General features: G+C 49.9%; 2 protein-coding genes across 2 annotated transcripts; one reads left to right on the plus strand and one right to left on the minus strand.

Moving 5' to 3' along the window:
• The first annotated feature begins 2370 nt into the window (after positions 1 to 2370).
• On the plus strand, positions 2371 to 30597 carry MYBL2 (MYB proto-oncogene like 2). Its single transcript, XM_022592353.3, has 14 exons — positions 2371 to 2627; positions 6309 to 6402; positions 10752 to 10823; positions 11711 to 11803; positions 11990 to 12210; positions 14211 to 14373; positions 17559 to 17846; positions 20556 to 20972; positions 23072 to 23211; positions 24683 to 24782; positions 26554 to 26667; positions 27929 to 28033; positions 29333 to 29479; positions 30060 to 30597. The coding sequence occupies exons 1-14, from the start codon at positions 2608 to 2610 to the stop codon at positions 30186 to 30188; spliced, it is 2103 nt and encodes a 700-aa protein (XP_022448061.1). The 5' UTR covers positions 2371 to 2607; the 3' UTR covers positions 30189 to 30597.
• Positions 30598 to 37494: 6897 nt separating this feature from the next.
• GTSF1L (gametocyte specific factor 1 like) lies at positions 37495 to 38595 on the minus strand. The gene has a single exon (XM_022592940.2). The coding sequence runs from the start codon at positions 38578 to 38580 to the stop codon at positions 38071 to 38073; it is 510 nt and encodes a 169-aa protein (XP_022448648.2). The 5' UTR covers positions 38581 to 38595; the 3' UTR covers positions 37495 to 38070.
• Between the last annotated feature and the right edge of the window lie 31568 nt (positions 38596 to 70163).

Raw genomic sequence — 70163 nt, forward strand, 5'->3', positions numbered from 1 at the left:
CAGATAACCAGATTCCATCTGGTACCAGGGTGACCTCCCTGCTCTCTGACTCGCAGCACTGACTCCAGGCTTCTTAGACTCTGATATGGACAAAGAATATCACCTGCCACTTCAGTAAACAAAGGATGTTGTGGCCATCAAGCCAGCAGCCACTGCAGCCACCCCTGATGGTGCGCCCTGAGGGGATTCAGGATGGAGAAAAATAGGATACTGGCCCTAGATGGTTAAGGTGCGTATCAAACAAGTAATTTCAATAAGCTCAGACTCCTGCATCTTCCCACACATAGAAGAGTGCTAAATTCATTAACTTAAGATGTCTGGTTTTCTTTAATTAGCAGTAAACTTTTGATGTTCTGACTACTTGGGGTTTTTTTGTTTCTGTTATTGCAAAAACTACTATATATCCTGGCTCCTCTCTTACCTCTTCGGAACAGTCGCTCAGCTATCTGAGATGCTATATCCCAGGCTTAAGTCCTCAGTAATACTGCTGAATAAAACATAATTCTCAACTTATAGGTTGTGCATTCTTTTTCAGTCGATAAGTGTATTGGTCAACTGGCTAGCAACTGGAGACAGCCGCTCCCTGTCTCTTGCCTTGGGCAAATACCTTGCCTGAGCTGGCAGGTCCTGTCTCTCTCCTGAAATGGGACTAATAATCCATGTGATAGTGTGTGCTGTGTGCAAAGCAGCTTCCTAGACCTCAAAGGGCAAGCATGAGAGCAGCTGAAGAGTTATAATAACAACAAAAAGTAATATAGTGCTTATTATGTACCAGAGATTATTCTCAGTGATTTACATATATAAGTTTATTTAATCCTAAAACCATCCCACAAAGTAGGTACCAGTGTAGTGATTAATAGCATATACTCTGGAACTAGACAGCCCAGACTTAAATCCCTTCTTTGCCATTTACTAGCAGTGTGACCTGGGGGGAGGCCTGTGTCTCAGTGTCCCCATCTGCCAAAAGAAGAGAATACTAATACTACCTCATAGGGTTGCTATGAGGATTAAATGAATTAAAATGTATAAAGCATACAGAACAGTGGCTGGCACATAGTAAAAGCAATCTAAGTCTTTGATAACTCTCATTTTTATAGATGAGAAAACTGAGGCACAGAGAAGTTATTTGCCTATGATCACATAACTAGTAAATGATGGAGCTGGGAATCAAACCCTAGGAAGTCCGGCTTCAGAGCCTACACTCTTAAATATTATGCCCTAGCAATGAAGAGGGGATGTCCACATGAATTACTTTACGAGGGAAGTGGGTGGGGTAAGCCCTGAATTAATTGATGTGGAAGCTTCTAGCAAGTATAATAAGATGTTAGTGTTCCTTCTGTTGTGGTAAGTGAAGTTTGCAGCAGTGGGCTGGACTGTCCCCAGGTGGCCAGAAGTTTCTGGAGGAGGGGTCTGAGGCATAAGCAGGGGCTAAGAGGCTGAGGTTTAAGCCCATCTCCCCAGGCTCCTGTCTCATAATTCATTTACCCCCCCTTTCAGCACCTGTCTTGGATGTGGGGTGACACTCAGGAGGTACTTGGTAAATGGCAACTTAAAATGGAAAATCCTTGCTAAGCCTCTAGGAGTTTAAGCATGTGGTAAACTGAATTCAGTGCAACAGTTGAATTCTGGGCCCTGGGGATACTGCTGTGAATTGAGGGGCCACTTGGACCTTAGCAATCCCATAGTTCAAATGGGGAGACGCACAAGTCAACAAGCAGGTTGTGGGCCATGGACTCTAAGGATAAACAGGAACTATTCGGGTGGGAGGGGTGGGAAGTGTACTGGGCCCGAGTAAAGGCCAGGAGGCTGCGAGTTTTCTTTGGCTGGGGGTGGTGGGTTGCGGGGTGGGGCGGTGATCTGGCAGAATCCTATAAATACCTGATTACAGAGTATTTTACCCTGAGGGAGAGGACCTAGATTTTAAGTTCTGGAGAGTCAGGATCAGGTTTGCATTCTAGGAGGCTCACTTTTGGCTGCCAGCAGTCAAGCTGAGGAGCTGGAGCCATTGAATTCGAGGCTGGAAAGGAAGCAGGGAGATGGTTTCAAGGCACAGACCCGGTCTAGGTGGGGATGAGGGGGCCGCTTTGAGGTGGGGCTGTTGGGACGCAGGAGCAGCTTGGACTAGAGCTAGCCCTTTTGCACAGGTGGTTTCCCCGGCCTGACTCCCATCCTTGCGGCTCACTCCCTTTCTTCAGTCTTTCCAGGCCAGGCCTCAGTCACCTGGCTGCCTGTTCGGAGCCACACCCACGCCCTCTCCCTGCCCTGGGGCTTCAGGGCTCTGCGCAGGTGCGGTGTTCTTCGGCTCTCCGGCCCCGCCCCCCGAGCACGCCCCGCCCGTTGGCCCCGCCCCGCGCACGCCAGCCCGCCCGCGCGCCAGGCCCGGGCGGCGCCGACGCGCTTGGCGGGAGATAGAAAAGTGCTTCTGTGCGCGCCGGCGGCTACCGCAGCCCCTGCGAGCAGCGGCGGGACCTGCGGCCACGCTGACGCTTCGCAGCGCGGCCCCGGGGCCCGGAGCGGCCGGAGAAGCCCGCACCCTGACCCCGGCCCGGCTCCCGCTCCGGGCTCAGCCGGCGGGCGGGCGAGCGCGGCGCGGCCCGGGCCGGGGGGATGTCTCGGCGGACACGCGGGTGAGAGGAGCCGGGAGGCTAAGGGCCCCTCCCCCCTCCCCGACCTCCCCCCCAACCCCGACCTCTGCCCCCACCCTCGCTGTGCCCTTCTGAGCCGGGCGGGGGTGGGGTCCTCAGGAAACGCAGTGTCCTGTGTCGCCCGACGCGGGGAAACGCGGGGGGTGCGCGCGAAGCCGGGGTCTCACGGGGGCCCCTCGCTCGGCTCCCTGGGCCTCGGAGCTGGGGCGGGCGGGTCTCCTGGGACCCGGGCCAAGCCCTGCATGATGTCATTTTGTCTCCCGCCTAATTGCGGGGTGGGGGTGGGACGGCGGTGTCAGCTGGAAGGGGCTTTACCGGTGAGGGAGGCGACCCCTGGAGAAGGAAAGTGATTTTCCAAGTCACGGCGAGCGGGCGGCCAACGCCTGGGAGACTCTTGTCGTTCAAGCCTTTTGGGGTTCAGATTTGCCGGTGGCCATTTCTTAACATTCGGGGAAACACAGAACCCCAAGCTCCCTCCCCCGCCCGAGGAAGGATGCAGGGGCGGCGGTGTTGACTTTTTGGTCCCCCACCACCTGGGTTGCGGACCCCAGCTCGTTTTCGTTTCGGAGACCTGTCTTCCTGTTCCACATGAGGGGTTTGGGGCAGCTGAGGTTGAAGGCGAGGGGAAGAGAGACTGATGTGTATCGAGAGCGCTCTGTGCCAGCAGCCCCTGGGGTGGAGGCAGGAACTGCGGTCTCCATCTTACTTAACTCGCCAGAGAATGAGTAGCAGAGTCAAGCCAAGAACCAGGTCTGTGGGCTCCAGGTCCGTGTCTTAGACCTGTGCACCCGGTGCCTGAGCTCTGGGCTTTTCAACCAGTCTGGGAGTCACAGAGGACAATGGGATTCTGCCCTGTTCCCTCCCTGGATTCATGCAGCCCAGATAACTTCAAACCCCACTTCAGATGGTGTTTGCCTTCTCGGGCCCAGCATATAGACCTGAGAAGCAATCGTTGCTGGCTTTCCCTAGAATTCCTTTCAGCAAGGAAGCATCTGATCCCTGGGCAGTGTTCAGGCTCAGGGTGTGTCTTCCTCAGGCCACAATTTCTCAGGGCAGCTCCAATTCCCAAGGGTTGTTCTGGGCAGGCACTAGTCAGGCCCTGAATTTCTGGTTCAGGAAGTGTTAACTCCAGGCAACAACCAAGGCCCCAGACAACCCCCAGGTCCTCTGCTACTTCTCCCCTGGGGCTCAGTGGAGGACCTCCCCCCCCACCCACCAGGTGAGGGATGAGTTCTGTACCCTGGAACAGCATTCAGTTTGATTCTCGGCGACCCGCTGTAACTCTCCTCTGCACCAGTGCCCTACTTCCTGCTCAGCTTCTGACTCACCCTATCTGGCGCAGAGCCCAGCGCATGAAAGGGCATAGAAAGGGTGTGTTGGACCTCCATGTGGTTGCCACTTCTGACTTAGCCTCTGCTTTTCCAGCTGGGATTACGAGATGAGGACTGGAAGGTGCCGGTTGGAGCCTGGCTTAGTGGAATTGGCAGGTGGCATAACCCTGTGAGCCTCAATGTTCACATCTATTAAATGGGGATAATGAGAATGCATGTGAAGTAGACAGTCATCATCGTGTTGGTGCTAGAAGTATATTACCTCACAGAATTCTCCCAGCCGTCTGAGCTGCTCTCCCCATTAAATAGAGTATTTTGGAGCACCAGAGAGTGTTACACAGAAACAGTCTCTTCCTCGAAGGAACATTTGCTGAGCTTCTGTCAGAAGCTGGGTGCTGGAGAACCAAAGGTAGTTTCTGTCAAAACGGAGTCTGGGGGACAGTTGATGTTAAAGCCAACTTCCTTCTGTTATTAGCATCTTGTAGAGTTTTTTTGCCTCCTACTTGGCGATAGTGGAGGACCCCATGAATTGGGTTGGGAATTACAAGACAAGGCTGAATTCCAGCTCCTCCTATGACTGGTGTATTGCTGGGTTTAGAAATCCGTCTGTCCCTTTCCTAATTCTAAAAAGTTTACTTGTATTAGCATTTCTTACCGACTAAGAGGCAGCAGTTTTGCACGTTTATTCATTCCTATGTCCAGCCATTCCCAGAGCAAACATTTCTTAAGGCATTTTGACGCTACCCCCCAAAGGCCCTACAGATATGAGGTGGAGCTGACCTCTGTCCAGGTTGTCAAGGAGACAGGCAGTTGCAGCCTAAGGGCTTATGTTATGAGACGGGAGGATTTCCAATGTGCTCTGGGGAGTGTGGGTGTGATTAGGAAGATGCTGAGAAGGGGAAAGGAGCGTCGCCACAGAAGGAAGTCCTCTTCCTCTTTTGGAGAGGCCTGTGCTTGCCTTGCTTGTTTGGAGACGTGTAGGCTTTTTCCCCACTTAAAAATGCCTGACTTCAGAATGTCCCTGACAGAGGTGACCTAATGGAGTTGGGAGGGTGCCTTTGTGAGCCCCAGACATGCCTGGGGGTGGATAGCATGATCTCCATTTTTGTAACTATTAAACCTGATAAATAGGAAGATTTTGGAGTAACTTGGAAAATTACCTGTTAGAAGATAAAAGCATCCAGAATTCAAAGCTGCTTGTACTCTGATTTTCAGCTCCATAAACTAGACCTATGTGTAGGCAAGGATTGAGAAGGGGTATGCAAAAATGGACATAGTCACTGAGATAATGTATTTTAAATGGTTTTCTCGAACAATATTTCTTAAAATCCTGGTGCTTGATGATTACATACATCATCAGCTTTTTTTTTTTTTGGCTGTGTTGGGTCTTTGTTGCTGCATATGGCTTTCTCTAATTGCAGCGAGCGGGAGCTACTCTTGGTTGTGTTGCGCGGGCTTCTCATTGTGGTGGCTTCTCTTGTTGCGGAGCACGGGCTCTAGGCACGCTGGCTTCAGTAGTTGTAGCACGTGGGTTCAGTAGTTGTGGCTCGCGGGCTCTAGAGCACAGGCTCAGTAGTTGTGGCGCAGCGGCTTAGTTGCTCTGCGGCATGTGGGATCTTCCCGGACCAGGGCTCGAACCCGTGTCCTCTCCATTGGCAGGTGGATCCTCAGCCACTGTGCCACCAGGGAAGCCCACATACGTCATCAGCTTTAATCCTTAAAATACCCGTGCAAGTTGAAAAACTTTTGTTATTTAAAAGAAAATTTGAAATAGGTGTCTGGTGTTGAATATAATATTCTTGGTGAAATCTTTTCTCTTTAATAAATTTATTTATTTATTTTTGGCTGTGATGGGTCTTCATTGCTGCACACGGGCTTTCTCTACTTGCGGCAAGTGGCGGATACTCTTTGTTGCTGTGTGCGGGCTTCTCCTTGCGGTGGCTTCTCTTGTTGTGGAGCTCTGGCTCTAGGTGCACAGCCTTAAGCATTTGTGGCGTGCGGGTTCAGTAGTTGTGGCTTGTCTGCTCTAGAGCGCAGGCTCTAGTAGTTGTGGAGCACGGGCTTAGTTGCTCCGCGGCATGTGGGATCCTCCTGGACCAGGGCTCGAACCCGTGTCCCCTGCGTTGGCAGGTGGATTCTTATCTACTGCGCCACCAGGGAAGTCCTTGGTGAAATCTTAACTTTTTTTTTCTTGTAGCTTTTGAAATCATTAGAGTGTTAACTGAAAATGAAAGAGTAAAGAGGTCATGGCCACAGTCCACACTGTCCGTCCATCATGTAGCAGCAGGTGGAGAGACACATGTCCTTGACCTTTGGCTTGCTTTCCCTGCAGTGAGGAGCTAGATGAGCTGCACTACCAGGACACAGATTCAGATGTGCCGGAGCAGCGAGACAGCAAGTGCAAGGTCAAATGGACCCACGAGGAGGTGAGTGACACCGAGGGGCAACTGCAGGGGTGGAGGTGATGGCAGCTGGGAGGCTGGACCAGGAACAGAGCCTGGGTTGTGTCTGCCTGATGCCCCGACCAGTATGATGAAGAGGAGGAGCTGATGAAAGAAGCAGATGGGGGAATTCCCCAGCGGTCCAGCTTTAGGACTCGGTGCTTCCAGTGCTGGGGGCCCGGGTTCAATCACTGGTCGGGGGAACTAGGATCCCACAGGCTGCATGGTGCAGCCAAAAAACAAACAAAAAAAGAAGCAGATAGGCACTCTGGTTCTCCCTGGTGATTCTTCTCAGAGCATTCCTGGGCACTCTCAGTATTGAGGACTCTTAGGGGGATGCATCTCTCAGTATTGAGGACTCTTAGGGGGAGGACTCTTAGGCGGATGCATCTCGCAGACCTTGGGGCCAGCAGTTGCTGTTGTGTCTCTTGAAAGCTGGTGTGTTCTGCATCGTGGACTTTAATTGTGCTTCTTGTCCTTTAACTGCTGGGAGGTTTAGCCAACTCTGCAAACCCCCTCTTTATTATCATTTTTAAAAAATCATTGTATTTTGTCTGCGATAGCAAGCTCTGAATTGATTTTATTCTTTAATCAAGTTTATGAAGTATAATTTATATACAGTCAAATGCACCTTTTTAAAGTGAACGGTTCCAACAGTTTTGATAAGTGTATATTACTCACATAAGTACCACCTTGATTGTCCCCGGAAGTTCCCTTTGTGGTCCATCGTTCCTGGCTCCAGGCAGTCGCCCATCCAGTGTCTCTCTGTTTGATCGTTTTGCCTGTTCTCGAATGTCCTACAAATGAAATCATTCTGCTCTTTTCTATCTGGCTTCTTTTGTTCAGCATAATGTTGCATGATTCAGTAATTTGTTCATTTTTTCTTCCTGAATAGTATTCCACTGTATGGATAGACCATAGTATGTTTCCCTTGTTGATGGGCATTTGGGCTATTTCTAGTTTTTGGCTATTGTGGATAGAGCAGCTGTGAAAATTCTTGCCTAAGTGTTTTTGAGGATTATGTTTTCATTCATCTAGAGAGGATACTTAGGTACGCTCATGGTGTATGTATATGCTTAGTTTAGAAACTGTCAGGTTGTTTTCTGACTTGGTTGTACCAATTTAGACTCCTACTGGCCTTCTCTTTTTATTCTACCTCTGTTTTCCTGTATGTGTTTAGTTTTAAGTCTTTTTTTTTTTTCCCCTTACTGTTTGAGTTGTGAAACACTCTTAAATCATAAAAGATGTTTCTTCAGAGGAGTGCTAAGCCAGCCTTTTCTGTTCATCCCACTGTGGACCAGGGACTATATTCCACTCTTGCAGGCTTAGAAGAACAAGCAAGATGGGGTCCCTACCCCAGAGCATCTCTCTGCCTGGACCATGCCCAGGCCCGTGGACATGCTGTGGTCATAATGGTGCTGGCAAGACCGGCGTCTTTTTTTTTTTTTAAATTTACTTTTGGCTGCGTTGGGTCTTCATTGCTGCACACGGGCTTTCTCTAGTTGGCTGTGAGCAGGGCCTACTCTTCGTTGTGGTGTGCAGGCTTCTCATTGCAGTGGCTTCTTTTGTTGTGGAGCACAGGCTCTAGGCTCATGGGCTTCAGTAGTTGTGGCATGTGGGCTCAGCCGTTGTGGCTCGTGGACTCTAGAGCACAACAGGCTCAGTAGTTGTGGCGCACGGGCTTAGTTGCTCCGCGGCATGTGGGATCCTCCCGGACCAGGGCTCAAACCCATGTCCCCTGCATTGGCAGGTGGACTCCAAACCACTGTCCACCAGGGAAGTCCCAAGACTGGTGTCTTTTGTGCTCACTGTGGTGTCTCTCCTGTCTTATACTAAGCCTCCTAGACGTAGGAGGCACCTGTAATTGTCGAAATACCTTTTTTTTTTTGCCTTCTCTTTCTCTCTCTCTCTCTTTTTTTTTTTTTGGCCTAGAGGCTTGTGGGATCTTAGTTCCGCGACCAGGGATTATAACTCGCACCCTCAGCAGTGCAAGCGCAGAGTCCTAACCGCTGGACCACCTGGGAATTCTCCAAAATGCTTATAGAAGTTGAGTTTACTGTTGTCTGAGAAGTTAAGAACAGTCTCATGGAGTAAGGATTTGGAAATTCAGCAGTCAGGTGTGCAAAATGGTGGGTAAGTCAATAGGAAACGGGTTACAGGTGGAGAAAAGCAAGAGGACCCCCCCGTTTGGCTGGAGCGAAGGGTCCTTAAAGAGGAAGCGTGGTTGATTAAGATGGAAAGATCGAATGGGGTCCAATCCCGGAAGGCCTTGGACTTCGGACTCAGAGATGTAGGCTTGTTCAGCTGGCAAGGTGAAGCCATTGAAGGTTTTTGAAGCAGATGCGGGACATGACCACAGCTGGGCTCCAGGGAGCTAGTCTGCTGTGTGTAGGGTGGGTAAGGGATTTGGGGGCAGCCTGAAGCTGAGGGAGTTGGAGAGGTTGCTGTGCTGGGCAGGTGGGAGAAGATGGCTGTGGAGGGACAAGGACAGTGCAGGCGGGAGTGGACAGGTGGAGGGGGCCCATGGGGTCTGGCAGGAGCTGGAGACGAAAGTGTCCCCCCGCCAGTTGTCGGGGAGGATGGTGGTGCTGGAGATGGACACAGGGGACATGGGCGGAAGGCAGGGGTTGGCCTGGCCAGGTCGGGCAGGGGGCAGGGGAGGCAGGGTGTCCGGTGCTGGCTGTGTGGCCGTGGGCTGGCTCAGCTACAGGATTTATGGGGACTTTGTGCAGCCGATGCTGGGCTGTGGCCAAGCTGCAGTTGAGGGTCTGGATTTCTCTGGTGGCCTTTTTTTCTGTCCAGGAGAGAGAGAGAAAAAGAGAGAGGGGGGGAGAGAGAGAGAGTGTGTGTGTGTGTGTGTAAAAACACCTAACGTTAAATGTACCATCGTAACTATTTTTAAGTGTACAGTTCAGTACGTGAAGTATATTCTCACCGTGCAGCAGGTCTCTAGAACTTTGTCATCGTGCAAAGCTGAATCATTAAACACTTAATTCCCCCCTCTCCTCCTCCTAGCCCTTGGCAACCACCTTTGTCTACTTTCTGTTTCTATGATTTGACTGCTTCAGATTCTTCACAGGCGTGGACTCACACGCTGTCCTTTTGTGTCTGGCTTATTTCGCTTAGCATAGTGTCTTCAAGGGTCATCCATGTTGTATCTTGCAACAGAATTTCCTTCTGTTTTAAGGCTGAATAATATTCTACTGTATGGATATACTACATTTTCTTCTTTTTCTTTTTTTTTTGATTGAACCCAGGCCCTTGGCAGTGAAAGCGCGGAATTCTAACCCCCGGACCGCCAGGGAATTTCCTACATTTCCTTTATATGTATAAGATGTTAAAAAATTGATTCGATGGAAGAATACTTTACATACAATCAACTACAACCATTAAAGTACAATTCAGTGAGTTTCCATGGACGTGCTACCATGAAACTCCCAGCACCATCATCGTAGAGCGCTTCCATCACCCCAGGCATTTCTTGCTCCCTTTGCTGTCCATCTCTCCCTACCACCACCCCTCACCTCAGACACCACTGACTACCTTTTTGTCCCTATAGCTTAGTTTACATTTTCTAGAAGTTCTTAAGTGCAGAATCATGCAGTGTATACTCTTTATGTCTGGCTTCTTTCCCTCATCATAATGATACTGTGATTTCGTGTTGTTGCGTAAATCAGTACTTTATATTCAGGAGAACGTTTTAACAGGTCCTGTTTTTCTTCCCTTCTGAGTGCGCTTGATTCTGCCCATGTCCCCCATCTCCATTGCTGGGTCACTGTCGTCTCTGGCCCAGGTGCCTGTAATGGCCTCCTCTTGTTCATTCTGCCCATCTGTAACCCCTTTTCCTGCAGCTGCCAAAATGAAGTTCATAACAAGCACATTGAACCGTGACCACCCACCGCTTCAGTGCATCAGTGGCTTTGCATGACGCAGAGGCCTGAATCAACCCTGCTTGTGGTCTGGCCCCTGCTGTCCCCTCTAGAATCCTCTTGCATCCCTCCTGCTTGCTTCCTGCATTCTAACCTCACTGGACTTTCTTGGAGCCTGTCCCTTGGATCCCCCCAAATAGGCCTCACCATCGACCTCTCCGTACCCCTCAGCACCTTTCCTTTTGTTTGCAGGAGCCTTTGATTAACATCTGCTTCCCTCTAGACATTAAGTCCCATAAGGTTGGGCAGCTCCGATGCTGCCCGCTGCCATGCCTGGCGTGTAGTAGGTGATCATTTCATGACTGAGTGGATGAGTGACGCTGTTTCCTTTGGGGAGGGCTCCGTCAAGAGCAGCTGTTTTCTGCACACGTGTAGCTGAGCCCTCTGTCTTTCCGGTTTTGGCAGGATGAGCAGCTGAGGGCCCTGGTGAGGCAGTTTGGACAGCAAGACTGGAAGTTCCTGGCCAGCCACTTTCCCGTGAGTGCAGCCCCTCTGCGGCCCCCTCCCCCAGGACAGTGGGCCCAGGACAGACTTTGTGTCAAGGAGAAGAAAGGGGGGTTCCTTACCAAGTCCCCCCCAGCTCTCCCAACAAAACAACCTTCCAGGCTTCCTAGGCCCTTTCTTCCCAAACCGGAATCCAAGGCACCCTGGTGTAAGCGTCTCCACGCAGCAGCCTCCGTGTGCCTGGGGGTCTTGGGCTCCGTGATCGTGAAATCAGATCAGTGACATATTTGCATTTCTTCCTGCAAGTCAGGAGCGAGTTGGTGCTCGGTTTCGGTTTCTCAACCGTGAGACTGAAACTGAGGGGAAACAATACTTGAGCAGGCTCCATGGTGAGGCCCCTGCGGAGCTGGCTGGTGCCACCATGTCCAGCATCTAGAGGCTCCTGGTGATGCGGGTCCCCCTCAGGTCCCCCACGCCCAGCACTGCAGGCGTCTGGCAGGGAGGGGATGTGGCAGGAGCTGCTGTCGGCTTATTTCCTGGCTCATCGGGCAGTTCAGGGACCAAGTCACCAGACCCTCGTCACCTCCCCCTCCTCCATGTGATCTGAAACCTTCAGGGAGATACTACCCTCCCAGAAGCAAGCAAGGATCCCTGATGTAGCCTGCGGGCTGGGACGGGGCAGCCCCCTTGTGTTAGGGCAGCTGGCGGTGGCTTCCCACATGGTTCTGAGTTTGCCTGGTTCCATCCGGGCCCTCTGGTAGCACAGGGAAACCATGCGTGTTCCGGCCCGTGGGCAGGCAGTGTGTGGTGGTGCAGGGAACAAGACAGAACCCCGCTGAGGTGTCCCCTGAGCCCAGTGTGTGTCCAGGGTCCAGGGCCACCATCCCAGGAGTTCTCACGGGTGCCTGTCCTCTTCCCAGAACCGCACTGACCAGCAGTGCCAGTACCGGTGGCTGAGGGTCTTGAATCCAGACCTCGTCAAGGGGCCATGGACCAAAGAGGAGGACCAGAAGGTAATGCCCAGGACAGTGCCTGCCACATGGCAGGCCTTCACCCACCCCCGGGAGTCAAGGGACTGAAGCTGCCCTGGGTGTTGGCTGGGCAGTCCAGCTGGACCTTGGGTGTGGGACATCCCGCTGGTCGGTGCTGGGGTGGGGAAAGGGCCGGTCCCGCTGGCCTCACAGCAGCTTTCCCCCAAGGTCATCGAGCTGGTCAAGAAGTACGGCACGAAGCAGTGGACGCTGATCGCCAAGCACCTGAAGGGCCGGCTGGGGAAGCAGTGCCGCGAGCGCTGGCACAATCACCTCAACCCCGAAGTGAAGAAGTCCTGCTGGACGGAGGAAGAGGACCGCATCATCTGTGAGGCCCACAAGGTGCTGGGCAACCGCTGGGCCGAGATCGCCAAGATGCTGCCGGGCAGGTGAGCCGCCTGCCGGGCCTTTGCGGGGATGTTCCAAGGCCCAGTCCGATTTCCCTGGAGTCGTTCACTTTTCCCAGAAGCGAACGAGTCCTTCAGATTCTAGCCGTGGTGGGAGGGGATAAGGGAGGGGGGCGGGGGGGACCCAGCTGCAGGGAGTCTGGAACAGGGAAGGGGGGCGGGCCTGGGGGCCTCCCGTTCACCGTGCACACTCTCACCTGGCCCCGCTTTCGGCTCTGTGCCATCCCTGCCCTCTGCTGTGGCCGGGGTGGCCTGGTTATTTTTTAGAGAATAAACCTCTTTCCTCCTGCCTGTGAGGTCAGGGCCAGGATCTGGACGTCCGAACCACTGCCTGTTTCCACCCTACTCTTCACGCTGGGCCTGGCCCCTCCAAGCCCTGGGCCTCTTGGTGTTCTGCAGGGAGCATTAGGACGACTGGGCTCCATTCTTGCTAGAATCCTGCTCCAGGGTCAATTCCCAGTCTCCTAAGTTGCTCACTGCTCCCCTAACTGCTTTCTATCTTCTGGAAACTTGTAAAAAATCACTTACTCACCACTGTCTTCTACCCTGCTCTTTTCGTCTGTGCGCATTTTTACCTTATTTTGTTTCCTTTCTTTGCCATGGCATTGCAGTCCTGGGAAGGAGAGGAAATAAGATGCCAGATGGTCTCTTTCCCCTGGAGTCTGGAACCATCTGTTTCCAAAACTCAAACTGGCGTGTGTTATCCTTTTGGCATTTCTTAAAACACTTGGGTTGAGGACTCGAGCCTCCTTCCCGTGTGGCCAGCCTGGCCTGGCTGATGCCACCAGCCTCGCCTTGATCTGCTGTCACCCTTGCTCATCTGTGGGGCCTTAGCTGCTCCGACCTCCTCTCTCCCTTAGACACGGGAGAGCTCTTTTCTGAGCCCGAACACCCTGTGCTCCTGGCAGCTTGGATACCCTCTGACTTGCGCCCATCATGTAGCCAACACGCTCTCACCCTTTGGTTCTCAGTGGGGACGTTATTTCCTCAGGGAAGGTTTCTCTGTCCTTTCCAACTGTGGTCAGTCCCTGGCCACCTCCCCACCATGCCCCGACCCCTGCGCAGTCAGCACTGCGTCCTGACAGCCTTCAGTGGGAATGAACAGAGATCCAGACCCTCCTCTTAGACTGGTGGCTCCGTCAAGCTGCTATTCTCTGTTCACGGTTCAAGGGAAAAGCACTCTGCTCGGAAACCCAAAGAAGGCAGCGCCTCTGTGTGTCTGCACTCCTGAACTGCTGTAGGTCTGTGGGCTCTGACGCTGCTGAGCCCCCCGTGCTACTCACTGTGACGCTGCTGTGTGCTTCTGTAGTTTCGTACTTCTTTGTGCTTCATACTGCTGTCTGCTCCTACTGCTCTGTTACTCTGTCTTGCGGTCCCTGTCTGCTTCTCTCCCTCCACGCTTCCCTGACTCCTGTACCACTGTGCTACTTTCTGCTTCTGTAGTGGGGGGTACTACTCTTGACTTACACCATATATGTTTCCTCTTTAATCTTCAGCAAGTGATGGAGAGTGAAGTAGTCTTTTGATTCTCCAGATAAAAAAGCCAAGGCTCAGAGTGGTCAGTAGTGGATCCTCTGTGCCCTCTTTGGCCATTTTCTGTCTGTGGGACGTGATCAGGGCTGTGTTCCAGGTCACTGAGCCTCAGGACAGGGGCCACCGGCCAGCAGCTTGCTTACGGTTTCTACAAATGCAGAGTGAGTGGGAAAGGGAATGGGAGTTCCCAGAATGTTTCAGTGTTAGGATTTTACCCTGTAGGCTGAATAAGACCTTTGCTTATTTCTCAGAGGTGTGTGGAAATACTCCGTAAATCGTTACAGGCTGCAAGCATGTCAGACTTCATCTTAGAGCTAAGAGCCCTTAGAACTCCTCAGGCTGAACCCTCATTTACAGAAGTGGGAGCTCAGCTCAGGGAGGCTAGTGACGCGCCCGGTGGCGCACGGGCCCCAGTGCTGGGGTCAAAGATCCCCGGTTGGCCTCTGTAGGACAGACAATGCTGTGAAGAATCACTGGAACTCCACTATCAAGAGGAAGGTGGACACGGGAGGCTTCCTGAGTGAGTCCAGAGACAGCAAGCCCCCCATGTACTTGCTGCTGGAGCTGGAGGACAAGGACGGCTGCCAGAGTGCCCCGGCCTCAGAAGGCCAGGTGAGTGGGGCGGGGATGTCAGGCAGCTCAGCCACCGGGCTTGGGCTAGTTGGTTTGTTTTCATGTGTATCCGATGCCGTCTCACCAACACCTATTCCTCCTTTTTCACCTGTTCCGTGGCTGTTCCTTAATCCTACAAGAGGTTCTCACTGTGGCCTCGCATCTCTCATGAGGGCCTTTCCCTGTGTCACCTGTGCCCATGCTTGGTGCTCATCTGTCCACAGATGCAGGATGCCAGAGCCGACGCCAGGTGAAGAAGGGTCAGGTGGGGAGGTCCTCAGCCTCCTCCTGTCCTCAACAGCTTCCTTCCTACCCGTTGCTCTTTCCAGCCTTTTCATACTAAAAGCACATATGCAATTCTAAAAAAAATCAGATTTGTTGAGGTACAAGCAAATACAGTAAAATTCACTGTGTTTCATGTGCAGGTCTGAGTCATGACAGCTTTAAACAGTCCTGTGGCCACCACCATAGTCAACACACAACCTCTCCATCACCCCCCATATTCTTTCAGCCCTTCTCCCATCCTTAGTCCCTGGCACCCTTCATCTGTTTTCTGTCTCTATAATTTTCTAGAAAGTCATACAAATGAAGTCATGTGGTGTTACATCTACAATTGTTAACATCTCCCATCCTACACTCCAGAGCATACTATTTTTAAAATTGAAGTATAGTTGATTTACAATATTATAGTAGTTTCGGGTGTTTATGGTTATTTTTGAACTATCTCATATGATTTATTCTTAAAAAACAAAGATTTGAAGCACATGTGTCAGAGTATGAAGATGGGACGCTGCTGGGTACATGGCAGGTGACACGCTTCCTCTACACTGTTTTCCAATCTTTTCTGTAATCGTGAACTATTGAATAGTTCTTTTTAATGCTCCACCTTTCCTTTTCCTGCTGGCCAGATTATAACTGTTCACTGCTCCAGTTCTTCTACAACACCCTGCTGGAGCGTTATATCATGTTTTTGCCTCTCTTTCCGGATTTTTCAGCTTCAGAGACTATTCCTTGCTTCCCAGATATGAGAGCATCTATGCGGTAACAGTTGAAAAAGCTGTAAAGTGAAACGTAAAAGGACTTCTCCCTCCTGTCTGGATTCCCCATGGGTCCCCTAACCAGAGGAATTCACTTCTCAGTTTCTTGTATGCCTAAGTAATATGTTTTCCAGGCTTTTACTTCTGATTAAATAAAAAGCATCCGTGCCCCAGAGAGAAACAATGTGCGTCAGCAGACACGGAGAAGTCGTCTTTCAGGATAGGGCAGAGTGGACAGTAGTCTCTGAAAATCCTCCTTGGCTGAAAGTCATTTCCTAGGCTCTGTTTTCACCCCCCTGGTGCTTTGTGTCTGGGAGGCTGGCCCTGCTGGGCCAGGGGGAGCTCCAGACCTTGATCCTGAGCACACAGGTCAGGTTACAGTGTGGGTTTCAGCCTCACCCACTCCTCTCCACTGTCATTTTAATGGTTCTATTGGGCTGGTAATTTCTTCAATTAAGGTTACACCTGACTTTTTGTTGTTAGAAACAAAACTTTAATGGTTGTCCTCCTAGCTAAATCACTGCTCATTTGCTCAGTTGTCTCTTGGGAAATTCCTAGAGGTAGATAGATATATTCTTTAAAAATGATAAGGGACTTCCCTGGTGGGCCAGTGGTTAAGATTCCTGCTTCCAGTGCAGGGGGCCTGGGTTCGATTCCCTGATCAGGGTACTAAGATCCCCCATGCCGTGCGGCATGGCCCCCCGCCCCCCAAGAAACAAAAACAAAATAGACGTTAATACATTTTGCTAGATTGCCTGCCAGAAAAGGTTCACCTGTTCTGTGTGTATGGGACTACCTCACTGGTCAGTGCTTGCAATTATAAATGATAAGTACTGAACTTGATTAGAAATTGCCAAACTTTTTTCAAAGTGGCCGTTTTCTGAAGTGGGAATCACATGTTGGTAGCTTTTAAATAGTATTCATAGCATTCTTCCCCTCCAGTTATAGCAGTTACAAGGTTTTAATCCAATCTGCTCTTATCTCCTTTTCTTCCTTTGCTTATATCACAGACCATTTCCATTCTGTTCACTTGACAGCAGTGGCAACAGTAGCTACTAATTAGGTTGAAAGGTTTTCACACAGCTGTTGATCTGTGTGCCCTCCCTGCTCAGTAAGCCTCAGTGTCCTCATTTTATAGGCGAGCAAACCGACCCTCATCACAAGCTTGCCCGAGCTGGGAAATGGCAGAGCTCTGTCTGCACCCAGAGCCCACGTTCTCCCCCCATTAACACAGGACTCCACTTCTTGCTCTCAACCAGGCCTCTGTTAATCACCTGTGCTGTTTGCAAGGCTCCTCAGGGGCTGTCAGGTCAACGAGTCAAGCTTGTTTCGGAGGTTCTGCCAGAGCGATTGCCCTAACGATCTACCTCTTTTTCTTTATTTCTTTTCTGTCACAAAATCAGTCTCAAAAAAAAAAAAAAAATTAGTCTCCACTCCTTTTTCAAACTTTCATTTTGAAATAATATTAAGTATACAGACAAGTTGCAAGAAGACTGCTCGCCTATATCCTTTACTGGGTTCATTCATTTTTAACATTTGTCAGATTTGCTTTATCTTTCTCTATGTACATTTATTTTTTTTAAAGACCCTGTAGTTAATTATTTACTTAATGGCTGTGGCATGCGGATCCAGGCCCCCTGCAGCGAAAGCCTGGAGTCTTAGCCATCGGACCACCAGGGAAGTTCCAATATGCATATTTTTTTAACCTGAGTTATTTGAGAGTTGGTTCCATACATTGTGCCTTTTATTTCTTAATACTTGAGTGTGTGTTCCTCAAAATAAGGACATTCACCTGGGTGACGACAGTACGCACTTGGAATTTAACATTGGTGCGGGGACTTTTGACTAACCTACCGTCTAGATTCCACTTTCTCCTGCCCATGATCCAGTCCAGTTTAGACACTGCTTCGTTGTCATATGTCTTTCGTCTAATTTTATCTGGAATAGTTCATCAGCCTTTCCGAGCCTTTCACGATACTGATGTTTTTGAAGCATAAGGTAGGGCTAGTTGTTTTATAGACTGTCTCTCAGTTTGGGTTCACTTGAGTTTCCTTATTATTAGATTCGGGTTGTGCACTGTTAGCTGGAATACGGCATAGTTTGTATCTCATAACGAAAAATCCAAACCGCGTGCCCTGTGCCCACCAGGGAAGTCTCGTGACCGGCTGGCCCCCGGCATTCCCTGCCCTGAAGGAAGAGGAGAGCAGTGAGGAGGAGGCCACGGCGGCTGCCCCCTCCCAGGAGCAGGAGCCCGTCCCCACAGAGCTGGATGGAGTGCGGACGCCAGAGCCGCTGGAGGACTTCCCCAAGCGTGAAGACCAGGAGGGCTCCTCGCCGGAAACCAGCCTGCCCTACAAGTGGGTGGTGGAGGCCGCAAACCTCCTCATCCCTGCCGTGGGCTCCAGCCTCTCTGAAGCCCTGGACTTGATCGAGTCGGTAATGTTGGTCACGGCGCTTCACAGTGGGCCCCGAGCACCCCCAGCAGGGAGCACTTTCTCTCCGTAGGCGTCCATCCTTCCGTCCGTTCGTTGTCTCGCTGATGTGGCTCAGCTGGTGCCGAGTGCCCAGCCCAGCACCAGGGCCTGGTGATGCCAAGATAGTGGCTGTGCAGCGCCTGCCCTCGGGGAGCTCCTGCCTCACCTGTACAGCGCAGGGTGGGCTGGGAGGGCTCGCGGTGGAAGCCGTACGACAGAGTGCTCAGGGCTGATGGGGAAGGGTGTTTGAAGCGGTAACACAGCCTGGGTGGGCACTGGTGTTTGTGGCAGCACAGGTGGTTGGGTGTCCCTGGAGAGGACCCTGGGAGGGGCCCGGGTTTGGGGCTGCAGTGGTGAGTGGGTCCTGATTACTCAGGTACAGCTGCCCCTGGGGCCGCGCTGGCTGTGGGTTGTGCCCCTTTGGGGGAGGCACCCCGGTGGGGGGTGTACTTCTTGGTGTGACCTCCCAGGTCCATCAGCCAGGCCTGTGGTGTGAAGTGGGTTTTAGGAGGTGGTGGGCAAGAGGCCGGCGACCAGGGGTAGAGGGGTTCAGTGGGCAGCGCCCATACTCACCTTCCCACTTGGGCTTCCTCCTCTTGGCTGAGAATATTGACGTTGTTTATTGAGCATCTGCTGAATGCCAGGCTGTGGGTTTAACATATAGTCCACACGGTATCCTGTGAGGGGTGTCCTTCTGTGTTTTGCAGATGAGACTGAGGCTCAGAGAGATCAAGTAAGTGTACCCAAAGGTCAAAGGTCACACAGCAAGTAAGGTCTTAACCATCATGCTGTGCTCCACTGTCCTGCCCAATGAGCGTTTGGATGGTGGGGTGGGTCTCAGGTGGGCTGTGTGCTCAGACCCTCTGGCTCTGGGTCTCACCTCTTGCCCCTAGTGGCTGGGACTGTGGTGTCCCCTTCACTACAAGGGATTTCAGAGTAGCGATGCGTGTGTCAGTCTGTTCAGCAAATAGCTCCGGGGCCACCATGGGCTGTCACTCCTTTGGGCCCACTCTGCACTGCTGGTGCCGGTGAAGTGGGTGGTGAACTCAGCTCAAGCTCAGAGAGGTTAGGAGGCTTGTCCAGTGTCACACAGCTGGTGAGTGCTGAGCTCGAGCTCCCCACGATGACCTTCAGCGACTGATGGGGAGCGATAGTAGTTGCAGAAACACTGCCGTCTGTCTCTCCGGGCAGTCCTTGTAGCATGTGCTCCGGTCTGTTAGATGCCATCCATTCCGGGCCTCTCCGAGGTTGGGGTTGGCTGCTGGGAGGAATGCCTGGAGACGGCACAGCTCTGAGCCGGCCTCCACCCTTAGCAATGAACTTGCCAGGCTTCTTTGAGCTCCAAGGACCAGAAATAGAAATCACCACTAGGGTCTTGGTCCATTCAGGGCCAGACCTCCAGGGACCAGTGGAAACTTCTGTATCCAGAAGCCTTTGGGCTGGGTTGTAATTTACTGGGCAAGGGCAGAAAGACCTGGGCGTGCCTCTTAGAATTGCTCTTGGAAACTTAGTGACTTCAGGGCGATCACACCCTCTCTGACCTGGCTTCCTCAGTATGAGAAGGGAAAGTAATGCTTCTCTAGCAGGGTGGCTGTGGGATTGGAAACAGTGTAGGTGAAGCACCCAAGGAGGCGCTGCGATTGACAGGGTCATGGAGCCCAGTGGTGCGCTCTGGGTACGTGGCTGGCAAATCAAGACCCTTCAACCTGCTCACGGCCTTGGACCCAAAGCCTCACTTCCAGTTCTCTGTTAAGGAAATAGCTACAAACGCAGGAGAAGATTTACATCCAAGATGTTCATAAAGATGCTATTTTTAAGAATTAGGGGGGAAAACCTAATGTCCTATAGAAAGGGGATAATTATGTAACATGTTCAAATGATGGTACATTTTACAGCCCTTAAAATTGTTAAAAGTTGACCTTTTTTCACTATAATAACAACTAATATTGATAGTAAATATTAAACTCATAGGTAATAGAATGAGGTGCAATCATTATTCCAGCTTTACCGAAACTTTAAATGGAAAAAAGCAGTTAACTAGAAATGATATGTACTAAAGTTAGAAACATTGAAAATACTAAATATTTAGGGACACATGTAAGTGGTAATTGATAAAACAAACGCATAAAAATGGTAAATACTAAATTCAGGCAGTGATATCCTGCATGCGGGCAGAGGATGTGCCAGGTGGACCTGGAGCTTTAGTGACAAGGTTTTATTTCTTAGGCTTATTGATGGGTATGTGAGTTTTCTTTGTATTTTTCTTTGTGCTTTTTGTATATCTTAAAAACGCACAGAACATTTTTGTAAATAACAGCAAGCAGCCACAGGCACGATATGACTTCAGTTATGTTTCCAACTACAGATACAAAGAAGAATCTGAGGAAAGGCAGGACAATATTAAGGGTGATGGTTTCTGGGCTCTGGGATCATCCTTTTTTTTTTTTTGGCTGGGCCACGCGGCTTGCGGGATCTTAGTTCCCTGCCGGGGAACGAACCCGTGCCCCATGCAGTGGAAGCGTGGAGTCTTAACCACTGGACCACCAGGGAAGTCCCTGTAGGATCATGCTTGATGCTTGTGTATTTTCCTTTAACGAATGAGCCCTGTGGTATATCAACCGGTAGAAAAGCAGAGCCGTTGCAGTTATTCCTAAACCCCCTCTCTGGGCAGGACCCCGATGCTTGGTGTGACCTGAGTAAGTTTGACCTCCCCGAGGAGCCATCCGCAGAGGGCAGCATTGGCGGCAGTCCGGTGCAGCCCCATCCATCGCAGCAGCAGCAGCAGGCCCCGCCAACCCGTCAGCCTGCCGCCGCTGTGCCCAGCGTGACCGAGTACCGCCTGGACGGCCACACCATCTCGGACCTGAGCCGGAGCAGCCGGGGCGAGCTGATCCCCATCTCCCCCAGCACTGACGTGGGGGGCTCGGGCATCAGCACACCGCCCTCGGTGCTCAAGCGGCAGAAGAAGAGGCGAGTCGCCCTGTCACCTGTCACGGAGAACAGCGCCAGCCTGTCCTTCCTGGACTCCTGCAACAGCCTCACCCCGAAGAGCACGCCCGTCAAGACCCTGCCCTTCTCGCCCTCCCAGGTGCGTGGACCCCACCCCGACTGTTCTCTGGGCGCAGGTGACAGCCCCCCTGTGCCCAGTGCTGGGGACCCTGGAGGGCAGAAACGGGCCTGGCCCTGCCCTCATGAAGCGTCCGTGCTGATGGGAAGACCAGTTAATAAAAAAGGACCCAAATAAACGTGCTGAATGGAGTGAAAAAGGCGCCTTCTGGTACTTCGGGTGCATCTAGTCGGGGAAGGGTGTCAGCCAGGGCTTCTATGAGCAGGGGGATTGCTGGAGCTGGGGGCAGAGGGTGATAAACGGGCCGAGAAGGGAAGAGGACTCGGTGTGTGTTAAGAGTGAGTTTACTGAGCACCGATTTTATAGCAGGTTTGCCAGCCCTGGGGCGTGAAGGGGCTGATGACAGCCCTGCCCATGGAGAGGATGGCTGGGGTGAGAGGATGGCTGGGGTGGGGGACTTGGTGGTCACAGTGTCCTGAGGAAAGGGCTGTGGGAGGAGCAGTTATTGAGTCGCTGAGAGCTTGTTGTGTTGAGTACTGCTTCCCAGGCTCTGTTTGTAATAGACACAGTGTTGGGGGGAGCCTGGGGGGGCCTGTCTTTCCTAGAGGCGAGGGAGGCACTCAGAGAGTGGTGTCTCAGGTGGGGTTTGTTGACCGATTGATCGGCTTGAATAAAGGCTTGGAGTCAAGGGGAGAGCAGAGTATGGTGTGAAGTCCAGAGCTAGGACTCACGGATGGGGGGCAGGAGGACTGATGGGGACAGGAGGAGGGTTGAGGGATGGGGGCTGGGGCCTCGGAGGGTCCTGGGTACAGCTAGGGGGCATGCACTGTGCTGGGGGCTGTGGGTGGGGGATAGACTGGAGGGGTGGGGCAAGAGGGGGGGCAGAGGCTTTGGGTCTCAAGGGTCTCCTGCCTCCTGTGGGGACGTGAGAGAATGAGGCCCAGTGGTGGCATGTTTCCAGAGGCCACCCTCTCTGCTGTAGAGGGACTGAGGCCAGGCCTTTGTATCGGGATGTCTGGTGGTTCTGCAAGGTGCCCTGTGTTAGTTCACTTGGGCTGCCGTGACAAAGAACTGCACACAGGGGGACTGGAACAACGGACTCATTTTCTTAGTTCTGGAGTCTAGAAGTCCGAGAGGGTGTGAGCAGCATTGGTTTCCTCTGAGGTCTCTGGCTTCTAGGTGGTAATCTCCTCTCTGTGTCTTCAGGTGGTCTTCCTTCAGTTTCTGTGTCCTAATCTCTTTTCTCTTATAATCTCTTCTTCTTTTGTAAACTTCTTCTAAGGACACCAGTCTTATTGGATCAGGGCCCACCCATGTGGCCTCATTTTACCATAATCACCTCTTTAAAGGCCCATCTCCAAATACAATCACAGTCTGAGGTACTGGGAGTTACGGTGTAAACATGTGAATTTGGGGAGAACACAGTTTAGCCCATAGCAGGCCCCCCGTGAGGGCTGCTGGCTGAAGAAGGAAGACAGCAGGGCTGGAGCTGCCCAGAGAGCAGCCCAGGGTGACGGGGTGCAGCTGCCCTGCCCAGGGACCCTGCAGAGGGCAGTGGGCCTGAGGGCTGCAGGTGGCCCTGAGCTGCCAAGGGCACCTTCAGGGCAGAGGGGAGAGGGTGGTGCTTCAGATCTGGGTTTGAGTCCCGCCTCTACCTCTAGCACTCAGCGCAAGAATCCAAACCTCCCTTATCTGTAAAGGGGGATCGTAATCTTTACATTTCAGAGGATCTGTGAAAACTATGTGAAATTCTCAGTGTGCAGTGCTCAGCTCTGGTGTGAGAGGGTGTGTCTAAGTGTTGATGTCACCATCTCCATCATCACTGACCCGTCTGTCGCAGTTCATTTAAGAGCTACTTTCTTTTCTGAAAAGGAGCTGCTCTCGGTCAGCTTCCTTTGCCTTAAGTACACCGTCAGCAGCACGTGGGGGTGGGAGATGGACCTCCCATCATCCTGGCAAAGCGAGGATTGGGTGATGCCCAGCCTGGGGTCTACATGGACCAGCTCAGTGGGTCCCTGCCCAGTGGGTCCCTGCCCATCTGTCCTGGCCTCTGCTCTCTGGCACCTGCCGGTGGGCTCTGAGGTCATCACCTTGTCTTGTTTCCTTTGTCTTCCTGGCAGTTTCTGAACTTCTGGAACAAACAGGACACACTAGAGCTGGAGGGCCCCTCGCTGACGTCCACCCCCGTGTGCAGCCAGAAGGTGGTGGTCACCACGCCACTGCACCGGGATAAGACGCCCCTGCACCAGAAACACGCTGCGTGAGTGCTGTGCCCCCGTCCCACCTGCGCTGGGCCTGCCCCTCCCCAAGCAGTGGCCGGCCTGGCGGAGGTTCTCTGGGGGAGGGAACCCTTGGAAAACCGCCTGAGACTCTGTTACAGGAAGGCCGCCTCCTCCTGGTCGCCACACCTCTTCACTTCCGTCAGGGTAGTCTGCTGCTTCACCTCTGTTCTAATTCTTTCTTTTTTTTTCCTTTTTTTTGGCCGCGCCGCATGGCTTGAGGAATCTTAGTTCCCTGACCAGGGATTGAACCTGCGCCCTCGGCAGTGAAAGCACGCGGAATTCTAACCACTGGACCACTAGGGAATTCCCCGTTTTTTATTTTTTAACTTGATGGTTTTCTAATCTCAGAAATGGAGAGAGTCCACACTGCCACGAAAAATTTAATCTCTGCATCCTTTATAAGTTTCAAGTGCAGATCCACTGTGTTTGAGTAGCCCTACGTGAAGGACAGAAGGGCCCCCGGTTCTCTCGTCTCTCTGGTGCTTAGTCAGGAGGGACGGCCGTGCCCCACCTCCCGTGTGTATGAAGCACAGCGTTTCACCTTCAGCCTGTACAGGTTGCTTACCTGCTTCTATGGAGGTGATTTCACAATAAGTTTCCTCCCTTGTGTCATCGTGACTCTTGAATTCCAGGTAGAGAGAGTTGCTTAACTGGTCTTCTGCTTGTTACATGTGCCGGGGAAGAAGCATTGCTATTTATGTTTCAGCAGTTAAGTTGTAATTCAGGAATCAGTTCAGGAGTTTTAGTTCTTGTAATGATATGTAATTTCAGAAAAGATGTATGAATCGCTTGGTCAGAAGTCAGTCTCTCAAGAGTTGATCTAACGTTTAACATAAGTAGGCTTCATGAGAAATGATTCTCCTTTCAAGCCGAAATCCTGGACTTCAAATCTAAGCTCTTAAACATATGCTGGAAGCAAGAAAAAGAATTGATATTTAGATACGTTTCATGAGAAATGATTCTCTATTCAAGCCAAAATCCTGGACTTGAAGTTCTTAAACAGACAGCTGGAACCACAAAAGGAGTCGCTGCTTCTCCGGAGAGAGGTTGGAGAGGGATGCGGTCTTCCTGGATCCCCACCTTCCTCGCCTCCCCCTTCTCTCGCTGGTTCTGCAGTGTGGCCACAGGCCGGCCTTGTTTTATGGAGAATCCTAGTGACAGCAGCCTTCTCAGTCGTTCTTCCAGCCTTTCGGGTGTGCTGGACCCTCTCAGACTCTTTCCCGTTTCTGAGGATAGCCCTTCCTCTCAGCCCCCGTAACTCCCTTCGGGGGTGGGGAGGTGGGTGTGTGGGCAAGTGTGATGGGAAGAGACTGTGTCCGGGGGTGGCCTCCCTGCTGCAGAGGCAGAGGTCTGGTGGAGGGCGGTGTGGGACTCACGGGCAGCCTGCAGCAGAGCAGCTGGTGTCTGCGTCCAGCCCCGTCGTGAAGCCGCCTCCTCTGTCCCCGGCAGGTTTGTAACCCCAGATCAGAAGTACTCCAGGGACAGCACTCCTCACACACCGACCCCGTTCAAGAACGCCCTGGAGAAGTACGGACCACTAAAGCCCCTGGTACGTGGTACGGCCAGGCTGGTCCTCCAGCCATTTACGGTTCACAGGGCCCTGTCCCTCTGAGATCTCATTAGATTCTCCCAGCAGCCTTGAGAAGTTGCAGATACCCTAGTGTTACAAATGGGGCCCCCGGGGTGGAGTTGCCAGTTCATCAGACCTCTCTTGAGCAGCTGCCACGTGCCAGGCGGTGCTGGGTGCTGGAGCCACGGTGACGTCCTGGTGAAGCTGGGAGTTTGGGGTGGTGGAAGCTGGCATTCAGCATGTAAGTGCATAAATGACTAAATACTCAGCACATGGCCATGCCCAGCGGAACATGGGCAGGAGTTGGGACAGAGAAGGACCTGCTCGGGCGCTGGGGCTGGTTCAGGAAAGTGGTGAATTGCTCCTCAAACCGAAGCCTTTTGACCAACTGCCCGTCCTTTGCAAAACACAGGAAAGCACTCAGGGGTGGGCTGGAGATGGCTCGCCAGTGAGGAGACACCTCCTGGCGTGCTTCCCCAGCAGTGTGAGAACAGCCCTTCTCCCCTGACTCTTCCCGGTTCGTGGGACGGTCCTGCTTTCCCCAAGGGCAAAAGAGAGAGCTGGCACCCCGGGTTTTCCGAAATAGGCTGTGTCTTAGAAATCAGCTGAAGGTGGGAGAAAGGCAGGTTGTGGAGAAGCATTTCCTGTGGACAAAGCCTGCAGCGAGCTCCCCTCCGTGCTCACCACGTGGGGTCTGGGTGGTGGAGCCGTGGTCTCCCCATGCTGGGATGCAGCTGGTGGAGTTGCACAGGCCCCAGTCAGCACTGCCCTTTCCTGTCTGAGTGGGGTTCGGCTCCCGGATACTAAGAGATCTGTGTGCTCTCCAGGCATGGCTGGAGGGTGAATCTGCCCTTGGCAGCGATAGTTCAAGTACATGGGGGCTTTTATTTTATTTTTTAAAATAAATTTGTTAATTTATTTATCTTTGGCTGCGTTGGGTCTTCGTGGCTGCGCGCGGACTTTCTCTAGTTGCGGCGAGCGGGAGCTACTCTTCGTTGCTGTGGACGGGCCTCTCATTGCGGTGGCTTCTCGTTGTGGAGCGCGGGTTCTAGGCGCATTAACTTAAGTAGTTGCGGCACGCGGGCTCAGTAGTTGTGGCTCGCGTGCTTAGTAGTTGTGGCGCCTGGGCTTAGTTGCTCCACGGCATGTGGGATCTTCCCGGACCAGGGCTCGAACCCGTGTCCCCTGCATTGGCAGGCGGATTCTTAACCACTGTGCCACCAGGGAAGCCCACATGGGGCTTTTAGAGTGACTTCTCGGGTGTTACTGTACCCTACACCTGCTGCTCAGTAGCTCTCTCCCTCCCCTGGCCTCTGCCGCCTGAGCCCCCAGGCCCGAGAAAGGGAAATGGAATCAACGTCTCCGTTACTGTGGGACCGAGGGGTTAAGGAGTTAGGGTTTTGAGCGCATCCAGGTTCTGACCTCACAGCTGTGTGGCCTTGGGCTGAGGTCTCACCCTCTCTGAGCCTCCGTTTCTACCTTGTGGAAGAGGTAGACAGCTATTTCCCAGGGTTGTGTGAGGTTGGCTGTGGTCAAGTGGGGACACTCCGGGCCTGTGCGGCTCTCAGTGAGCAGAGGCCAGTGTCCCAGGCAGAAAAGTTAGTGGCCATGGATACTGTGTGTGAGGCCAGTGTCCCGGCACTGGGCCTCCTCCCTGTGTTGCCTGGGTCTGCCCCACCGCTCCCGTGATCAGGCTCTGCCTGTGTCCTACGGCCTGGGTGCAGGGCCTCACTCACATCCCTGCCTGTAGCCCCAGACCCCGCACCTGGAGGAGGACTTGAAGGAGGTGCTGCGCTCTGAGGCCGGCATTGAGCTCATCATTGAGGACGAAGTGAGGCCCGAGAAGCAGAAGAGGAAGGCTGGGGTGAGTGGCTGGCGGAGTGGGGAGCGGGTCTGGTAGACATAAGGCACCAGGGTAAGTGGAACTGTGGCCCCGGCCCTTTGTTCCTGCAGAGTGGTTGTCCGTGAAACCAACCAACGTAAGGCCTTGGTGCCTGGGACCCTTCCCTCTTCCCCTTTGAACTGGTGCCTTAGTTATTCAGCACTGTTTGGACCCCTTTGAAGCGGGCTCTGGGCTGAGGGGGGCCGTCAGAACAGTGAGCAAGACCCAGAGTGGTCGCTCCCTCCAGGAGTGCAGTGGGTGGAAACGGCGAACACCCTAGTGACTCGATACATACGGTGTTACGGGGGCAGAAAGGGCACAAAGAGGATCTCAAGGGAAATCCTTGGTATGGAGCCAGCCAGGTATCCTGGCTGCATGAGCAGGTGGGGGACAGTGGGCTCCGGTGAGGTGGGGAGCTGCTCTGGGCAGGGCCGGGCCATACTGGGCAAGCTCTCCTGCCGCCTGGCATGTGGGGTTTCCCAACAGCAGGTGGCTCCATGTCCCCTCTGTCTTTGTGCCCCTTTCTTCCCAGGTGCTGTCCTGGGGAGCAGGGAAGATGGGAGTGTGCCGGGGTGGAGGGTGGGTGGGAACGTGGGTGGCCAGGCTGGGAGGGACCCACTGGGCTGGGCCCCTGGGCGTGTATGTAGAGCATGGCCGGGACCCTCCGTGGCCTCTCTGTGTCCGAAGGTGGTTCTGAGCCGCGGTGGCACCTGTTTGGGGCACAGTGCTGGGTTGGGGGGTGAGTACTAGTCTCAGAGCCCCTCCCTGGCATTGGAGCTGACCCCTGGCCTGCTTATAGGAAGTGCGGGGGTGGGGCTGAGCATTCCTTTAACGCCTGTGTCCTGTGGGGTCCCACATCTCCATGTCACTCACCGGCAGGTAGGTGTTTTAGCTGTAACTTGGCTGTTTAGGGGAGCGTTTCGTGCAGTAGAGTCTCGGGGGCTGCGCTTGGTCCCTTTGGGGATGAGGTTGGGTGGAGGGTGGCGTTGGTGTCCTCAGTACCAACACTGAGCATCTGGCCGGGCAGTCTGCTCTGTGGGCAGAGTCTGCAGCAGGGCCAAAGTGTCCCGGTCCCCCCTCCCCCCCCCGCCCCAGAAAATCCTCGCCAGCCAGGCATGCTCGAGGACTCCCCTGCACCAGGGCCTGGTTCTGTGACCGGGGCAGCTGGGGCAGGTGTCATCAGGCACTGGTGGTGACCCAGCAGAATCCAAACGCCTGCCCTAAGCACCTCCTCCTCCCCCAGCTGCGGCGAAGCCCCATCAAGAAAGTCCGCAAGTCCCTGGCCCTTGACATTGTGGATGAGGACGTGAAGCTGTTGATGTCCACGCTGCCCAAGGCTCTGCCTTTGGTAAGGGGTCTGGGAGAGAAGCCATCCTGTGAGGCCACCTGCTACTCCCCACCCGAGCTGCAGGAGGCTGGGGGGATGGAGTCTCCCTGGGGGCCTTCGCCTCTTGAGCCCTTTAGCCTGGAGAGGACCCTGGAGGTGGAGTCCGGTGATTCTCGGGCTGGGCTTCCACGTGCCGGGCTCAGCAGGGAGGGGGCAGCTGGGCACCACCCCCCTGGCTTCAGTCCAGACAGCCCTGCTTGTGTCTTTCACAGAAAGGTTTATTTGGCAAGAGTTGCTTTGCTAGAACCCATTTGACAGCCGTGGTTTCTGAGTCCCCAGCGCCTTCCCTTGCGTTCTGCTCCCGAGGGTGACCCGGGAGAGGGTTGGTGACGTGCCTCAGGGCATAGCCAGGGGATTGGGGCACCTCAGCTCTGGCATGGGTGCTTCCCAGTTCCCAGGCCAACCTCCAGCAAGGGGGCTGCTGCCTACACAGAGCCTGGGCCCCAGAAACCATGCCATGCTAGTGATCCCTTGCAGCAGACAGTGGGGTGAGCCCGTCTTCCGCTGGTAGCAGACAGTGAGGGCCGTGGCAGAGCTCATGAGACAGCACTGCCTGACCAGATCCTGCAGGTGCGCCTGCTGCTCTCATAGCCCGTGCAGACAAACCTCCCTTTGGCCAGGCATCCCCGCCAGTCTGGGGACTTAGTGCCCGCCAGGCAGACCAGCCAGCATCGCCTTGGGCAAGTAAAATAATTAGCAGAAAGAGAAAAAGTTAGGGCAAGTGGTTAAGAGCAGAGGAGGTGGAGTGGGGGGCCTAGGGTGAGTCCTGACACCGGGCCCTGGTCTCTGGCATCTCTTAGGTCCCTGAGCCTCAGGTTCTTGCCTGTAATGAGGGCACTGAGCCCAGTAGGCTGTTAGGAGGGTAGAGGCCTGTCCGGGAGTCCTGGGGTGCATTGTGCAGCTCCCAGTGAGTTCTAGTCGACACCGGCACCTCTGTGGGTGTTTCTGGTCCCAGGAGAAGCTGGAGCATCTTCGTCTCCACCTGGGATGGGGAGGAACCAGATTCATGTAGAAAGGCACCAGCATTATTGGCCGTTTACTAGGTGCCAGGCTCTGAAACAGGTACTTTACAGCAGTTTTCCTACTGAATCTTTAAATGAATTCCCATCTGGAAGAGGAAACTGAGGCTTAGAGAAGGAATATCCTGTCCAAGATCCCAACAGAGGTGGTGGTGCTGGAATGTGCCTGCTGTTTTGTTTTCTCCTTCCCACAAAGAGCTCATGGCAAAACGTTGAGCCTTCGATTTGGTTTTGGTTTCAGCCAACCAACATCCCACCAGGCTCCTCTGGCCTCACCCCGTCGGGCAGCAGAGAGGACAGCAGCCTGCTCAACGAGGGCTTCCTGCAGGCCAAGCCCGAGAAGCCGGCGGCCCAGAAGCCCCGAGGCCACTTTCTAACTCCTGCCCCGGTGAGTGCATCCTCCTCGGGCCCTTGCTCTGTGCGCTTCACACCTCAGGGCCTTTGCACAGGCTTTGCCTCTTCCTGATTAACCTAGGCTTCACATCTCTGTCCAGACGTCACTCCCTCAGGGAATCTGTGTACTAGAGACCACGCCCTCCACTAAGCGCCCCCTTCATGATGTGGCCTCACTCGTAATTAAGACATTGTCTCTGTGACTTCTGTCCTTGAAGGCAGGGGTGCCCTGCCTGCTTCTCTCACCATCTGCACAGGTCAACCCCTCTCTGCTCCTCACCAGCCTGCGTGGCTCTAGCTTTTACTCATGCGGAGGCTGGTGCCGCGTAGTAGGGGTGGGGGTGGGGGGGCTTGTGTCCTGGTCCAGCCTCCTTGCTCTACATCTGAGGACTCCCAGAGATGGGAGTGACTTCCCCAGGTCCACCAGGAAGGTGCAGTGAGCACAGAAAGACTTGTGGCTTCTGGAGGGAGGGAGCGTCATAGAAATGTCCCCACCCCTCCCCGACCAGAGTCGCCAGGCTTCCCTGGGAGCATGCTGCCCCTGCCTGGATGGTAACCCTTTTGCCTCCTCCCAGATGACCAGCGCCTGGAAGATGGTGGCCTGCGGGGGGACCAGGGACCAGCTCTTCATGCAGGAGAAAGCCCGGCAGCTCCTGGGCCGCCTGAAGCCCAGCCACACATCTCGGACCCTCATCTTGTCTTAGGGGCTTGGCAGTCACGAGCCCATTCTCATGTTTACAGGGGGCTGGGGGGCCGAGTCTAGGCTGTGAATTTGAGAATCACACAAAGATGACCGCCTGCAGGGAGCCTTCTGCCGCCGGCCCCTCCCCAGACTGCTCAGGTGGAGACAGAGCAGGGCCACCCACTGTCCTGTCTCCGAGTCCGGCTGCAGCTGCGGGCGATTCCTGGTGCTAACAGAACAAAGTCCCACCTCTGAGCTGGCCCAGCCCTCCCCCCAGTGCCACAGGGAGCCCCGTTATCTTCTCCCAAGCCCTGGTCAGGCCTGGCCTCATCTCAGACCCCTGCTTAGGACAGGGGATGTGGCCAGCATGCTCCTTCCTTCAACCGGTTGTTACATTTTCTTGAAAGAATAAAAGTTGTTTTTCTCCTGTGCTCTGGACGCCGCCTTCCTCCTGGATCCTGCTCGTGCTTCCCTGGTGACAGTGCTTCCCTGGTGACTGTCCTTAGGGCCCTGAGGGATGCAGGGACCGGGGCCCTCATCCTCAGAGTGCAACCTTGTCTGCACAGCCCAGGCCTGGGTCTCTGGACTCTGTTGCCCCCAGGGACCCAATGTGCTGGAGGCAGTTTTCTCTGTACCCAGTGGGTGTTTCTCAAAGCTCTGAGGACTTGGGGAAGGGGTGGGGCGGTGGTTGGCCCTTGCCGTGGGTGGTGGTTGGCTGAAGTGGCCTGTGATGAGCCCCACCCCCAGATCAGGCTGGTAAACAAGGAGTGACCGGCAGCTGGGCAGAACCTTCTGGCCACGGTGGCCCTAACTTCCCAAGGCCAAGGCAGCAGTTCCAGCCTGGGCTCTGGACCCTGGTCATGGCCCAGTGCACAGACTGTGGCACTTGACTGGTGGCTGGGAAGAGTCCCTGGGGACTGAAGAGGGGCGTGTGTCTGATTTAGAGGGGTCTAAATCAGGGAGTGATGTTTTCAGCAGTGGGGTCCATCGGACAGGGCATGTGACCATCCCCGGGGGCTGCGGTCTCAGTTCACCGCAGGATGGCATCTGTCTGGGCAGCCCAGTATCCACACCCTGCTTCAGTGCCTCTGGTTCCCAAGGGAGACTCGGGGGCAGGTCCTCTTGCCTGGGGTCCCCAGCCTCTAAAGAGGGGACTGGGAGTTAGGACGCCAGGGTTCAAGTCTGCCTTACTCCGACACAGCCCTGTCCTGTCGGCTGCACACAGGATTCTGTGACTCAGCATTGACAGCCCTCCCCAGGCAGCCCCCATCGGTCACACATAGCCAAGCCTGGTTTGAGCCTGGCTGCGTCCTGGTCCCCGTTTGAGACCCGTGATGGGCCTCTACCCTTCCCACCTGCCTCCTGCCCACGTGGCTGAGCTGGACACTCCAGCCAATCCCATGGCTGGGCCATGCCAGCTTCACGCCCCTGTGCATTTGCTGATTTCTTGGCCCGGATGCCCCTCTGCCCATCTCCAAATCCCTTCCCCTGGTTACCCAGGCGCTGTCACTGACTGCTCCCCACAGGGCTGTTGGCATTGATGGGCGACCTGCCCTGCAGTGAGGGTGGGGGCAGGGGGGTACCTTTGTCTCTAGGAGGTCATACTGTGTGGAACACCCGTGCCTGGGGACCACTTGGGATTCCCCACCCCCCGGGGTCATCATAAGCTCCTGGGGGTGATTCACAGCGGACTGGCCTGCAACCTGCCAGGGGCGTCTGCCCAGCAGCGCCCTCCCCACTGTCCTCCCCACCCACTGGGGCTTTACCCTGAGGCTCTTACCTGTCCCCCAAGCAAGGTGGCTGCAGTCACTGCAGACCTGTTAGCTTGCCCTGGGGCTGTTCTCTGCTTTGTGCCTGAAATAAACACGCATCCAGGGTCCCACCAACCACTGCCTCCCTCCCCTGGCTTCGGATGAGGCATGGTTCTTTCTGGTGTTGAGGATAGGAGAGCAAAAAAAAAAAAAAAAAAAAAATACCCCACCCGACTCCACCCCCAAACAACCTTACTCTTCTGGAGCTTAGACTCTAGAGAGGGCAGACAGATCTATATATAACATGCCAGAGGCAACAGGGGCTCCGAAAAAAAAACAGCAGAGGAGCAACAGCATGGGGGCTGGGCTGTCTGCTAAGAGGTAGGTTTGAGAGAAGGTCTGTCCACCGTGTGGACAGGGAGGGAAGAGCCCACTTGGGAAGGGTGGATTGGGTGCCACCGCAAGGGTGCTGAGGGCCCCGCTTGTGGTTTGACCATGAGATTGGGGGCCACAGTGCTCCAGCGGGGCCTGCAGCCTGGGGAACTTGACTATCCCGGCTGATCTGGAGCCCGGTGTTTTCCAGGCCAGAGTGACAAGCAAGAGGGAAACAGCCAGCAAGGAGCCGAGGTGCCAATCTAAATGCCCAGCAGTGAGAGTGACGGATCGTATGGAATTCCTATTTTTTTCCTATTTTGAGTTTATGTTTTGTTTCAATTAGGTTTGGGGTACTTGCCGAAAAACTGGGCTGTTAAAGCCTTTGCAAGGATGGTGCAACTCTATCGCCACCTGGTGGCCATTGGTGTGTTTGCAGCAGCAGGTAAAGTGAGCCATAGAAGTTTCTTGAAGTGCTTGGTAGGTCTTTGAAGCATTTTTCTGATTTTCAGTCCCCTTCTTCAGCATCCATCATCAAGCAGTTGTCTGGCCTTTGCTTGAACTCGTCCACTGAAGGGGAGAGGTGGCTCTTACTTGCCAGCCAGCTCCATTGTTGGACAGCAGTTGCGAAGATAGCGATGCTTTACCCAGAGAAAAAAATTTCCCCCTTGTAATATCAAAAGCAATAGGAAAGCTGGTTGGTGGGGAAATCAGGCTCTCAGGACAGGTAGCCGATAGGCCAGGATAAGCTTGGGGGTGCGATTGCTTGAATGAGCCACTTTCTCAGCAGACCCCAGTAAGAATCTTTTCTATGTTCCAGCTATTTCCAGAGATCACCAAGGCTCTGATGCAGTAATGACAGTGATTTAACCCCCTCTAAGATAGATTTTATGTTTCCACCCTTGGCTGGATGTGTTTGAGAGCAACTAAAGCTGAGTTTCGATATGAGTTGAAAATCAAACTTTTCACTGGTACAGACCAGTGGTCTCAAGCTGGTCAGGACGCTGTTTTGTCTATTAACTAGGGCTGACCTATAGGTATTTGGGTTATAGTACGTAATGAACGGGACAGTCTGACAAGGACAGGTACAGAGCCTGAGTCTCAAATGCTCTTCAGAAAGGCATGGGGGATGTCCTTCTCCCTGAGTAGCAGGCCTGGTACCCAGTAGGTGCTAATTGATACCTCATCCTGCCATGATGTGATGTGGCCAAGAGGGAAGCCTAGGGCAGCTAGGACTAGACGGGTAGGGAAGCCTTCATGGTTTTTTAGTGTTGATTCCTAGCTTAATTCTTCTGTGTTCAGGGAGCAGAGTCTCTGTGGCTTCAAATCTTTGAAATGTGTTGAAATTTGTGTTTTCTGGTCAAGCATATCGTCAATTCTGTCAGTGTTATGCACTGGGAAAAAACGTGAGGTCTGCAGGCACTGGTGGCGGTGTCCCTTTTTTCTTTTTTCTGCTTTTTTTTGTGGACCTAGATTAGCCAACCCCCAAATGACACATGATAAGAATGTTGTTTGAAGCCACTTAATGTTGGAGTGGTTTGTTACACAGCATTAATGTGACAATGACTAGCCGATAGGAAGGTAGCTTGTGTCAGCTAAAGAACCCTGAGGAAATGAACGGTGCACGGTGGGCTCAACAGCGTGGAGGAGGAACTTAGGAGGCCAGGAACTTTGTTGGAAATAAGTGGGAGGAAGGATTCCGGAATCCAGAGCCATTGTGACGATGCCTGTGTCTTGATTGTTACCCAGGACACCTGGCAAGCTTTCCAGGGGTTTCCTGGTAGCCACGGATAAAGCTCTGACTTTGGATCAGACAGACCTGGATGTGAATCCCAGCCTGGCTCTTTCCTGCTCTGAGCCTTGGAGTTCTTGGCTATAAAACGGGAGAACCCTTAACCTTCCAGAGTTGTTGAAGGGGTTGGGTAGAACACTGGCACACACTTGGGGCTCAGAAAACATGGGCTCTTATGATATTATTACAAAATGCTTTCTCATTTCTTTCTGTCCACAAGAACCCTGCAAACGAGAAGTCAGTGTCCATGTTTCAGTTGACTGTTCTGAGCAGAAGTTACTAGAACGTGGTCAAGTCAGGACGTGAGCCCAGTTAAGGCCAGCACTTTAGTGCCCTGTTTCGTGTAACCATGTGTTTCTTAGCCAGGGAGTCAGAAACAGTAGAGAAAGCATCTACATTAGGTATAGGTTCAATTTCTCAAGACTTTCCATGGAATTTCAACATACAGGACAATACACAGATCCCAAGTGATCAGCTGGATGAATTTTCACAAAGTGAACACACTCAGGTAACCAGTATGGTGATTGAGAAATAGACCATGACCAGCACCCCAGAACCCCCCTCCCTACCCCGCCAAGGGTAACCACCATCCTGAATTCAAACACCATCGATTTATCTTGCTTTTTCCAAAACAACATTGTGTAAACTGAATTTCACTTTATGTGAAAATACCCGTGCTGACTGGGTAGTTATAGTTGGTTCATTCTCATGACTGTATTGTGTTTCATCGTGGGACATTTCCATACTACACCCATTTCTCCTGAAGGACAGGTAGAGCGTTTTCAGGTTGGCATTATAAATAGGGCTGCTGTGAAGAGCTGTCCTCATCTTTTGGCAAACTCACGTACGTATTTCTGGTTTCTACAAATTTAGGAGTAGAGCTGCTGCGGATCGGTTCAATTTCATTAGGCCACTTGCCACTCACTAGCTTTGTGAACCAAGGCAACTTAATTAGCTTCTTTGAGACACTTTTCACGTCTGTATATTGGAAATAAAAGTACTTTCCCCTCAGGATTGTGCCTGGGACAAGGCACCTGCCCCAGGGTCGCCCCCCTTTCTTTCCTCCTTCCTCTGCTGTGCCAGAGCCCCCTCTGCCTGAGCACATGGCTTTTCTGCCAGACTCCTCCTTTGCCAGGAATCCTCAAACATGAGATTGGAAAGTTCGCCCGCTACCCAGGGCTGCGGGGCCTACCTTTCCCCAGCCCATTCAGCTCTGATTCAATCACTGGCACCCAGCCCAGCACTGGCTTGCTGTGGTCACTGTCACCGCTTGCTAACAAGTGTTTTTTTAATTTATTTATTTTTGGCTGCCCTGTGTCTTCGTTGCCACGTGCCAGTTTTTCTCTTGTTGCGGCGAGCTGGGGCTACTCTTCGTTGCGGTGCGCGGGCTTCTCATTGCGGTGGCTTCTCTTGTTGCGGAGCACCACCTCTAGGCGCGCGGGCTTCAGTAGTTGTGGCTCGCGGGCTCTAGAGCGCAGGCTCAGTAGTTGTGGCTCACGGTCTTAGTTGCTCCGCGGCATGTGGGATCTTCCCAGACCAGGGCTCGAACCCGTGTCGCCTGCATCGGCAGGCGGATTCTCAACCACCGCGCCACCAGGGAAGCACTCAGCAAAACTAAGAAATTCACATCAGTAGAATGCTGTTAACTAAACTACAGGCTTTATTTGTATTTCACCAGGTTTTCCACTAATATCTTTTTCTGTTCCAGAATCCAACCCAGGATACCACATTGCATTCAGCATATATATATATATATATATATATATATATATACACACACACACACTATATATATGCATATATAGTTTATCTTACTATCTCTCTTATTTTTATATAAATTTGAAATCTTCTATAATATATATTTAAAATATATATTGCATATAAATATATATTTAAACCTTTTAATTAAAAGTATAATATATAATATACATTTGTAATAATATACATTTGTACATAATATATAATATATATGCTTAAATTTTTAAAAATTGAAGTATAGTTGATTTACAATATTGTGTTAGCTTCTGGTATACCGCAAAGTGATTCAGTTATATATACATATATATTCTTTTTCATATGCTTTTCCATTATAGTTTATTATAAGATATTGAATATAGTTCCCTGTGCTATACAGTAGGACCTTGCTGTTTATCTATTTTATGTATAATAATTTGTATCTGCCAATCCCAAACTCCGAATTTATCCCTCCCCCAATATATATTTTTATAATATATCTAATATATTTTATATATTATATATAATATTAAATATATTATAAAAATATATTAAAATATATTTTAAAACTATTTTTATTATGGAAGATTTCAAATTTATATATGTATTTTTAAAACTTTTTATTAAAATATATAATATATGTAATTTATATAAAATATATAATATTGTATGATATAATATATCTTTCTATTAAAATATATTGTAAATATATTAAAATATATTTTAAACTATTTTTATTATGTAAGATTTCAAATTTATATAAAAATAGAGAATAGTAAAATAGTAAAATAAAGCAAACCAAATTACTCTTTTTTTCCTGGTCTTGTTTTTTTTTTTTTTTTTTTGCGGTACGCGGGCCTCTCACTGTTGTGGCCTCTCCCGTTGCGGAGCACAGGCTCCGGACGCACAGGCTCAGTGGCACGAACCCGTGCCCCCTGCATCGGCAGGCGGACTCTCAACCACTGCGCCACCAGGGAAGCCCTCCTGGTCTTGGTGACCTAAAGTTTGCAGCTATATGCCCTACACACCACTTTCTTATTTCACCTACTTCCTATGTGGCAGTTCTCTAGTCCAAGCATTTTATTAACCATGGAATTTCAAGGGCCAACACCCAGAACTTCTCTTTTTTTCCAAGAAGAAATCTTTATGTAACACTTTGTAGAAACAGTTGAAGGGGCCAGGGGTGACAAGGTTATGAGTACTTAAAAAAAACTTAGCAGTTAAGACTTCCTTCTGAAAAACTTTCAAAAGATTTAAGTCTTTTGCTGTTTTAGAAAAAATGTGTATTTTAATTTTTTGACCAGATGATGCATTCAAGTGTGTTCATATATAAAAGGTACTATGGGTAAAAACTCTCTCTTCCCTGTCCTGCAGTCACCTAGCTGTCTTCCCTGGGGCAGCTGATGTTAGGGAAGAGGGCAGCACTTATTTCCTGTAAGGGATCAGACAGAGAACATTTCAGGCTTTGTGGGAAGACCCCTGTACTAATGTACCCTTGAAGAGAAATTCTATGCAAGTACAAGCACATCCCTACACAGTCCTCTTCCACACATCTACGAAAACAGTGGCATGGACTTGGCTTTGATCCGTTGCAGTAGGGCTTGGCATACAACAGACCACAGGCCAAATCCAGCCCATCACCGGTTTCTGTAAACAGTTCTGTTCATGGTCTACATATTTCCTGTGGCTGCTGTCATGTTACCAAGGCAGAGCTGAATAGTTGTGACAGAGACCATATGACTCGCAAAGCCTGAAATATTTACTCTCTGGCCTTTTATAGAAAAAGCGTGCTCGTCTCTGAGTTAAACAACATGTCTTAGCCTTTCCACGTCTTACGGAAAGAGTGCCCTCGCTCTTTTTCACGGTAGCATACTATTCCATCACATGGCGGCACCATCATTTATTTAATCAAATACTCCCAACGGATATTTAGATCAGTTCGGACCTTTTGCTGCTACACGTGATGCTGCCACGAATACCCTTGTACTTACCTCATTGTCCACGTGTGTGAACATATTACAGGATGAAAACCCAGAAGTAGAATTACTCCATCACGTTGATAATTTTTATAGCTATTGTCAAATTGCCCTCCAGGGAAGTTCACCAACTTACGTTCTCTTACCAATGTTATGAAAGTGCCCATTTTGTCCCATTTTTGTCAGCAGAGTGATATTAAACCTATCCGTTAGGTAAAAAGAAGCATCCCACTGTAGTTGACTTTGTATGCCTTTTATTCTGGTGAGTTGCATCTGCTTTCATGCATTTAAGACGCCTGCATCTCCTTTCTGCGGCTGGTGGTTTACTCTCCTGGTCTGATGATCTTCTGGCCGGGGGGTCAGGGATGGGGTGTGGTCCTCTCTCTCTGACTCTCTCGCGTCGACTGCACAAGTAAGCTTTTGGGGAACAAAAGTCTTAAGGACAAACATGGGGTGGGAATTCGTGCTATCTACATTCCAGACATCGGAGTTGGGGAGCCAGCGGGACACTGGAGGGGTGTTTCCATTCTGCTCTGAACTCGGAAGGCTGAACTTCAGAGAGCTCAAGCTGTCCTCTTCCTCCACTGTGCTTCTGTTGACACAGGCAGCCTCGTGCTCCTCCAGCTTTTTGATGGGGAACACGTGGCAGGCGTTGTATTTGCAGCTGGCCATCTTTTTGGCTTTTTGGGGGTTCTTCCTCCTGCATGATGCCAGGTGGTATTGAAATCTTCTGAGTGGGATTCGGTGTCGAGGGTTGTAAGGGCAAATTTCTAAGGCTTCTGGCTCCATGGGAAATAGTTCTTGAGGCAGAGGAGTCCGATGCCCGGAGTCAGAAGGAAACGTCCTTCGTGGAAAAGCCCTTTGGTAAGAAAGATGGAGCAGTCCTCTGCCAGCGTTGGCCCTTGGAACTCTGTTGGTGCATGTCAGAACAACCTGTGCTCCCTGTTCTTTGAGACCACGAGCGGTGGCTTGAAGAAGGACAAGGGGCTATTAGGAGCAGCTGCACAGAGAGCAGACAGTCATCAAATGGCACATGAGACAGAAGAACCACACAAAGCAGATGCAAGAGCCCAAACCACAGCAGCCCCTCAGGCAGGTGAAGAAGGTATGTGGCAGCCCGCCCTTGCCTCTGACTCAAGCTATGTGATGTCTCGGGGCAGTCACGGACAGTCACAATGGGCAGCGTGTGTCATCAGAAAGAGGCTGCTTGTTGCCCATCGCTTTCAAGGGACAAGGTGGGCTTGGGGAAAGCTGCCATTCAAAACTGTTGTCTTTTTCTTAAATTGAAGTATAGTTGATTTATAATATTGTGTTAGTTTCTGGTGTACAGCAAAGTGATTCAGATATATATATATATATATATTCTTTTCCATTATGGTTTATTACAGGATATTGAATATAGTTCCCTGTGCTATACAGTGAGACCTTGTTGTTTATCTATTTTATATATAATAATTTGTATCTACTAATCCCAAACTCCTAATTTATTATTTACCTGTCTTTAAACCTACATGTTTAATATAATTTCTGATATATTTGGGTTTAAACCTACCATCTTATTTTGTGCTTCCTAGCCTACTCTTTGGTTCATTTTTTTTCTCCTTTCTTCCCTTATTTTAAATAGACGTTAAAAAAACCTTCCCATTTCTTTCACTATTTTGTAAGTTATGCATTGTAGAACTAATCGTTTCGTGGTTACTCTACAATGAAAGCATTTATAGATAACTTATCAAGGCTTAAAGTTGATAAGTATTCCCCTCTTCCTGGATAATACAGGGCTTTTTCTTCATTTGCTTCCCTCCTGACTTATTATGTTATTGTTCCCTGTATTTCAGCCTAATTTTAAAGGAAACCTCACAAGATAGTATTGCTGGTTTGTTTACACTTGTGCTCACATTTACTTCTATCTGCTTTTGCATCTCAGACTCACCATGTGGGATTGCTTTGTTTCTGCTCAGTTTTCTTTTTTTAGAATTTCCTCTTGACAAACTCTTTCGAGTCCATTTGTCTGAAAGTGTATTTATCTCTCCCTCCTTCTCGAAGTTATTTTTGCTGAGAGTAGCTGTGCTATTTTCTTTCTTCATGTTGAAGCAGAGCCCAGTTTCTTTCTAACTTCTATCCTGTGGTTAAGAATTCAGAATCCCATGGTTACCTCACTTTTTTTGAAGTGAATCTATGTCTTTTCATAGGTCTGTTTCAAAGAACTTATCTTTGGTTTTCCTACAGTTTCACTACGATGTCGACCTGTGGATTTCTTTTTATTTATTCTTTCCTTTTATTTGTTGGTTGGACCTCAGGAATCTATGGATTAGTGTCTTTCATTTGTTTTGGAAAATGGTCAGGCATTGTCTCTTCAATGATCACTTCTACCTTATTCTTTTACTTCCACTGAAATGATAAATGCTCATTCTACTGACATTTCATTGTCCAAAGTGAGTTTCATGGCCACACCTAACTTCAGGGGTTGAGGAACTACAGGCCTGTCACATGTACAGAAGGAGGCGAATAGGAACTTTGACAAGAGTCCTAAGAATGTCCCCATTCTGTTCTTTTTGTCACCAGTATTTTTTTCACTTTTCTCCACACATACAGAGCATGCCTTCTCCCCAAGAGAGAAAACCCAAAGTCCTAGCTCAGACTTGGTGAAAAACGCTCAACAAGTGCTCACTGGGGGCTTCCTGGGTTCTGGCCAGGACCTTACTCTGCACTGATGGGAATCCTAGTGTCTCCAACGAAGCTAAGCTGTCCCCTGTGAGGAATGAGAGACCTGCAGAGTCATGCTTGCTGTATCCCACCACCAACTTGAATGTCCTATACACAAGCATGGCTCCTGGTATACTTTGCTGAGAAGGAGTCCTTGGTAAATTGTAACTTCCACACCATTTACGTGACAGAGAGCCCATTTCCTCTAAGCCTGCAACCCAGTATTGAAGGAACTCTTGGCCCTACTGGGAGCTAACAAGTGGTTCAGCATCTGTCTGATGTGTCCCCAAAGCCCAGGATGGTGTTTGTTGATGATGTTGACAATGTTTTTTTGTTCCCAGTCCCCTAGCCTCTTTCATGCTTGTGACCAGGGGTGGCCCAGACTCAAATGATTCAAGCATCTGTAAGTCTGCTAATGGAGATGATAATGAAAGCATTTCTTCTGTCACTGAAATCCACATAATGAGGAACAGGGCATTAGCTGTTGTATGTTTGTTTGTGGCCAAGCACCCATTAGCGGGGCAGGCTAACATTTAATCCATTACAGAGGGAGGGAAGGCCTGGCTTGTTAATGTTTTTAACAGACGTCTTGAATGGTCCTCCAGCCTGCAGCCTTCTCCAAGCATCTACTTCATGCCTGGGACCTGACAGGTCCCTCACCATGGCAACAGGAGGGGAGAGAGGGATGCAGACACACCTGTCTGGGCAGCAGTTCTCAGGCCTGTGCATGTCAGAGACTAATAATGCAAGCGAGGTCAGATCTGCTTTCTCTCCCTCCCTTCCCGCTCTGATCATCTTGAGAGATGCTGCCAACAGCTGGAAAAGCAGGCATGGAGAAGAGGTCATAGAATGTGCAGAAACAATGTTTCCTGAAGATGAAAACTTGTGTGTCTTGGCCAGCCAAGTCAGCAATTATCATTATGGGGTGGGATGGAGAACCAGAGTCACTATGAATCCGAATCCTTCAGGCTTGGAGAGAATTCTTTTTTTGTTTGTTTGTTTATTTATTTTGGCTGTGCCGTGCAGCATGCAGCATCTTATTTCCCTGACCAGGGATAGAACACCTGCCCCCTGCAGTGGAAGCACGGAGTCCTCCATTCCCTGGAGGGACCTCCAGGGCATTCCCTCGGAGAGACTTCTGATGACATTCAGGCCAGCTTCTCTCCCAGTGCCAGCATCCCCTTCCAAGCATCCCTGGAGGAAGATCATATAGTGATGGGGTGCTTCCTACCCACCCCCCCGCCCCGAACTTTCCCTTGTTAGGTTTACACTATAGTGTGCAATAGTCACACAATTATGTCTAAAGCAACAATCTACATACTTTTTTTTTTTTTGCAGTACACGGGCCTTTCACTATTGTGGCCTCTCCCGTTGCGGAGCACAGGCTCCGGACGTGCAGGCTCAGCGGCCATGGCTCACGAGCCCAGCCTCTCCGCGGCATGTGGGATCCTTCCGGACCGGGGCACGAACCCGTGTCTCCCGCATCGGCAGGCGGACTCTCAACCACTGCACCACCAGGGAAGCCCCTGCATACTTTAATTTAAAAGTACTTTATGGCTACAGAATTCTAACCATCATCTCAGCCTTCAGGGAGTCGTAATATTTTTACAATAGTAACATCAAAGATCACTGATAACACAGATCACCATAACCCATATAATAATAATTTAAAAGTTTGAAATATTGCAAAAATTGCCAAAACGTGACACAGAGACATGAAGTAAGCAAATGCTATTGGAAAAATGATGCCAATAGACTTGCTCGATGCAGGGTTGTCACAAACTTTCCATTGGTAAAAAACGCAATAAAGCAAAGTGCCCTAAAAACGAGGTATGCCTGTCCCATGACCCTTCATAAATAGCTGATCCTCAAGAAATAAGAGAAAACCTTAAAACAGGATTTTCTGAAATACGTTCCATGGAAAACTAGCTGCTCGAGGTGGTATGAGGTGTTGGGAGAAAAGGCCGCCCTCAGGAGACACTGAGCGGGGCAAGGTCCATGGTGGTTCTGCCTGAGGACTTCTGGGTCCATGCTGGTGGCACCAGGATCCCCAGAGCTACTTGCAGGACTCATGCTCCAAGGAATGTCAGCTTGGAAAAAATAAGTTCAGTGTCATAAATAAATACAAACAGAAAAGACATTTCATTCAAGCATCTGTAAAGAACTGACAGAAACAGATGCCATTCTAAGCCACAGAGACAACCTCCGAGGTACTAACAAGCAGTATGTTTCCAGCCACATTATCTGACCGCAAAGCAAGAAAAAGAAACAGAAATTGAAAACAAAAGGGTAAACAGAAAGAAAATTAAACCAGTTGGAAATTTATTCCTAAATAAATCCAAGAAGGGAACAAAACTGCAATGATAGGCCATTCAGAACATAATGACAATTGGAACTTCACATAGCAAAACCCATGGAATGTAAACAAGTACTCCCATGGCTCTAAATGTTTGTGTTGTTAAATGGGGAAGACTGAAACTTCATGAAGCATCCAACTTGGGAAGCTAGAAAATAAGCAACAAGATAAACCTAGGGAGAGAATTAAAAGTAAAGGTAAGAATTAATGAGACGGAAAACATAAAAATCAGTAGAACTGGTAAATCTAAGACTCAGCTACTTGTAAATCGCTGTAAGACACCTAGACTTGTAAAAGCCCACTAAAGGGAGGGGCCAGGAAGCAAGTGAGAGAGAGGATACAAAAAAGAGAGAGAAAGAAAGAAAAAGAAAGGAAGAAAGAAAAGAAAGAAAGAAAGGAAGAAAGAAAGAAAAGGAAGAAAGAAAAGAAGGAAGAAAGAAAGAGAGAAGGAAAGGAAGGAAGGAAGGAGGGAGGGAGGAAAGAAAGAAAAGCAAAGGAAATTTAGCCAAAGCTGCAGAGAAGAGTTTTCACATTACTGGAGCTTCCCTGGTGATCTAGTGGTTGGGACTCCATGCTTCCACTGCAGGGGGCATGGGTTCCATCGCTGGTTCTGGAACTGAGATCCCACATGCCCTGTGGTGTGGCCAAAAAAAATAAAACAAAGAGAATAATTAATATATATGGTACACTAGTTTATTGGGAGGGTTCAATGGAGAATGCATGTCAACTCAGGCTGCCATAATAAAATACCACAGACTGGGTGGCTGAAACAACAGAGGTTCATTTCCTCATAATTCTGGAGACTGAACATCCAAGATCAAGAATCTGTGCCTAAAAGTCTCTCTGCTCTAGCAGCCTGAAGTCAGCCAGACCCCCTTTCCACACTTGGCCCCAGGAGCAACTCAGGCCTCATTCCAACATCAGTGATGGGGGTGTGACGTGGGGCCATGGCCCCGGGTGCCACAAGCCAGCCCTCCCGCACCTCCCCAGGGGTCACTTCAACACTGAGCATTAGTCCCCGACAGGTGCCCTGTGGATTTGCTTCTGTGCTCCCTGCTGCTTAGAGCTCGCCAGTTTCATGGTGTTCTACCAGGGATGTGACTGTCTTCACCTGGGTTCTCCCAGAAGCAGAGCCTGAGACAAGGATTCAAGTGCAAGTAGTTTATTCAGGAAGTGCAGGTATGGTTGGGGAAGTGAGATACATTTGTATGTACACTCACATGCAGATGGCGAAAAAGAATGAGGCAAAAATTGTAGCGGGGGCTTCCCTGGTGGTGCAGTGGTTGAGAGTCCGCCTGCCGATGCAGGGGACACGGGTTCGTGCCCCAGTCTTGGACGATCCCACATGCCACGGAGCAGCTGGGCCCGTGAGCCATGGCCGCTGAGCCTGCACATCCGGAGCCTGTGCTCCACAACGGGAGAGGCCACAACAGTGAGAGGCCCGCGTACCGCCAAAAAAAAAAAAATTGTAGCAGTATAGTCTCTATACTTTCTAAAACTTCCTTGAGCATATCTTTCCATACCAAGAAGAATCAAGCAAAGATAATATTTAGAAAAACATTTATGGAAACGAGTAAAGATTTACGAAGTTTAAAGGATTGTAATAGGGGTGGGGTGGGGGGCTTGCAGCCGTTAGCATGAGACTGTTGTCTCAAGACCCTGAGGGAGGCAGTCGGAGTCCCGCTCTGCCAACAGTCAGCTCACAGGGGTCCTCCCTGCGCTCTCCTGGGGCTCTCCAGGCCCTTTGGCCTTGGGGCTGGCGGGTGATTTGGGGGGCCCGGGGACTGGCTGGGGCTGTGTCCCGCAGAGCTCCAGAGCCCTCGCCATGGCCACCCACTGCCAGGCCCAAGCCTTGAAGCAGCGGTGAACCCCTCCCCCATCCCCACCTCCTCGACCTCATGGCGGTGGTGGTCCCCATGGGTCTCGTGAGGTCCATGGAGCTCTCAGCAACTGGAGTATATGGACACTGCCATTAAGGTAACAGCTTCAACCAGCTTCAGTCTCTCCGTTCAAGTTTCAAAAATTGGTACAGCGTAGATCAGCTGTCTCCCACTAGGGTTAAGTTGCAAGGACACTGCACATCATTACTTCAGGTCCACCTTTGTATTGGGGCTTTCCTCAAAGAAGGGCAATTGCTGTGAGCTGGGAAGTCACCTGATGGGTATCTGCTACCGCATGTATTCCTATCGATCTTATACAAATGATTCGCTCCAGTTTAAATGAAAAGCCCGAGGGCCGGCTGGGTCCTGGGCACCTGGTTCCCTCAGTGATGACGGCTGGGTGGGGTCTGGGGACCTGGCCCTGAGGGCGCCACCAGCTGATATCTTCCTCCTCACCCGGGCCTGGGCACTGGCGGAGGACCCAGACTGGGTGCTGGATGAACTCTCCCTGGAAGGGTAACCCAGCCCGTGCAGGGACACCTCCTCTTAGCCAGGGCCTGGACCTCAGAGGGTGAAAGTTGAGCCTTGGGACCTCACCCTTTCTTGTCAGTACAGAGACTAACATTTGTTTTGTTCCCGGAGGTTTACAGGAACATCTGTGACCTGACCGTGACCTGACCTTAAGAACAAAAGATCTGACACCAAGAAGTTTGCAACAACTAATCACGCCCCTCCCTCACTTGCTGAGAGCTTCTGGGGAGTTCAGGGTTTTTAAGGCATGAGCCACCCGTCTCCTTGCATGACCCTGCAATAACCTTTCTCTGCTACAAACTCTGACATTTGGTATTGTTTTGCCTCACTGTGCGTCAGGCACATGGACTTGCGGTTCGGTAAGAGTATGAGTGATCAAGCCATCTCGCTCCTTCTGAAGGCCTTTGGGGAAACTATGGGAAATGGTGTGAAGCACACAACTCAGAATTACCCCAGCCAAAGGGGGAGGGGCCTGGGGCGAGTGTACACCAACTTCCAAGAGACTCATTTGTTGAGGGCTATCGTGGGAGGGTTTGTAACTTCCTTGGCATTTCCAACCTGCCAAGCGTGGGCAGTTCTGGGAACAAGAGCCCGTCCACCCAAATCCCCCAAGTGCAGAGACTGGAGGTGGATTGGCGAGAACGCTGAAAGGTCCCACGGATAAGGGTGAAGCACTGACCACTTCCGACACTCTTATTTGGTGACTTATGGTGCCGTCAATCCAACAAATGTTTAACCAACAGCGCAAATGGGTTTTTTCTTGCTTTGTAGCATCTGCCAGTGTCCGTGGTGTAGACATTCCTGCTAAGGCCAAGTTCAAGCTACTGATGGTTTAATAACCAGCTCTCAAAGTTCAGCTCTTGTGAGGCAGTACGAGCTCCACCCAGCTCACCAACAGTCAGGCCTTCCCTCCCTTATTACATTTCACCACGAGGCTGTGAACATGTGGTTTGGGTTCCCTTCTGGTTTACATGCTCATATAGATTTTCCTGTGTTTTTCCTTTGACCATTTCAGCAAGCGTCTGTATACCACTGCCAGTCATCTGGAAATCTCTTCACTTTGAACCTTTATGTGGCATTTCCCTGGACGTGGGCTTTTCGTACACATCATTGATTTGAGGACAGAGAGGGAAAGCTGCTGCCCTTTGCTCGCTCTGACTTCTTCCCAGGAGGAGTTACCGACCTCACTGGCCAGATTGCAGATTGGTGAGCCCGCTTTATTTATTTATTTATTTATTTTGCGGTACGCGGGCCTCTCACTGCTGTGGCCTCTCCCGCTGCGGAGCACAGGCTCCGGACGCGCAGGCTCAGCGGCCACGGCTCACGGGCCCAGCCGCTCCGCGGCATGTGGGATCCTCTCGGACCGGGGCACGAACCCGTGTCCCCTGCATCGGCAGGCGGACTCTCAACCACTGCGCCGCCAGGGAAGCCCGGTGAGCCCGCTTTTACTAGTGGGAACGTCACCTGCTAGTCCACGTTCCCCTTTACGTGTCTGGGTGGGTGCCATCTCCCTCTTTCCTGGATCTCATTTTTCTAATATACCTGCTATGGCATGATGGGTGGCTACATAAAATACAGGCCACCCAGTTAAACTTGAATTTCAAATAATGGTCCCTTTTTAGCTCAAGTATGTCCCAACTATTTCATGGGACATACTTAGGCTGAAAATATACTTATGTATCCAAATTGGATCATGTTTCAATGCACAGTGGCTGCATTTTCCCCATGTTCGAAGGATCCTAATGAAAGCACCTTTTGTTTTTTTTTAACTTCCTAAGGCCTAGCTCAGAATCCCCGAGCATAGAAATGTATTTCCCTATGGCGGGAATGGGATTTTAACCTCAGTCACGTCGTAGGGGCTGGGATAGCTGTGGAATTTTCTTAGAAACTCAAGCTTCCAAAAACAAGTAGTTAAAGCTAGGGAAAGAGCAGACAAAAATAATAAAATTACTTTTTAATATTCATTAATAAATGCTGTTGTGGCCGGAGGTGATGTATCATAATCACATATCCGTTTTGGGGGTTTATTTTGTTGCTGTTTTGTCATTTCTTGCGTGACCTGTATTTCTCCAAGGCAAATATCATTTTTATTTTAAAAAATTAAAAAGTAAAGAATTCTTTGGTGTTCATCTGAAATCAAATGTAAGTGGGCATCCTGTATTTTTACTTGCTGTATCTGGCAACCCATGAACTGGTGTCCTTGTCCTTGTTAGGGCTCAAGCCTAAACATAATAATGTGGAAACTTGTTTTCTATTTTCTTTTGTTTTTGGAGAGTCTGTCTCTTGGGAACTTCATGAGAAGGGGTCGTTTGGTATTGGTATTCCTGGGTCCTCCAGCGCAGGGTTTGGTATTCCTGGGTCTTCCATCAAATATCAGGAAAACCTCACTTTGAAGTCTAACAATTTGGATTTGGGTTTGGGATCCAATCTACGTCTTGGATGAATTTAACCTGTGCACATTTATTGTGTCACCTATTATGTTTGGTTTACTTCTGTCGTTTTGTTTCTAACGAGCCATGCTTTCTCCAGTTAGTTTCCTTGGGTGGGTTAGAAGTCATGCCTCTTGTTTTTATTACACCAGAGGTTATCTTAAATACGGAAATCTTGATTTCCCATCATATGCTCTTCCTTCCTCTCTTGTCTCTCATTTTAGGGGGAAATTATTTGGGATTTTTACAGACAGATTATCATGATCATTGTTATTCATAATAAATTATTTTAACGTACTGTGTATCTTCAGCTTTAATACTTATTTCTGATAATTGGGAGGGGGTTTCATGCCTCATTATTTGTAGGCGGCCCTGCATTTTTGCATTCTGGTTGTCACGCATTCTGGTTGTTAGTTTCTATTTTCTTTGTACTGTTTCTACCCTACGCTTGAATTCGCTGTTTGGGTTCTTCAGTCTTATCCTCTGCCACCAGGCCATTGAACGCGGGAGTCCTCAGGGCTCTGTTTGCTCTTCTCACTCTTCCTGTCTGCGTGCAGACAACTCACCAAGATCCAAACCACCTGCTGAGTGCAAACCCACAAATCCACTTTGCTAATTGGCGCCTCCCCTTGGACATCTCACGGGACCCTCACGCCTAGCCTGCCCCAAACCGTCTAAAAACAACCTTCCTGCCCTACCTGGTCCTGTGTCAGAGTTCCCGTCTCAGCCGACCATGCCATCACCTGTCCACTTCTATCCACTCCTGCAGAACAGGGACCCTAATCTTTCTTTCCCTCACTCCTCCCGCCCCACCCCACCCATGTCGAATCCATCACCAAGTCCCACCACTCTTAACTTCGGGGCAACTTTTGAATCTATCCAGATTTCTTCATCCCATCACCACTGCACTAATTCTAGGGACTATTGTCTCTGCTCTGGTCTAAGGTCTCCTAACTAGTCTCCCCACCTCCCCTCTGACCTCTGACACCAGACTCACAGGGAATATCTAGAAATCCAGATACAGTGCTACCCCCCACCCCGCTGCTTCCCACTGCTATTAAGATATGGGGGAGGGGAAAGATAGGGGTAGAGGATTAAGGGGTACAAACTGCTATGTATAAAATAACTAAGCTGCAAGGACATATTGTACAGCACAGGGAACGTAGCCAATATTTTATACTAACTTTACATAGAGTATAATCTATAAAAATTTTGAATAGCTATGTTGTACACCTGAAACTAATATAATATTATAAATCACCTATGGTTTAATAATAATAAAACAAAAGATACAGTTAGGATTCTTCAGGTGTCCTAAAGACCCTGCACACCTAGCTGGGCCTGGAGCATGTTTCTGCTTCTCTGTTCTTCTCAGCCTCTCACGGGCTCTGTGCTCTCTGCCACCAAGCGCCCTTGGCATCTCCTGCTTTGAACCTCTGGTTTCCTCTCTTTGTGTGGTTAAGCTCCTACACTGCCTTCAGAGCTCAACCCCCCCCCCCGAACTCCTTGCTAGGGTAAACTCCTCTATTCTTTGCCCTTGTAGCCCCAGTGCCTCTCCTTCACAGCACTTTATGCCATTGTCACTTTACATTCATTACTGTCCCTCTTCTGATGAGCACCTGCCTTCCCCAGGAGGCTCCAGGCTCCCCAAAGACATGGATCGTGTCTGTTTCAATTCTCTCCTGTATTCCCAGTGCCCAGCATAGCACCTGGTGCCTAACAGTACCCAAGAAATATTTGTTAACTGAATGAGTAAGTGAATGATTTGGAGCTGGTCGCAGCTACAAGTGACATTGAAGATCATCCCTATTACTAAGAGTGGACCTTGAGGCTGAGACCCCAGGGGAGGGAGGATCCCTGAGAAGCCTGGGCAACTGAGAGTCAGCTTCTAGAGTTTTGAGTTCCAAAGTGCTTGATTCCAAGAGCCAGATGCAGGAGAGAGGAAAATGTGTCTGTTCGCTTGTTTTTTTAGTTCTCAAAGCTTGGCTTGGCATATCACACACAAAGCCAAGGGGACCCAGAGCACACAATTTACACCATAAACCACAGGGTGGGGAAGAACGGGTGGCAATGAAGAATGTTCTCCTGCCCTAAAGGAGATGAGTTCAATTAGCGAGTGTGGAAGGACCAGATGGAGGGGCTGTGGTTAGGGTTTAGAATTACTGGGTTCCTGAGAATGTGTCCAGTATCCCATCCTCCAAGTCAACCCCAGTTAATGTTGTAGGGAACGCCTCATAGAGAAGCCCAATATGGCGCTCGACTGGTGGAGCAGAGTGGCCGAGGGAAGTGTAGAAATGGAGCAGCCTGAGGACAGCATCAGTGAGGCCAGCGACTCCAGCACAGCATCAAGGGGCAGGCTAGAGTCCTCAAGCCCCCAGAGAGTGTGTGCATGTGGCTGAGTGTGTATGCTGTTCTGAGTGGGCCTCAGGGTCTCAGGAATTATCAGGGGCCTTGGCCGAACTGTAGTTCCTGCAGCAACAGGAATCAGGGGGACCCCGACTCAGAGTCCAGTGAGGGCTGAGCGCCACTCCCAGCCCGACAACCCTCCCAGGTGCTGGTGCGGCATGTGACGCCTCCCCACCTTGCCTCTGGGCTCTGGCTTGGAGTGCGCCCGTGAAACCTGAAGACACGGGACATTTACTGAAAGAGGAGTGGAGTGAAGTGGCTGTTCTGTTTAATGTTTGCACTTTGTTTCCCTACCTTCAGTGGAAATGGGAGCTTAAAAGCTAGAATGAGTTTAAATATGAAGAAATAGGGAAATAGGTTTCTTATACCGGGGACGTGGTCTGGGAAATTTATACCTGCTGCATAGACTAACCAACTCCTTGTGTTACTTGAGGTTCCAGCAGCGAACGGAATCCAATTCAGGTGGATTTAGTGAGGGGAAAAATGGTGGGTAAAGGGACCCAACCCAGGCATCAGGTTCCTATGGAAGAGCAACAGTGGGAAGAATGGGAGGGTGGGTGGACAAGGGCAGGGGATGGGGGCTCCACTGAGAACTGGAGACATAAAGCAGGGGCCACCCCGCAGGAGCTGTACTCACGGAGAGGGCTGAGCTACTGCCAGAAATGTGACCCAAAGGAGGAAGCCAGCAGGGAAGAAATATTGCCTTTTCTCTCTCCTCCCAGCTTCTGGGACCCAGAAGCCAGCCAGCAAGTGTGTCTGGGTGGTGCAGACCGCAGAGGCCAACTTCTGGGGCACAGAGCAGGGTGGGAAAATGGGTGGGGTGGAGTAGGGGTTGGAGATGAAGAATAGCTAGCACATCCTTCTGATTGAATAGATGGGGAGACTGAGGCCCAGGCAGGGGAAGGACTTGCCTAGGGTCGCTTAGCAGCTAGAAGGCAGAGGATGCCTCCACCCCCACCACCTCCTCATTCTTGTATTAGAGCTCATGGTCCAAAACTGCACTGCTGTATTTCCTTAACACACAACTGTATTTTCTCATTTTCAAACCTTATTATAAAAAGGAATCAGAAAATGAAAAAATGTAGAAAGAAGAAAACATGATGGGGTCTGTTCTTCCAGATTTCCTCACTATGCTTGGACACACACATTTGATTAAAATGGGGGCGGGCTTAATAAGGCGGGACAAGGAGGGGTCGGCACTCAGTGAGTCAGCAGCAGGGTTCCTTGAAGGAAAGGCACATGGAAAAGAGGAGAAAAATGAAAAAAACAAAACAAAACAAAAATCCAGTCGAGGGAAAGAATGGTGGTTGCTGGGTCCGGCCTCAGTTTCCCCAGCTGCTCCTGGGCAGGGGTGTTGTAAGGATTAGATAAGAAACAGACAGCAGAACACTTGTGAGTTCCCCGGCGGAATTCCTTTCATCCTCTGGGCCTCAACATGCTCACCTGTACCTGGAGCGTCCCAGCTCCCACGTTCCTCTGTACGGGGCTCCGCGCTGGTGATTGCCTGGTGGTGATGTTTGCATCCTTAGAGCTGCCCTGGGAGGGGCCGGGTAAAGCCTCGCCTGCCCTGAGGCTCGGTACATGCCCTGCTGGGGGTATGTGAGCGATGTGCGATGGTGTTTCGGTGGGCAGTGCTTCGGTTAACAGTTACACGCATGCTTTAATGAATATCAGCTGGTCACAAACATATTTAACAACTGGCGCAGTGCGGGACTCAGCCAATCAGAACGGGCAGTGTCAGTGACTAACCCTTGATGGTTAACTGAGCCAGAGCAGCCCGCCTGGTGATTGGGGTGATAACTGTCCCCCGAGAGTGGGTTCATGTTGTTTTCATCACCCTGGCCCCAAGACCCTCGGACAGCAGCCCGGCCACCACAGACATGCTCCAAGCTTTGAGCTTTTTTTGTTTTTTGGTTTTTGCGCGCGGTCTTTCTCTAGTTGCAGCGATCAGGGACTACTCGTCGTTGAGGTGCACGGGCTTCTCATTGCGGTGGCTTCTCTTGTTGCAGAGCACGGGCTCTAGGCGCACGGGCTTCAGTAGTTGCTGTGCGTGGGCTCAGTAGTTGTGGCTCCCAGGCTTAGCTGCTCCACGGCATGTGGGATCTCCCTGGACCAGGGCTCGAACCCGTGTCCCCTGCATTGGCAGGCGGACTCTTAACCACTGCGCTACCAGGGAAGTCCCCAAGCTTTTTTTTTTTTTTTTTTTTTTCGGTACGCGGGCCTCTCACTGTTGTGGCCTCTCCCGTTGCGGAGCACAGGCTCCGGACGCACAGGCTCAGCAGCCATGGCTCACGGGCCCAGCTGCTCCGCGGCATGTGGGATCCTCCCGGACCGGGGCACGAACCCGTGTCCCCTGCATCAGCAGGCAGACTCTCAACCACTGCGCCACCAGGGAGGCCCCAGCTTTGAGCTTTAATCTCAGCCTTGCCCGCCCCCCAGGAAGGAAGGAAGGGGGGTTGGGGTGGGGTCGGGTGGCTGCTGCCTGGAGGTGGATCACCTGGGAGACCCCTCGCTGGTCAGCCTGTTTCTGGAGCATTTATCCAGGCGGGGCTCCTGGCCCTGCCCAGCTGTTTTATCAGGAGACTGAGAGCTCTTCCCAGCATCCCAGAGCCAGGTGGGCCCCCACCCCTAACACCGCTGCTTGATGTCATCTCCCTTATTTTCAGGTGTGTGCTTGTAAATTATTTGTATTTCACTGCTTATTTTTAAGTTTCATCACTTTTTTTTATTGTGAGATAAAAATACAGAAAAAAATGCAGTCAACTCATATGTCCAGGTTAACACATGATTGTAACTACTTCTCAGATTAAGGGGAGTTGGGTTTCTGGGAACTCCCACTATCCTTTCCCAATTACAGCCTCCTTCCTTCACCCAGAGATCACCCCTATCCTGACTTTTATGATAATTTCTGCGCTGTTCTTTATACTTTCACCGCCCAGGCAAGTCATTATTTATATTTGTTTGTCAAATGGTAATCTTTATTGTAAAAAATTTTTGGTAATCCTTGTTTTCTTTTTTCCCCACTCCTCCATATCTCCCTCCCCTGTCCTATTTATAGTGAGTAAAATTGTTTTTTTCCCCCATCTACTGTGAAGATTCAAGTTTCTTTTTTTTAAATGAGTTATTTTAGGGAATTCCCTGGTGGTCCAGTGGTTAGGACTCCATGCTTTCACTTTGGTCAGCCTGGGTTCAACCCCTGGTCAGGGAACTAAGATCCCACAAGCCACGTGGTGTGGCCAAAAAAAAGGGGAAAAAAGTTATTTTATACACTAACATTTAGAGACAAAAAAAAATAGAGCTGGTGTCATATGAGATGGGCAAAATTGTGATGCTACCTGAAGAGCCAAAGTTTGGAAAACACTGTGTTCCATTTGCAAAGAGAAAGAAGTCCTGGAGAGGTCACTGTTGAGTCAGGGATGGAACGAAGGTGCGCGGCCAATATGGGCCACTGTCCTTCGGGAAGCCTAGCAGCTGCAGCGCCACCATGACCACCAGAGGGCAGCACGCCCCCAGCTTCTGCGGCCATCACAGCTTCTCCAGTGGGTGGCTCACTGCATCTCTCTGGATCCATTGAATCAGCACCTCGGAAGCTCCAGGCATGTGGGATGTGGGATGTGATGTGTGTGGAGGGTGTGCGGGGACAGTCTGGACAGGACGGTTACCGCCTGGAGAGTTTTGCTTCCGTAGATTGCTCTACGGAAGTGGGCACAGTCTTCTAGGTTCAGAGTCTGGGGGTTGCGTGTGCGTGTGAGTGACCTGTGTGTTTGTGCTGGTTGTGCTGGTGGTGTGGGAGTGGGTGACCATCAGGCAGAGCAGAGCAAGTGCGACAGATCGGAGGCTTTGGGCTTTGCATTCTGGTCCCATCTCTTACCCGGGTGGATGGAAAGTTTTTTGTCTTTGTTTTTGGTTTTTAGATTTTGTAATCATCCATCATCCATCCATCTGCCCATTTATCCATCATCCATCCAGTGTAGTAACTAAACTCTTATTATGTGTTCTTTTGAGGTGTGGGAACAGAGTGGTGGACAAGATGCCCCATCCCTACCTTGCTGGAGTTCATGCTTCTGTGGGAAGGTCAGATAATAGCAAATCATCCCATAGACATGAAGTGACAGGTTGAGATATAGCTGCTTTGAAAGGAGAGGAAGGCTGGTGTGATGTGAGTAAAGAACTATGGGACCACGTGGGAAGGTGTGAGGGGTTCTTCCCTTAGGAAATTATGCTTGAATTGAGATCTGAAGGGTGAGTAGGAGTTACCTAGGCAAAGAGTCAGGAGGAAGAGCATTTCAGATGGAGGACTGTGCGTGTGCAAAGGCCCTGGGGTGAGAATGGGCTCACTGCCTTTGAGGAACTGCAAGGAGGCAGCTTGGCTAGAGTGCAGGGAGAAAGGGGGAGAGGGCCTGGACCTGGGATTTGGAGAGTAGGCAGGGACCCTCAGGCTCTTAACTTCTTCATTTCCAAAATGGGGCAGTAAGATTTGTTTTGCAAAGATGATTAAGTGTAATGATGAGGCCAAAACGTCTCAGATAGGGCCCAGTACACAGTTGGTGTCAACAGATGTGTGTGTGAGGGGAGGGCACCTGGGGGGCACAGCCTGGTTAAAGGGTGAGCTGTGGGAAAGCACCGGGCAGGTGTGGGCACTGAAGTTGTCTAGGTTGATGGTTGACGGCAGGGCCCAACTGAGAAGCACATTTTCACCATGGTGAAAATTACGGTTGGCATCACTTTCTTGTTGAAAACAAAGCGAAATTGGAGAACATACTGTTTTCTTTAACTAGGCCAAGATGACTAATTATTAGACTCATTTTCTAAAGGTTACCATATACAGACATGCGATTAGATGGAGAGAGGAGAGTTTGGAAACCTGATTCATTCTGAAACTCCAATTACATGGAACGCATGTGTGGTTTCTGAGCAGAACGACTGTGACCATTCAGTTTCACTCAGCTGTCACCACAGGTGTGACACAAAACAAAATGTTTTGCATCAGCTCCAAAGAGCATCTTGGGGTAGCTCACGGCAGCACCTGGGGATCTCTGTCAAATTGTAAAGGGTGTGAATGTGGGAGCTAGTATTGGGTAAGGGAGGGAGAACCAGCCTCCGAGTCCCAGCTATGGCTTTGACTCTTAGTGGTCGTGTGGCCTTGGCTAACTCTCTTTTCTTTTGGGCTTGATTCTCCATCTGGGAAAAGAAGGGCCAGCCAGATGCATGAGCCCAGTGTGGTCCAGTTTGGGGATGCACAAGCCCAGTGTGATCCAGTCTAGAGATGTACAAGCCCAGTATGGTCCAATCTGGGAATGCACAAGCCCAGTGTGGTCCAGTCTGGGGATGCACAAGTCCAGTGTGGCCCAGTCTGGGGATGCACAAGTCCACTGGGGTCCAATATTCACAGACCCAAGGGGCCCCTCAAGGTCCTTCAACCCCTTCAAAAATCACTTCCCAACTCTGGGACTTGCAGTGGAACATTCACAAAGCCAGTATCAGGGCCAAACACGACCCAGGGCTCTCTAAGTGCCAAGCGCAGTGTTGGGCACTTGGACATACATGGTCTCGTATCCTTTTCACTTGGCTTTTCACATGTGAGGTAGGTACCATTATTCCTACCTCTGGGGTGCAGAGGGGCTAAACAATTTTCAAGTCACGGAGTAAGTATGGGGCAGAGGTGGCATGTTTACTAAAGCCTATTTGATTCCAACACCTCCCCAATTTGGAAACAACAAACAAAGTCATGAATAATTGTCAAGGTTTAGAGGCTTCATAGCAAAACAGTGGAGGAGACCTTGCAGGTAAGCAGGAAGCCTCGCAGTTTCCCCACCCATCCTTTACTTCCTGGCCTGGGACCTGACGGCAGAGAGGTTTCATTGCCCATGTGGCTGCATGAGACTCTCCATTTGCCCCTTCCTGTGGTCAAACTCAGTGGTGCTAGAGCATCACAGAACAGGACTGAGGCCATGTTTAGTCTGCTGGATTTGTTGTGTAAAGCATCTTCCCTGGTAGTTGTAAAAACACACAGCTTTTGTCTTAATCATTGGCCTTATGGCTAAGCCAGACTAGGTCAGGCGTATCCTCCTGGGTGCCCTGAGTGTACTTACTGCCGTTTGGAGATCTGACACCAAGCACAAGTAGTTGTCTGTGTCTGGACCTGACTCTCGCTTCCCAACAATGGGATTGCCCATGAATCAGTCACCCTATAGCACCCTAAGTGGGTCATTCTTATCAAAATGAGAATGGTGCTAAAACTGAACATCAGCCACTATTCATTATCAGCGATAGACTTAATAATTTAATGCATAATTTAAAGCAATGTTTACATCAATGTAAATGGCTCAACACAAGTAAAAGATTCTTGCTCCAAGTACAGCCTTGACACCTTCTAGGGATGGGCACGACCCCCCCTAACCCCCCACCTGGGCATATGAATATGTTTTTCAAACTATTTCCCAAATCAGACCATTTTCCACCATTTCCACTTTACCACCTTTGTCCAAGCTCCCAGCAAATGACATGGATTATTGCAGTAGCCTCCTTGGTGCTCCCCCTCCCCTGAGCTTCTCTCCCTGCCGGTTATTCTCTGCACAGCAGCTGAAGGATCCTGTTAGCAACTGGAGTCAAATCATACCAGTTTCTGCCCACCACCCTCGAGCGGTGTCCATCCCACTCGGAGTCAGAGCCGAGGTCCTTGCAGTGGCCTACGTGGCCTTACGGGTCTGCCCTCCTCCCCCTCCGAGCTCGTCTCCTGCTGTCCCTTTGCTCTTCTTCCAGCCTCTTTGGCCTCCTTGCTATTCTTCCAAGTGTCTTCCCACCTCAGGGCCTTTGCACTTGCTGTTTTTTCTGCTTGAAACACCCATGCATATTCCCCCAGGGATCCATGTGGCTCCCTCCCTCGCCTCCTTCAGGTTTCTGCTCAATTGACACCTTCCCAGAGAGGCTCTCTTGACCACTCCACCTAAAATATCAGGTCCCTTCACTCTTTTTTTTTTTGTTTTTTTGGCAGTACGCGGGCCTCTCACTGCTGTGGCCTCTCCCGTTGCAGAGCACAGGCTCCGGACGCGCAGGCTCAGTGGCCATGGCTCACGGGCCCAGCCGCTCCGCGGCACGTGGGATCTTCCCGGACCGGGGCACAAACCCGTGTCCCCTGCATCGGCAGGCGGACCCTCAACCACTGCACCACCAGGGAAGCCCTCCCTTCACTCTTTATCCCTCTTCCTGCTTACTTTTTCTTCACAGTTTGTCTCCACCTGACGTAGGATGTATTTATTTATTGTCTTCCTCCACTGGACAGTAAGCTCCATGACAGCAGGGACTTTGCTCTCCTGACTTTCACATCTGCAAGGCCAAGACCAGTGCTTGGGCCATAGTAGGACATCAGTAATATTGGTTGAATCAAATGAAGGATCAAACAAACAAACCAAGCTTTCATTTGATAAGCATTTTTGTCTATGATGGAAGAACTTTCTAAGTTTCATGAGTCACATTTTCTGATTTCCATATTGAATGTACTATATTGAAGTCATTCACATGGTCGATTTGAGCTACACTATAATTTGATATTCCTTTTCAGTATATATAGCTCTACATCATCACTTTCTTGGATGCCTTCACTTTTTCTTCATTTCCTCTTCACTTCTATTACCAACACAAGCAGTTGGATTTATTTTGGAGCCATTTCTCACAACAGCAAAGTTTCATCACTTGGGAGTAGTTGGGGGGACATGTAAGGACAAAGAGAGAGCAACAGACCCTGTTGAAATGCACTCGCTATCCAAGGGACTCACCTTCAATACCTCCTACACCCAGCTCTGCAGTGCATGTAAGTTGAACTCATTCCTCAGTGAAATAACAAGTGATCTCATGTCATCATGTTTGAAGACGGCTTACAAATAATTCATGTTGACTTCATGAATGCCAAGGAGTCTGTTGGATTTATCTATTCAATCTCTGCTTAACCATGGTGTCTTCCAGGCTTCGGTGGCTCCATCACATTCTGAAGTTCTCTTTGTTTACTCTTGGTTCTAGAATCCTAACCGCTGGGTTTCCATCAAAATCTCTCACTAGGAGGAGAGACATGTCACTAGCTCTTACTTAGGCAGTGAGATGGCCATGTTTGGCCTCCCAGTGTTCTTATGAGCTAAGCTTTTAGCCACGTCCCCCTTCTCTCTTGATTTCTCTCTTACACTGTAGGAAAGTAGACAGTGGGAAGCTGTCGCCTGAGGTCAGGATTGAAAACTCTGAGATGCTTTTTTTACTTTTTTAGCTCATGAAGGATTTTGATTTCGCTCTTGGCTGCCTTGATATGTGGTCTCCTTTATTCCAGCTGCATGTATTGAGGACTTGTGTGGACCATGGTCCTCTGAGGGATAGAGGGATGAGCAAGACAGAGCTCTTGCTTCTCAAGGATGCGTGGTCCAGGAAGGGAACGGAACTCGCATGGTGACACCTCTGGAGTAAGGAGAGTGACATGCATGCCATGGGGTCGTGGGGAGCTGTGATTGTAGCTAGGGTGGGGTCAGGGAAGGACTCATTATTTTCATAAAAATAGTGCATATGTGTTAAAATGCAAAATGCCAGAACAGTACAATAAATAAAACAAAAAGACCTCCTCCCACCCCCCAAAACCATCACACTATGTTTCTATTTGGAGTTTCTAGGCAGAGAGATAGGTAGCAATATTTTTGTGAAATGGGATACTTTTGAAAGTAAAAGTCATTAACTATAACTTCACTTGACATGAACAGAAGAAAAGGAAACCAATGAAACCAAAGGAGTTTCTGAACCTCAAACAAATATTATGTCATCACCAATGGAATTGTTTCCTAAAAGATTCCTCCAAGTTTAACAAGAGATTAGGGAAAACATTGTGGTTGGAGTCATATGTTTTTTCAAATCTGTGTGTTTTGTTTTGGTTTGATTTTTGTTTTGTTTTGGCCATGCCACGTGGTTTGCAGGATCTTAGTTCCCTGACCAAGGATTGAACCCAGGGCCCCAGCAGTGAGAGCACTGAGTCATAACTGCTGGACTGCCAGGGAATTCCCAAAATCTGTGTATAAGAAAATAAGCACAGGGCTTCCCTGGTGGCGCAGTGGTTGAGAGACCGCCTGCCGATGCAGGGGACACGGGTTCGTGCCCCAGTCCGGGAAGATCCCACATGCCGCGGAGCGGCTAGGCCCGTGAGCCATGGCCGCTGAGCCTGCGCGTCCGGAGCCTGTGCTCCGCAACGGGAGAGGCCACAACAGTGAGAGGCCTGCATACCGCAAAAAAAGAAACAAAAAAACCCCACAATTAACAATCACATTCTCAGATAAAATAGTTAAATTAATCCAACAATGGAATTTTTGAGAGAGCAACATAATATTGTCCATTAAATCAAAAGACATGGGCATATTTTGTGAAAAGTCTGTGACTACTGTCTGCATCCCTGCCCTAATGCATTTCTCACAGAGCCGTGTTGTCAGTTCTATGAGTTTTGACAAATCCATAGTCGAGTAGCCACCCCACAATCCATCAAGGCGTGCAATGGTTCATCGCTCCCCACCCCCCATTTTCTGCGCCCCTTTGTAGTCAATCCCTTCCTCCACACATGGACCGAGGCAACCACTGATCTGTTTTCTGTGCCCATTGTTTTGCCTTTTCCAGAAAATCGTGTAACATGTACAGAAGATAGGCTTTGCAGTTTGACTTTTTTCACTTAGTATATTGCATTTGAGATGAATGGTGCCATGTCTTTTAGTTCACTCCTTTTTATTGCTGAGTCCATTGTATGGACGTACCACAGTTCATCTGCCCACCAGTTCAAGGACGTCTGGATTGTTTCCAGGCTGCGGCAAGTGTGAATAAAGCTGCTCTAAACGATTGCATACAGGGTTTTCTGTGGACATAAACTTTCATCTGTCTTCGGTAAGTACCTAGAATTGGGATTGTTGTGTTAGATGGTATTTGATATCGCTACTGTCATTTCTTCTGTTATGTTTGTTAAGAGTTTATGCTTTTAAAATATTTGTACTCTTATTATGCAGTTTTGTATCAGCACTTTGGTAAACTTTTCTTCTGTTTTAGGTTGTGTTTTCTTCTAGACTGGATGCTTTGCCTGTAGATGATTGTTTTCCTGGGCCGTTAGCTGAACTATGTTTGCACAGTTGCCATTTGCTTCTTACTGTGTCCAGGCATTTCTCATTTCTATCCAGATATATTATTATATTTTTCTTATTTTGCTGTTATATAGAGTGGCTTTGGGACTCATTACGCAGTATGTCTGAGACAGGTTAGTTTTCCTTGTCAAGTTGTAGTTTCAGGTCTTGGTATTTTGTGTTCTGAACACTTTTCTTTTTGTTTGGGATCGTGGTGGGATGAGGGTCAGGAAAGTGGAAAAGCTCATGCAGATCAGTGTACAGCCTTTGGAAGAAATACCTGGGGTTGTTCCCTCACGTCTGAGATTTTTGCCAGTACGTTATGCTAAGTTTACACACCCTTGGGGAAAATATCACTTTTCTTTAGAATATGGGATAGTTCATGCTCATTCCCCAGCTTTGTTGAGGGGGAGGGGACTACAAGAAAAATTGCATCTGTTAAAAAACAAAATTTAACTGAATGAATTTGAAGATCTAGTTGGCTTTATTAAACAGTTCCCGAACCTCTCACCTGGCAACAGAGAGCTACTCTGAGGGGTGACACTACGTGGAAGGCTTTTATAGTAAGGAGGACAGGACAAGGAAGGGAAGTCATCAGCAAGGAAAAAAATACAAGTTCATTGGAGGAAAGTAAAAGTTCAGGTGATGACAGCCTCTCATTGGCTGAGCTGTGGTGTTTTCCATTGGCTGGGCTTGTTGCCCGGCAGGAAGGAAGTCTTCCTCCTCCTGCTGGGATAGTAATGTAGTAGCACTTTCTGTCAGTGCAAGGTACGTCTCTCTTCCTGTTGGGGTCAGTAACTGAGGTCTTCTGGTTGGGGGTAATCGATGTCTTCCTGTTTGGGGTAACTGACGATGAGTGTATGAGAGCTTCCTCTACAGGCCTTCCCAGCTCCAAGTTTAGTTGAGATGTCCTTTTATTAGTTTTCACTCACCCAACATCTGAAACAAATAAGTGAAGGTGGTGGGGTGAGCCCCGTGGGGCAGCTGATGGCTGAGTCAGGCTGGTGTGCTGGAGGGGGTAGGACGAGGTCGCCAGACCTGGAGCATCCTTGGTCCCCTTAATGGCCATAACGAGGGTAAGTAGGTGGTGCTAGAGTGGGACGCCTCGTCTGGAAATGCTGGCAGTGGACGAGTAGCCCTCTGGCTGCGTTTGGAATGTGTGTCAGGATCAGAATCCTGCAGTTGAGAATCTGGAAGGCTCTGTCCCAGTGGCTAGAGAGTCCAACTCCATGATAAAGTCGTCACCAGAGACCATTTTTTGAAGTTTCTGGGGATAAATGAGAAGGAATATATCAACTGACTAAGATGGTGTTCGTTTATTACATCCATCATGTCTTTCAAGGCTTTGAAAAACACTCTTCTTTTGTCTAATTAGTCATTGTGACCATGTCTCCATGGAAACCATTATGTTTGTACCCACAATAGACACGTGTGCATCCGTTAAAAGGGACACAGTTGCCAACGTGAACTGTGGGCCCAGGGTGGAGTGGCTTTTTACAGCACAGCCATTGGAGCTTCGGCAAGAAGTGTTAGAAAACAAGCAAATGGCTGTCCCTGTCCATGAAGAGAGACGCTCTCTCTGGTGTCAGGCCCTGGATTTAGGGGAGTGTGAAACCCAGGAAAACTGGGTGCTCGGGTGAGCCCATGGGACAGATTTACTCTTTTTTTTTTTTTTTAAATCGGTGTTAAAGATTTTTTTTTTTTACCCATTAATTTCTGAAGAAACCAGTAAGGTGTTAAATACTGGTTCAGAAGAGATTCCAGAGAGTGCATGTGAATATAGGAAGTCAGGAAGGTGGAAACGAGTAGGTTAATAGATGCAGAATTGGCTTGTTCCAAGGGGGGTAAGGTAAGTGGAGAGAAGGTTTAGGTTTTCAGTTTTAAAAGAATATTGAGAGGGAATTCCCTGGCGGTGCAGCAGTTAGGGTTCGGAGCTTTCACTGCCCTGGGCCCAGGTTCGATCCCTGGTCAGGGAACTAAGATCCTGCAAGCCACACGGCACAGCCAAAAAAAAAAAAAAAAAAAAAAAAATAGCGAGAGCTGAAAAGTGCCCGGTGGAAGTAAGTGAGCGCTGATGGAGGGAAGCACAGGCTGGGATGGGGGACTAGAGTGGGACCATGCTACCTAGACCTGGCTGTCCAGGAGGGCTAGGCAGCACAGGAGCAGGAGGCTGCCAGGGGATGAGGCTGGGTGGGTCCCATCTTGCTTATTTTATGCACCCAGCACAGGTCCAGAATCAGGTTAAGTGCACGGCCGACACTGGGACCTGAGGGGGTGGGAGAGTCTCGCCCGGGAGAGTGGAGCTGGAGCAGACCAATGAAAGCCCAGGATTACAGGACACCAGCTCTGCTCTGGGGCTAGAAACCAGTCCCTCACGGTATCACTTCACTCATTTCTGCCTCAGAGCCTAGAGATGCAAAAGGACTTTTGTGTTCCTCCCGGCTGCTTTGTCTGATGGGATTTCAGGACTAAAAAGACCTGAGCTAACTTGCCAGGTACTGACCATCAGCACAAGCTATAGAAATACTACAAGAATGAAGTCCTCAGACTCCAAACAGAAAACCTTTTTATTAAAGCATTCAAAAAGGGAAAAAATTTACTAGAGAGGAACTTGGCTTATCTAGAAACTTCACCTCTCTGGACCCAGGAAACGAACAGAAGTGAAGCTGTCACAGATCTCATTCTCTATAGACCCATGCGAGGCAAGCCCTTATTCATAGCAATTATCTCTTGTTTTGCACACAGTTCTAATAACCCCTGTATTTTTGGCTTCCTGGTCATAGTGGATTACAAGTAACAAGAGCTGTTGGTATGGCTGTCTGCAGGCACATTGGCACCAGCCGGAGGGAGCAGCTGAGAGCCTGACAGTGAGGGCAGGAGCCTGAGAAATATAAAAGCAGTTACAGAAAGCTGTGGCCTAGGATGCTGGGGCCATATCATCTTGGAGTAGAAAGCCCTCCACTCATCCCTGGCCTGGCCCAGCTACTGACCTTGCTTAGTGATAGACTTGAGTCAGCAAGGAAAAAAGTTCCTGACAACAGCCGGAGTTTGGGGGCCATAAATTTCTGAGTTCAATTCCCCACTCATTGTTTGTGGGACTCCAGGCAAGTCACTTAGGAAAATGCTTTCATCTTAGAGTGTTGGGAGGATTAAATGAGCTTACCGGGCACACAGTAAATGTTCATTCAAAGTTAGCTACTATTAGCAGAGAGGTGAATGATGGTCAGCTATCTGCCACGACGTGGACAGATCTCAAAAACATTATGGGAATGGCTTTGTACAAGGTCCAGTGGTTAGGACTGAGTGCTTTCACTGCCATAGGCCTAGGTTCAATCTCTGGTCGGGGAGCTAAGATCCTGCGAGTCGCGTGGCCAAAAAAAAACCCCTAAAACAAAAAAACACAATGACGAGAGAGAAAAGTCAGGCACAAAAGGGGACCCACTGTGTGGTTCCATTTACAGAAATCGCAAAAACAGGCAAATCTAATCTCTGACATTAGAGGTCAGGATAACAGTTATGGGACTTAGTGACTCTAAGCAGGCCTTGCCCTTTCTGTTGTAAAATAGAACAAATACGTACAGAAATCCACATGAAACAAATGTGCAGCATCTTGGTTCTTGTAAGGCCACCAGAGAAGCTGGCCCTCTTCACTGCCTCCTTCCTCCCTCCGAATGTTTTGTTTCTTGATCTGGGCGTTGGTTACCCAGGGGTGTTTTCTGAAAAGTCAGGGAGCTGTGTACTTAAGATAGGTGCATTTCTCTCCATGCATATTACTATTTTTGGGGGGTGGGAGCTGCGCCGCATGGCTTGTGGGATCTATGCATATTATGCTTCAATAAAATTTAAAATGTCACTTATTATTATTGTTATTAATATTATTATTGTATTAACTACTATAAACTTCGAGCTCTTCATCTGTATCACGGGGATGACGATTCCTTTCTCTCGCAGAATTGTTACAAGACGCGGTGCTCCCAGCACATCCACCCATCGGTCCATTCAACAAGTATTTTCTGAGCCCATACAGGTCCGGCACTGTTCCAGGTTCTGGTGGTAAAGCAGTGAATCAGACAGACAAAAATCATGAAGCTTATGTGCTAGTGAGGGCAGAGATACATGCTAGGCCTTCACTTAAAGGAACCTATTAAATTCTGACAGCGCCCTCTGGTTCAGAAGACAAAATCCTGGAGCACATCTCCATCCCAACTGGTTAAGATACTCATTTAAAAAAAAAATTTATTTATTTAGGCTGCACTGGGTCTTAGTTGAGGCATGCACGCGGGATCTAGTTTCCTGACCAGGGATTGAGCTCAGGCCCCCTGCACTGGGAGTGCAAAGTCTTACCCACTGGACAACCAGGGAAGTCCCGTTTGGCTTGGGTTTGATTTGTTTCCCTAAGTCTTTAACTTCACTTGTTACGAAACCTTGGTTAGAACAAAGTCAGACCGAGGAAGTCTTGTGCGTGCTACACTGAGAATTTCCTCCTGTCCTAGAATTTCTGGGTGCAGTTAAATTGTGACTTAGAGCAAACCACCCTTCATGGGCTGAGGGATGGATATCCCATCAAAAGAAACGTCTTCTCCCTCCTGCTTTGAGGAACTTAGGTTTCTAGGCCCTGAGCCCTGCAGGCAGGAAAGTGTTAAGAAAGAAATGGGCATTTCCACTGAACAAGAAAATCAACTTAGAAAAGAAATGTGTATTGGAAAATATCTATTTGCCTGCAAAATAATGTAAAAATAATGAGCTCCTATTCCCCTTTGATGTGCAGCGCACGCTTTTAAGGAAAGATTCTGCATTTCTGAGATACTGGGCCTGGCGTGTAATGAAGTGGTTGTTATGGCAACAACTTTCAAAAGCAAGTATTTTCTGAGAGATGTGCTCCACACAGCCATCGTGAGAGAGGAAAACATGAAAACAGAGACAGGGAGATGAGCCCAATAGAAGGCATCAGATACCGGGAGCCCCCACTCTGTGTCCGAGGGGGAGGGAAAGGGGCCCCTCACCACCACCCCTGCCTGGCTTTGCAAACCTGCAGGGGAAGCCAGGGCCCTGCCCTGGAAGGAATCAGGGTGAGGGGCTGCCCAGAGGAAGTCAGGGCTGAGATGGTGTCTCTCCCCTCGAGACGCACCCTGAGTTCCATCACCAGCCCCTCCTCCTCTTCCAGGCTGGCCTCCCAGCTTCAGCCTCTGCCCCTCACATCTTTCCATCCGCTCCCTCCTGCCCCCGCTGCTCAAGAGCACCAAACACCATCCCATTCATTCCAGAGCCCTATTTCTTTCCACTAGCGTTCAGGCCCACCAAGCTGGTACTCAGCGTGTGCAGACATGGCTCCAAAAGCTGGCATTCATCACCTCCTCTAACCTTCACAATGACTCCAGGTGCCCAGAACAGTGTCTGGCGCAGAGTAGCTGCTCCTCTCTATTTGTTGAGTGAGTGGATGGTCCTTCTCTGCTAGCTACTGCCATCGTCCCCATTTTTCACATGAGGAAATTGAGGCTCAGAGATGTTCAGTGATTGCCCTCACCCTGAAGACAGCGAGCAGTGGAACTCGGCTGCTGCACCTCAGCCTGGCACTGCCTCTTTGTACCCCCTCTTCCCTGCTTCCCTGTCTTTGCTCATATGCTGTGTCTCTGCCTCGTACACCCTCTCCTGTGTCCTGTAAGGCCTGGCTCAAAGGCACCTTGACCATAATGGTTTTTTTTTTTTAATTTATTTATTTTTGGCTGTGTTGGGTCTTTGTTGCTGCGCACGGGCTTTCTCTAGTTGCGGCGAGTGGGGGCTACTCTTCGTTGTGGTGCGCGGGCTTCTCATTGTGGTGGCTTCTCCTGTTGTGGAGCACGGGCTCTAGGCGTGCGGGCTTCAGTAGTTGTGGCACATGGGCTCAGTAATTGTGGCGCACGGGCTTAGCTGCTCCGCGGCATGTGGGATCTTCCCAGACCAGGGCTCGAACCTGTATCCCTTGCACTGGCAGGCGGATTCTTAACCACTGCACCAGCAAGGAAGCCCCAACCACGATGTCTTGAAAAAGCCACCTCTAAACTAGAGCCCTGGCTGTGTCAGGGACCAGGGATGGGGGGTCCTCATTACCTGCTGGTGCATCTGGGCAGGGACTGCAGGAACAGAGCCGCTTCTGGGGGACCATATCTGTCTCTTTCACTTTCCCCCTGCCAAGCAGTGCCTGGCACAGGAGAGGCACTCAGTAGCCCTTTGTTGAAGGAAAGAAACTTTGGAACCCAGACAGTTCTGGATAAGCCTGTTGGGTCAGTCGCCAGGTTTCTGAGATCCTCAGGCTGCCCCAGCCAAAGCTTCCTTGCGACTGGGAAACTGGGTCACATCCTGTTCAACTTCACATCTGACAGTGGCCGTGAGGAGAGGAGCATTTGGGTGTGTGGGGTACAGGAGTGTGTAGAGTGTGTAAATGCGTGTTTGTGTGTGTGTGTGGCCTCTTCAGAGGTGGTTTGCTTTAAAAGGGAGTCTGGGGCTACGTATTCCCCAGCATGTGCTTCTGAGTCTGGGGTAAGGTGATGGGTGTATTCATGGCTCTGGATCTGCTCTCTAGAGGGGCATGTGTCTAAGGATGCGTGTGTGTTTCAGGAGGAGAGAGAGTGTGTGCATGGCCTTGACTGAGCGGACTTGATCTCTCAGGGAGCATTTGTTTACATGCATGCGTATCTGTATGTGTGTGTGTTTCATGTGCATACATGCGGGTGTATGTCAGTGTGTGTGCATTCCTGGCCTTGATGTAGAGAGAGAGAGTGTGTGTATGTGTGTGTGCTGCAAGGAGAGATTGTATAAACGTGTGTAAGGAGCGTGCCTGGGAATGCGTGGATGCGTGCGTGGGGAGAGGGGCGTATGCATTCAGTGGCTGCTGTGTCTGCAGGAAGAGGCCGAAGGAGCCCATTGGTGATGGGCTGTATTTTCAGTTCAATGCTGGGAGAGAGCTCCTAGCAGCTGCTGGCTGACCCGCGATCACAGAGTGAAGACTATGCCATTGGACTGTCCTCTGGATCATGAAAGTTAAGGGTTAGAGATGGAATCGGCTTTGGAAGTCACCTAGTTCTACCCCTGATGCCACGCCTGATGAAAAACAGAGGGGGGAAGTGGGCTCCAGGATCACACAGCAAACTCAGGATAAAGCTGGAACTTGGACTTGTACCTGGGTCTGAGATTCCCTCATTAACCCCAATCCACTGCCAGGTCCCTGAGGAGGAGGGAGAGGGTGAACCGCAGAGTAATTAATATCAGACAGCAGAGTATTATAAAATTTCATTCCCACTTTAATTAGGGGAACTTTTTTTTTTTTTTAATAGACGTCTTTGTTGCGTCAATTAGTTGATTGACTATCATTGGTTTCTGGGTTAGGGAAACTTGATCCTCGGTGAATGAATTTGTTTATCAGGGAAAAGGAGCCAGGGGATGGGAAAAGAAATTCAATTAAGTGTCAGCCTGCTGAGTGACAGGTTGCATTTGATAGGACTTTTAGCTTAATTGCTTGTATTTCATTAAAAGATTTATTTGTCAAGAGAATTCTTCATTTTAAAATCTCGGGCAGTGTCTGAGCAGCTTCTGGGTATTTTTTCTGCATTGATTGAGGTTTTGCTGAAACATGGACCTGGAGAATTACCTGGCACCTCAGAGACATTCTTGTCTCTACTAAGATCCTCCCTAATCCTAGCTCCTGGGGCTGACACTCCCTCTCATCCTTCCTGTCCCAAAGTTATACCCAAAGCCTGGCAAGTGTCTGCATGTCTCTGGGGAGAAAAGCCCATATTGCTCTTTAGATTTTCAAAGGGATGTGAGTTCCGAAGAAAGTAACACTCAATAGGCTGACCACCTTTTGTTCTTTGTTTTTTATCCCCACAAAAACAGGTTGAATTTCGTGCAGATTTGTAAAATTATCCATGAAGGCAGTGCTAAATATTGCTAACTAACTAATAACTAAATATTACTCTGTATTAACAAAAGTGACTTTCAAAATAAGTATCCTTGAAAATAAAGTCATCCCTACAAGATTTAATTTAATTGGAGAAATGATTACTACCGGGTTTTTTTTTCAAAGAATATCAAGTAATCTCAAAAGTGGGTGCATTCTAAATCAAATGGGTCTTGGTGTCCTGGAGGTAAATAAAATGCATGTATTGTGACTTATTTGAGCTGTTTTTCTTTGAAGGCTTCCTGGTCCTTCTCATGAGAATTGTCTAATGTACAACTTATTATAGTTGTAGGGGATGATCACCTTGTTTTATAAATGAGAAAACTGAAGCACAGAGAGGGCAAGAAGTTTTTCCAAGGACACACAGCAAACCAGGGGCAGAACTAGGATGAACACCTGTTCCCCCAGCTTCTTTTCCAAGAATCTGTCTCTCTGTGGGGCCTCCGGAATGGCTGGGCTTAGGGCCTGCAAGGGCAGCTCAGCTGACAACCCATCTTTTCCTTTTGATTGATTAAGGCAGGAGAGCAGAATGGTTAGGACTGCCGTCACCACCTGTATTTAAATCCTGGATCTGCTGCTTATCATGTGACCCTGGGCAAGTGCCTCAACGTCTCTGGTAAACTGGGGATATAGTAAGATTATCTGTTTTACTGGGTTGTTGGGAGGATTCCATGCAACGTACTTGGACTGTACCCGGTACATAGTAAATACTTAATAAATATCAGTTGTAATTATTATTGTGCTTTTCAAGTAAGATTTCATTGGGAAGTAGAAGGTTTCCTATTCTTAAAGATAATTGAGGACCATTGTTTTGTACTATGCACACTCCATTCCCACCCCTCGTCCTTAAACAGGAAATAATTTACTCCAGGAGATGAGTGGATTCCGTTCTAGTCCATGACGAATGGTAGTGAAAGCAGATTTGCTGCCTCCTCGGGCATTGCTCTTTCTGGTGTTCCCTGGTACCGGAAATTTTTTTTTTTTTTTTTTTCGGTACGCGGGCCTCTCACTGTTGTGGCCTCTCCCGTTGCGGAGCACAGGCTCCGGACAAGCAGGCTCAGCGGCCATGGCTCACGGGCCCAGCCGCTCCGCGGCACATGGGATCTTCCCGGACCGGGGCACGAACCCGCGTGCCCTGCATGGGCAGGCGGACTTTCAACCACTGTGCCACCAGGGAAGCCCTGGTACCGGAATATTTTTATTTTCTTCTCTATGGTAAATATTTATTCTCCGTCTCTTCTCCTTCCTGCCTTCTTCATTACTCTCTCCCTTATTTCTCTCCTTCCCTCCCTTCCTCCCTCCCTCCCTTCCTTCCACTCAGGTACGGGAACTGTCTTCTATAGACTCGTAAATGCCAGTTTTGCCCCTCTCTTTCCAGCTCTGCATTCAGTGGTGTCATGCTGGTGGGCCATGGTGTCAATATTTACACTATGGAAATTGGGGAACGTGTAGTAAAAGGGCTTTTTTGGTTTGTTTGTGTTTTGGACAGTTATTTTACAGCACATCATTGCCTCCATCCATCCTTCCTTCGTTCATCCATCTCTTTGTATGTCCAAACATCCACCCACCAAACCATCACCCATCGAACCATCCATCCATCCATCCCACATTTATTAAACACTTTTTGTGGGCCGGGCCCTGTATAAGATCTACAGGGAGGGCAGAATTGGCCAGAGTCTGCTCCCTGCCCTATAGGAACTGACAGTTTATTGGAAGAGACACCTTACATCTGTCTCACATTCAGGGACTGTCTAGGCATTATTTCATTTGATGATCATGGTCAGTATTGCTACCTCAGTGAAACAACTGAGGAGATTAAAGCTCAGAGAGGTTAAGTGAATTGCCTGAGGTCACACAGCTGGCTGTACATTCATTTGTTTACCTGTCTGACAAGGCACGATCTTCAGCTTACTAAGCTGCTCAAATCCAGCCAGAATGTCAAGGTGAAAACAAATTTTCAAACCTGTCCTTCAGAAATAAGCCGTCTTTTAAAAAAAATGAAAAGAAAGA

This window comes from Delphinapterus leucas, chromosome 15 (genome assembly GCF_059928025.1).
Source record: "Delphinapterus leucas isolate spDelLeu-1000000601 "Yukka" chromosome 15, BTC_Dleu_Yukka2, whole genome shotgun sequence".
In the NCBI taxonomy this organism is placed as follows: domain Eukaryota; kingdom Metazoa; phylum Chordata; class Mammalia; order Artiodactyla; family Monodontidae; genus Delphinapterus; species Delphinapterus leucas.

What these genes read in the sequence shown, in the direction of transcription:
- MYBL2 (XM_022592353.3), top strand. Translation starts at nt 2,608, where the DNA reads ATGTCTCGGCGGACACGCGG. An exon ending in ATGTCTCGGCGGACACGCGG is followed by an intron (nt 2,628 to 6,308) that starts GTGAGAGGAGCC and finishes CTTTCCCTGCAG; the next exon opens with TGAGGAGCTAGATGAGCTGC. An exon ending in ACGGACCACTAAAGCCCCTG is followed by an intron (nt 24,783 to 26,553) that starts GTACGTGGTACG and finishes CCCTGCCTGTAG; the next exon opens with CCCCAGACCCCGCACCTGGA.
- GTSF1L (XM_022592940.2), bottom strand. Translation starts at nt 38,580, where the DNA reads ATGGAGCCAGAAGCCTTAGAAATTTGCCCTTACAACCCTCGACACCGA.